Source organism: Andrographis paniculata, unplaced genomic scaffold (assembly GCF_009805555.1).
Source record: "Andrographis paniculata isolate CXL003 unplaced genomic scaffold, ASM980555v1 Contig89END, whole genome shotgun sequence".
Lineage (NCBI taxonomy): Eukaryota > Viridiplantae > Streptophyta > Magnoliopsida > Lamiales > Acanthaceae > Andrographis > Andrographis paniculata.
In genome coordinates, this window is record NW_026137627.1 from 1,036,040 (window position 1) to 1,104,954 (window position 68,915).

General features: G+C 33.1%; 10 protein-coding genes and 2 long non-coding RNA genes across 18 annotated transcripts in view; 5 read left to right on the forward strand and 7 right to left on the reverse strand.

Moving 5' to 3' along the window:
• Window positions 1-5,230: 5,230 nt before the first annotated feature.
• LOC127242824 (uncharacterized) lies at window positions 5,231-8,681 on the reverse strand. Its single transcript, XR_007836895.1, has 3 exons — window positions 6,375-8,681; window positions 5,593-5,679; window positions 5,231-5,517 (listed from the first exon to the last, which is right to left on the reverse strand). It is a non-coding gene; the product is annotated as an uncharacterized LOC127242824 (long non-coding RNA).
• A 498-nt stretch (window positions 8,682-9,179) lies between these two features.
• Window positions 9,180-11,379, reverse strand: LOC127243055 (heat stress transcription factor A-7a-like). Its single transcript, XM_051262905.1, has 3 exons — window positions 11,156-11,379; window positions 10,628-11,047; window positions 9,180-10,152 (listed from the first exon to the last, which is right to left on the reverse strand). Exons 2-3 carry the CDS (start codon window positions 10,982-10,984, stop codon window positions 9,364-9,366), a joined length of 1,146 nt encoding a protein of 381 aa, XP_051118862.1. The 5' UTR covers window positions 10,985-11,047; window positions 11,156-11,379; the 3' UTR covers window positions 9,180-9,363.
• Window positions 11,380-16,384: 5,005 nt separating this feature from the next.
• LOC127242932 (ETO1-like protein 1) lies at window positions 16,385-20,487 on the forward strand. The gene is made up of 5 exons (XM_051262684.1): window positions 16,385-17,139; window positions 17,500-19,215; window positions 19,281-19,572; window positions 19,641-19,950; window positions 20,043-20,487. The coding sequence occupies exons 1-5, from the start codon at window positions 16,994-16,996 to the stop codon at window positions 20,261-20,263; spliced, it is 2,685 nt and encodes an 894-aa protein (XP_051118641.1). The 5' UTR covers window positions 16,385-16,993; the 3' UTR covers window positions 20,264-20,487.
• A 152-nt stretch (window positions 20,488-20,639) lies between these two features.
• Window positions 20,640-22,335, forward strand: LOC127242937 (probable protein phosphatase 2C 51). Its single transcript, XM_051262693.1, has 6 exons — window positions 20,640-20,771; window positions 21,010-21,374; window positions 21,493-21,679; window positions 21,761-21,863; window positions 21,947-22,082; window positions 22,172-22,335. Exons 2-6 carry the CDS (start codon window positions 21,104-21,106, stop codon window positions 22,201-22,203), a joined length of 729 nt encoding a protein of 242 aa, XP_051118650.1. The 5' UTR covers window positions 20,640-20,771; window positions 21,010-21,103; the 3' UTR covers window positions 22,204-22,335.
• Window positions 22,336-22,783: 448 nt separating this feature from the next.
• Window positions 22,784-25,488, reverse strand: LOC127242935 (protein TIFY 4B-like). Of its 4 annotated transcripts, none has more exons than XR_007836904.1 (9): window positions 25,153-25,488; window positions 24,905-25,077; window positions 24,685-24,812; window positions 24,510-24,600; window positions 24,256-24,418; window positions 24,012-24,077; window positions 23,486-23,560; window positions 23,207-23,390; window positions 22,784-22,955 (listed from the first exon to the last, which is right to left on the reverse strand). XR_007836904.1 is itself a non-coding variant. In XM_051262688.1 (9 exons), the coding sequence occupies exons 1-8, from the start codon at window positions 25,268-25,270 to the stop codon at window positions 23,252-23,254; spliced, it is 933 nt and encodes a 310-aa protein (XP_051118645.1). In that variant the 5' UTR covers window positions 25,271-25,482; the 3' UTR covers window positions 22,784-22,955; window positions 23,207-23,251. The 4 variants fall into 4 exon arrangements, 2 of the variants coding, with proteins under 2 accessions (XP_051118645.1, XP_051118646.1); XR_007836905.1 differs by having other exon boundaries at window positions 23,207-23,384; window positions 25,153-25,486; XM_051262688.1 differs by having other exon boundaries at window positions 23,207-23,384; window positions 23,486-23,546; window positions 25,153-25,482.
• A 28-nt stretch (window positions 25,489-25,516) lies between these two features.
• Window positions 25,517-27,820, forward strand: LOC127242936 (protein LIFEGUARD 2-like). Of its 3 annotated transcripts, none has more exons than XM_051262690.1 (7): window positions 25,517-25,699; window positions 25,793-25,965; window positions 26,061-26,139; window positions 26,222-26,472; window positions 26,577-26,690; window positions 27,199-27,356; window positions 27,434-27,820. In XM_051262690.1, the coding sequence occupies exons 4-7, from the start codon at window positions 26,223-26,225 to the stop codon at window positions 27,638-27,640; spliced, it is 729 nt and encodes a 242-aa protein (XP_051118647.1). In that variant the 5' UTR covers window positions 25,517-25,699; window positions 25,793-25,965; window positions 26,061-26,139; window position 26,222; the 3' UTR covers window positions 27,641-27,820. The 3 variants fall into 3 exon arrangements, with proteins under 3 accessions (XP_051118647.1, XP_051118648.1, XP_051118649.1); XM_051262691.1 differs by having other exon boundaries at window positions 26,061-26,134; XM_051262692.1 differs by lacking the exon at window positions 26,061-26,139.
• A 194-nt stretch (window positions 27,821-28,014) lies between these two features.
• Window positions 28,015-30,806, reverse strand: LOC127242934 (VAN3-binding protein-like). The gene is made up of 6 exons (XM_051262687.1): window positions 30,341-30,806; window positions 30,130-30,252; window positions 28,907-29,327; window positions 28,533-28,810; window positions 28,399-28,456; window positions 28,015-28,322 (listed from the first exon to the last, which is right to left on the reverse strand). The coding sequence occupies exons 1-6, from the start codon at window positions 30,656-30,658 to the stop codon at window positions 28,108-28,110; spliced, it is 1,413 nt and encodes a 470-aa protein (XP_051118644.1). The 5' UTR covers window positions 30,659-30,806; the 3' UTR covers window positions 28,015-28,107.
• Window positions 30,807-32,026: 1,220 nt separating this feature from the next.
• On the reverse strand, window positions 32,027-37,186 carry LOC127242933 (serine/threonine-protein kinase Nek1-like). The gene is made up of 17 exons (XM_051262685.1): window positions 37,020-37,186; window positions 36,631-36,762; window positions 36,406-36,492; window positions 35,936-36,066; window positions 35,738-35,804; window positions 35,344-35,409; window positions 35,052-35,098; window positions 34,896-34,941; window positions 34,726-34,806; window positions 34,606-34,648; window positions 34,466-34,515; window positions 34,306-34,387; window positions 34,175-34,224; window positions 34,013-34,086; window positions 33,887-33,938; window positions 32,950-33,333; window positions 32,027-32,873 (listed from the first exon to the last, which is right to left on the reverse strand). The coding sequence occupies exons 4-17, from the start codon at window positions 36,022-36,024 to the stop codon at window positions 32,325-32,327; spliced, it is 1,680 nt and encodes a 559-aa protein (XP_051118642.1). The 5' UTR covers window positions 36,025-36,066; window positions 36,406-36,492; window positions 36,631-36,762; window positions 37,020-37,186; the 3' UTR covers window positions 32,027-32,324.
• A 4,126-nt stretch (window positions 37,187-41,312) lies between these two features.
• LOC127243124 (protein ANTAGONIST OF LIKE HETEROCHROMATIN PROTEIN 1) lies at window positions 41,313-43,399 on the forward strand. The gene is made up of 2 exons (XM_051262999.1): window positions 41,313-41,605; window positions 42,255-43,399. Exons 1-2 carry the CDS (start codon window positions 41,413-41,415, stop codon window positions 43,286-43,288), a joined length of 1,227 nt encoding a protein of 408 aa, XP_051118956.1. The 5' UTR covers window positions 41,313-41,412; the 3' UTR covers window positions 43,289-43,399.
• A 1,000-nt stretch (window positions 43,400-44,399) lies between these two features.
• Window positions 44,400-44,873, reverse strand: LOC127243040 (uncharacterized). The gene is made up of 2 exons (XR_007836915.1): window positions 44,749-44,873; window positions 44,400-44,654 (listed from the first exon to the last, which is right to left on the reverse strand). It is a non-coding gene; the product is annotated as an uncharacterized LOC127243040 (long non-coding RNA).
• Window positions 44,874-46,580: 1,707 nt separating this feature from the next.
• Window positions 46,581-54,027, reverse strand: LOC127242810 (protein NETWORKED 1D-like). 2 transcript variants are annotated; one of them, XM_051262506.1, is made up of 6 exons: window positions 53,687-54,027; window positions 53,305-53,366; window positions 52,962-53,215; window positions 52,294-52,589; window positions 48,167-52,210; window positions 46,581-48,026 (listed from the first exon to the last, which is right to left on the reverse strand). In XM_051262506.1, the coding sequence occupies exons 3-6, from the start codon at window positions 53,062-53,064 to the stop codon at window positions 46,890-46,892; spliced, it is 5,580 nt and encodes a 1,859-aa protein (XP_051118463.1). In that variant the 5' UTR covers window positions 53,065-53,215; window positions 53,305-53,366; window positions 53,687-54,027; the 3' UTR covers window positions 46,581-46,889. The 2 variants fall into 2 exon arrangements, with proteins under 2 accessions (XP_051118463.1, XP_051118464.1); XM_051262507.1 differs by lacking the exon at window positions 53,687-54,027 and adding an exon at window positions 53,526-53,633.
• A 13,449-nt stretch (window positions 54,028-67,476) lies between these two features.
• Window positions 67,477-68,915, forward strand: part of LOC127242950 (homocysteine S-methyltransferase 2-like) — a 3,822-nt gene continuing 2,383 nt past the window's right edge. The window contains exons 1-3 of the mRNA XM_051262728.1: window positions 67,477-67,947; window positions 68,759-68,815; window position 68,915. The exon at window position 68,915 is cut by the window's right edge and continues 229 nt beyond it. Coding sequence (XP_051118685.1) covers window positions 67,780-67,947; window positions 68,759-68,815; window position 68,915 — 226 coding nt within the window. The 5' untranslated portion in view covers window positions 67,477-67,779. The remainder of the gene's footprint in view (window positions 67,948-68,758; window positions 68,816-68,914) is intronic.

Consider the following 68,915-nt stretch of genomic DNA (forward strand, 5'->3'; position numbering starts at 1 on the left):
GGGCACGAGATTTAATATTATATTGGGTAAAAAGTATAAGTAAAAAACATTTTTGTCCTTGTGAGTGTATTAGTGTAAAAGATAGTAGCAATTGTGTAATAATAATGAAAGAGGAAGGGTAGTTGGCAATTGTGTAGCAAGGGTAGTTATATAGTGACATGCTTATTTATGAAAATAAGACTATTATTTTTTGAACGGACAAAAATAGAATATTGTACTGGGACAAACAAAAATACTCTCTCTGTCCCATGTAATATGGGTGTATTACTGTAGACACGGGAATTTAGGTAAAGTATAATTAGTAAATAATTAAGAAATGTAATAGTAAAAATAATTATTATTTAGTAAAAATAATGATAGATTAAGATTAAGGTAATTATATAGTTTAATTAAAATTAAGAAAATTATAAAATTTAAAATGTGATTAAAGTACATAATTATATTTCTAAAAATAGAAATGACAAGTTATGTGGGACGGACGAAAATAGAAAATATGGATAAATTATGTGGGACGGAGGGAGTAGTAAACAAGACTATAAAATAACATATCAAAACAAAAATTTAGATTAGAGTTTGAAATAATTACAAAAGACAACCAAACAAATATTTTTTCAAAAAAAATTATTTGCCTACATATTTTTAATTTAATACTCCATTATTATGCTCTCTTTTTTTTCTACATATGTTGTTCAGTGTGTTTGTTCGGACTTGTGTTTGGATGAGAGCTTTTTTTTGGAGGAATTTAGAATTTGTACGATAGAGAAATTTTTTAGAGAAAAAAATATATTTGATTGAATGTCTCTAAAAAAATAAAATAGTGTTAAAATTTTTAACAATATTAAGTAAACAGTTAATATTTTAGGTTTTAATTTTAAATAATAAAGTTTGAAATTAAAATAATTATTTGATATTCCCTCCCTCTCAAAACAAGATTACAATTTCCTAATTTAGTAACTGTACTGTCATTATTTTTATAATACACAATACTAACATGGGCATTAGTCTTTCCACTACAATCCATTATAATACTAATATTAAAAAACTACGTGCAAAAAATAATTTTTATTATAAAATTATAATAATATTAAAACTATTTTTGTATCAGGACGGAGGGAGTATGATATTTTATTATAAAATTATAATTTTTTTTATTTGTTCATATATTTTTACCTATAGCAAATATTTTTTAGTAACTTGTTAATCTAGTCTTCTATTGAAAGTTTAAGATTATTTAGATTTGTTAAGTTTAAATTTATATTAGATCATATTCATTATATTAGATTTAAATCTATTGAATCTATGGTGTCTGTATATAAACATGTTATTTTGATGATCAATAATACAATTTTTAAAATTTTCGCAAATTAATTTTAACATATTCGATATCGCACTTGTTTTCGATTACCACCATAAGGGTGTGTTTGTTTGAGGGTTTGGATTTTGAGTTGGAATTTGAATAGTAAAATTTTTGAATTTGAATAGCTGTATGATGTGATATAAATAGGTGTTGACGTGATGTTTTGAATGTAAAATTGATTTTTAGTATAATATAAAAATTGAAAAATGTGTTTGATTTGATATTTTTGGGGAAAAAAATAGGATAAATAATGGAAACCCAAACAAATCCCTCAAACAAACACACCCTTAGTTTATCAAAAATATATATTATTTTATTAACTCATTTATATACTCCTTTTGTCTGTCCCAAAATAATAGCCTTATTTTTATAAATAATTATATCACCGTAAAACTGCCCCTATTTTTGTTTATTACACAATTGTCACTATTTTTTACATTAATACACTCACAGGGCAAAAAAAGCTTTTATCTATCATTTTTACCAACTACTAATATAATATCAATATTTGTTAAAGTTTATGGTCAATCAAATTAAAACTATATCTATAGAAGGAGTGAATACTTTTTAGATTATTTTTATTTTGTATTTTAATAGAGGACAGACTGGAGTGTAAAAACTAATTTTTTACTTTAATATAGGTGTAAGCATATAAGCAGGCATATTCGATTTATGAATCATACTCATTTTTTAAAATAAATTTTTGAAATAAAAATAGCAATCCTTCAAAATCTTCTAATCATTATTATTTACATAATAGGAAGTACATAATATAATTTCTTAATCTATAAGTTTAAAACACTTGTTTTTTTGTGGATACTTTTCATACAAGTGTAAAAAAATTTATAATATATAATGAATCACTTGTAAATAAAATAAAATTATATGCTTTGAATTTGGTTAGACGAAAACGACCAAATAGTAGATGTTTAAACTATTCCATGACTTTTCTTTTTAATAGTCCCTCCGTAGCGGCCTACTTTCCTTTTTAAAAATGTTCAATAATTATTGTCTTTTTTTTTTTTTTTTTTTTATACATAAAATTTACTTTTTTACTTTTACTTTATTTATTCTTTCATTTTATATACACAAGATTAAGGATAAATTTGTCAATTTATAACAAAAATCCTAATTATCTAAAAATACGTGAAAATATCAAAATAAGATATTAAAAAATGGATATTATACTCAAAAGAAACAATTATTTTCTTATTTTAAATTCAAAATAACTACCAAATAAATTCAATTTTGTATATTGAATGTAAAGCCATCTTCAACGCATAAATTCTATTTATATAGTTATAATTTTAAATATGCAATTGTTGTATTTTAACTTTAATCATAATTTTAATTTTTACCAATACTCTTCAAATATTCAATTTTTTTTTATTATTTTAAATCACTTTTTATATTTATAATTTACAATAATTTTTTTAAAAAATTTAGAAAAATAAAAATATAAATAAATAGAAAGAAAACGCCATTTTTTGGGCAACTTGGCGTCGGTTGACGCTGGATTGGAAATGCATCCATAAGTATTTTGCAACACAATGCAGAATGAAGTAATGAAAACCATTTAACACGAACATACCCTACCTTTCTTACACTTCAAAGACAATAGTAACAACACTGATAAAACCATATATATATATATATATCATCATCATCATCCACTCAACATTTAAATAATATGTTTTCAAATTCTGTTTATAATATTTATTTTATATACAAATCACTATATTGAACGTACATCACATTAAAATATACTCCTTTCATCCAAACAATATGGCGCAAAATTTAAAAATAATAGTATTTTAATTATAATGAGAAATAAAAGTAATGTGACGATATTTTTGTCTTTTTAATTTTTGGTATAAAAGTAATAATGTGATATAAAGTAAAATAATTGTGAAAATATATATATATATATATTTAATGAAATAGTTACTTTATAATTGAACGTACCAAAATAAAAATATATATATTTTATAACTGAACGGATGAAGTATAATATATATATATATATCTTTAAAAAGAAAAAACACCAACCAAAAGGCAATCCATAACACAATTTAATACATACATACATATATACATATATAGGTAACAGGCTAGAGCAGGCAGCTTTGATATTGTAAATTGAAATAAGGGATTATAGTATATTGTTAAAAGCAAAAGCATTTTGATCTGCACCAATGACGAAATTATCATCTAAATTCTAGGAGGACAAAATATTATAATTTATTTAATATTTAGTTAATAAATTTAAATAAATAATAATTACAGAATTATATATTAATTTAAATAATTTTAAAGGACAAATTGTATAAAACTACATAAAAATTAATATTTTTAATATTAAAAAAAATCATAAAAAATATAGCTTAAGGACCTCCAAGAGCCTAGTATAGTTCCGTCCCTGTTTGCGACCCCATTAACGGTTGAAACTACCGCATGATCTGATCCCAATTTCATCTCATCTTACCTCTTCTTCTTCTTGTTAGAAGGCAAAGCAAGCAAATTAGAACTTTCAGATTAGATCAGATCATGCTGGCAGCTTCAACTACTAAGTGGTGCTCGCGTTCTCACTCTACACACAACACTCTCTCTCACGCACACACACACACACACATATATATATATATATACATGAATCATAACAATAGATGGATGGATGGATGGGTATTCTTCTTAGACTTGAGGTCTGTGGAAACTTGGATGAGAAAGTGTGTGGATATATATAGACAGATACATACATAGATGGGGAGTGGGTGGAGGTAAGGAGATCTATACCGTTAAACAATTTCTAATAATTATAATAATAATAATAATAATAATAATGCAGTGCAGGTGCATTTGTTTCCTAGCAACAACTGATGGAGTGCTTAATAAAACTAATACTACTACTGCCTATTACTTTTACCCTTTTCCAGTCTTGTTATTATAAATAATTATATTGTCAACAAATTATTATACAAATATATTTTTTTTATTTAAATTAAAACACATTTTAAAAGACAAACAAAAAAGTCTTTTGTCCTTTATAAAATCAAGGCTAAATTGTTCAAAATCTAATTTCATAAAATTTCGTCAAGTTCCGTATACTTTTAAAATTGCATCAAACTCTCTCGTGGTTTCATAAACTCTGCGTCTAGATCCCTCGACGGTCCTTATTTAACGGTATTTGACTTAAATGCGCCTAAACTGCGATAAATTTTATAATCTCAAATTTCTAAACCCTAAAATTACAAATATATTAATTTTTTTTATATTTAGCCTCAAAAAATAGTAAATATATATTTTTCTGAGATTCTAAAAGTTTATTTTACTATTTTTTAGACTAAATATAAAAAAAATAAATATATTTGTATTCAGGAGTTTAAAAATTGAGATTCTAAAATTTATTTGCAGTTTGGGCGCATTTAAATCAAATATCGTTAAATAAGGATCGCCGAGGGGATTAAACGCAGGGTTTATGAAACAACGAGGGAGTTTGACGCAATTTTAAAAGTACGAAGAATTTGAAGCAATTTCATGAAACCACATGTGAATTTTGTACAATTTAGTCTAAAATCAATGTCTCGTATTTAATACTTCCTCCATCCCATAACAAACTATCCATTTTTCCATTTTGGTCTGTTCCATAACAAAGTATCCATTTTCTTTTTTTAGTAACTGTACTATCTACCTAACATTACAAATATCCTTACAATATACAATATATTACACAAATATTATTACTTTTATATCACACAATACTAATAAGATTATTTTAGTTACTTTTACTTTATTCCTACTATATATCAATATAATATTAATATACCTTAAATTAAGTATATAAAAAAAATTATATATAATATTAATATCCCTTAAACTATGCATAAAAAAGCAAATGATACTTATATAAAAGAAACGGAGGGAGTATTTTATTCCCAAAAGAAACAAAGCTATTCTAAGGTTGATGAAAGACAGTTGAGTTGAGTGGAGTAGAGGTACCTCTAAAAAAGAATGAAGACAAACATGCAGCAGCTGTCTGGTCTGGTCTGGGACTGAATCTTGTCTCTTTCTCTCTCTCTCTGTCTCTTGTGTAGTGTAGCACAGAACAGATAGATGTCCCATGTTTGACCTGCTTGCTTGATTTTGATTTCTGATTATATATTCTGCACCACATCACGCCACACCCTGCATATCAAATCTCATATGTATATATATATATATATATATTTCATGCATACCAATGACCGATGAGCATTGTCCATTGAAGCATGCATCTTCTCTCTCTGTGTGTGTTTTGGCAGTTTCCATTGAAGAGTATCTTCTCTCTGTTCAAGGAGGATAACTACTTTATCTTTCTTTTATTTGTAAAGCTGCCTGCTACTAATGTAATGCTCCTATTCCTATATCCATCCCTATCTAATTTTTGCTCTTACCTATGCTATGCATCAACCAAATACTCTATATTTTTGCATTATTCAACACATTGCAATTAATCAAATACTCCTTATGTCCACTCAAAACATTTTTATCATATTTATTGTCCAAACATAATATTAATTTAAAAGATATATGTATCAAACACTTTCCCAAAGTTTTTCTAGTCCAACTTTTGACTATTTTAAAAAATACTCTCCAAGCACTTCAAAACACAAACAAACAAACATCAAGTATCTAACCATTGCTCAACACATGGCAGCTACCAATTAGATGCATAAACATATGAGAAACTATATATAAAATATGCATATTGTGCTTGCATTTCCATTTGATAACAAGACAATAATTTATTGATAAAGGTAAAAAGCAGAAACTATAATAAATTTAAAATAAAAAAATATATATATTTGGATTGACAAAATATTTAAAAGTACTGATAACTAAGTATTGTTAATCATGGTTAGAGTGGTTGTGAAGTGGACCTAGCTTTGCACAAGTGACACTTGTCTCATGTCCAAACAAAATTCATCCCTATTTCTTTATTCATCAACCCTAATCCAACCAAAAAGTTAGTTAATCACACCTTTGCCCAAAAGATTCTCTTGGCACTTGGATTGTTCTTTGCCAACAAGATTTTAAAGTGTGATGCATATATCCTGTCATGATATATAATTGATGGCATTACTATATATTGATATGTAAAATAATCCTCAGATCAGATATACCCTATTCACACACCCCCACCAAATCACCCATGTAATATGAAAATAACAATTTATTGTTTGGCTTTTTGGGAGTTTGCCTAGGCCTTACTGAGTATATTGACTCTAAACTTCAACGCATACATTTATCTAATAAACTTCACAAGAGAAGAAAAAAAGAATCATGCCTAGAATGAACTATGTGTGCTACTTTGTGTCCTCAAAAGAGGAAGAAGTGAGGCTGCAACAAGATGATCTATTTTGAATCAATTCTTGAAAATCAAACTCTGAAAAAAAATAATATAAAAAATCCCAAAATAGATCATCCTGGCACCTTCACTTATTCCCCATTGAGGATTACTTATGATGTAGTAGAGACGAAGCATGCACGAAGACATTAAGGAATCATACTTGACCAACTCTACAATACAAAAAAAGTTAAGGGTAGTGTTGAGAGGAGACATCAATAATGAATGAATTAATGAAGGGTTTGATTATCCCATCTCTGCTACATCAGTGAATGAAAGAAACATATGAAAGGAAATACACTACTGCTAAAAGCCAAATTTTTAACAGCTAAGTAGGTAATAATTAATTGATGCTAACAGCTAGGCCTGTCTCTCTATATGTTTAGAGTGCTCAGTGCTTCACCTACTACTAAACATCACAGAGAAATAGACAAGACAAGGTAAGACTGGATTTTTAAGTTATAAACAAAAATTGCAATTACAGTTCTTGTGTGGAGAAGAAATTTGATTAAGGGACTTTGTTAATTATTGGGTTTAAGCTTTATTGTGCTGTTACTTGCTAGTTACCTTTCTTTCTTTCCTCTCATTTGAGAATCAAGATTTTGTTGTTCATGGTGTAGACTAATTTGATGAAACTCTGTCAGATAATTATTTAATTGACTATACATATGACTCAATCAATCTGATAAGGTTCAACAAGTCTATTTATTGCCTTCATCCTTCCACACACTATATTTCTGTTCCTGATGAAAAAACCATCAATGGACAGACAAGAAATGACTTGATGAAGTGATGCTCCCCAAGTCATAGTACAAACTAAGCAACAAATAGCAGAATAAAAAAAACCAGAAATTATCAAAAAACACTGAGCAAGTTTGTGGAAAGAGTGGTCATTGTCAATCAATCTCTGAGCCCTTTTCAAATCTGTTAAAGAAGCACATTGGGAACATGAGTATGTATTTATGTATGCCTACACAGAATGACCAACTACTACACATGATCAAAAATAAATAAATAAATAAAACTACACATATCACAAATCATTAAAATGAAAAACACGAAGGACTACTCTACAAAAGCTACATTGCAGTGAGTAGGAAGATAGAGTGGTCCTCCATCCCACATTTGGCGAAGCACTGATAGATTCTCTCTATGCACGATGAGAAACAACAGATAGAATTAAAATGGAGCAGAAGACGACAGAAATCAGTCAACAAGAAACGAAATCACTCAATTCATACAGTAATAGATGATAATGGATTCTCATTCATATACACAAATACAACTTCTATACATACAAACACATCTATACGCATCAATCAACAAGAAATTACTCAATTCAAATTGTAGGAGATGATGATTGCTTCGATACTACATGTATATATCTACATATACATACAAACACATCAACACGGATGACCAAAAATCAGTCAACAGCCAATAAAATTGCTCAATTCATACAGTAAGAGATGATATTGCTCCTATACATATACATATATATATATACAAACACATCTACACGCACATAAATAAATCCACAAAACACATCTATAGCATTTACGCTTCTTCCTGCTGTTGCAGACTGCAGTCCCCTCCCGATTTACCGTATCGCCATTAACCACTAGCTCAATCTCCCCCAACTGTAAATCCACGCAAATCAGGGTGTTAGGGTTCGGAAGTTTGGGCATAAAGCACTGAGATGTTTCAATTATCAATTACAAAATTATTCTTAGTTGGGCCGGGCCCACCTTCAAATGTTCACTAAACTTTATTGAGCTAACATATCGGGCCTATCTCATAGGCCCATTTAAGCTCGGCCCAACTTCAATTTTAATTAATTGAACATGTCTGACGAGACACGTGACACGTGGCCAGCAAAAATTTTCATAAAAGGACAGGTCTTTTACGAAAGACAGTACAATCTATTAAAAATTGAATTAAATGGCAATTGTACAGTTTTTTTTTTTTTTTTTTTAAGCACTTAAATTAATATTACTCGGTATTTTATGAATAATTAATAAATAATTAAGAATATATTAGTAAAAATAATTATTCTATAATATAAATAATTATAAATTAAGATTAAAATAATTAATTAGTTTAATTAAAATTTCAAAAAAAAATTAAAAAATTAAAAATAAAATTAAAATGTGTAATATTTTTAATAAAATGACCGAATATGTAAGACAAAAACAGCAACGTGGACATAGTATAAGAATTAAAATAAAATAAATTATCTAATGCTAAAATGTCAACAGCCACGCAGCTCAAAGATTCCCACTTGCTAAAAAATTTCACTGTCACCCAACCAATCAGATTCGTACAGCACACATATTTTTTTAACATATAAATAAACAATTAACAAGTAAGGACACCTTTGTCCTACACAGCAAAATGGATCGAGCAAAAAACAAATCTTTCATAAAATAAAATAAAAAATAAAAATAAAAATCTCAAGAGTTAGTTTTCGAGAAGAAAGAAATGAACAAATAAATCCCAATAGAAGAAACCTAAGACAAATATGATGACCAAAGTGGCAAGAAAATCTCTTGCAGGTGTCTAAAAAAGGCAAGATTTTGTCATTAAGACACATCTACAAATCTGAAATTATTGCTATTTTTACTTACTTAGGACTTGATCCCAAATACCCAAACCTATCAGCCAAAACATCAACGTTTTCTTCCTCACTATGATCATCATTTTCTTGATTTCGAACATCCTTACCATGTAATCCTTCGTTAAGCAATTCTTGCCAAAATCCCTCATCAAGTTCCTTGTCATAACTCCCCAATTGCTCGATTTCTTCGTCATCGTCGTCGGCGCTGTCGATTTGGCGGCGGCCGCGCCCGAAACCCTGCATTTCCAATGCGAGGGCTTCGAGCTCGGAGACTTGGAAAGATCCCCTGTATTCGAGGGGCTCGATTTTGATCGACGAGTTTTCGGGAATTCGGCTCGATTGTCCGGACTCGATCGGTCGGGGCCGTTTTTTGGTGGCGGCGTCGTCGATGATGCCCTTGCGCTTCTCCTTTTGTTGTACTAATTGATGGATGAAGTCGGGATTCTTCATCGCTCTTGCGAGAAAGTTCATCATTTGTTGTTGTCTGCGCTCGGTGCCCTGAATCCGGAGCTCCATTCTTCGGAGGTAGTCCCGGGTGTGCTGCTGCTGTTGCCGGAGCTTGACGAGCTCCATCATTAGGACATGTTTGTCGCGCTGGAGGCGATCGATTTCCGCATCAAGGCCGAAGCGGCCAAGCTCGACGCAGGGGGCGGTGGCGGAGGAGGAGGAGGGAGCCGGAATTGGCGGGGGGTGGGGGGCCTTGCGGCGGCGGATGTTGCGGAGGAGATGCTTGTGGCCGCGGAGGAATGCCTCGTTGGCGAATTCCCATTGGTCGGGATCGATCTTTCTAAAGCCCTGCAAATTGGGAAAAACTCGAGATGTTTGAGTAGGAGATTCGTGGGTTGTAATAAAATGCTACCTCTATATTGATCAAAGGGCTTCAGGAATTCATCAATCATCATCTTTGTAGAAGAACTTCTTGAAGATTCTTGATTTTGACAGACCTTTAGGAAGGGAACAAGAACAACAGAGTATGTAAAAAAAGGGACTAAATTTATCATTCATTCATTCGATCACTAGTACCATGTAATAACATTTATAGTTCGATTATGTCCTCAATTCAGACTAGGTTAAGACAAGAATCCATCAATGGCTGTCGGAATTGAGATTTAGGGGAAAATGACTAACGCTAATCTCTAATCTCTAATCTCAAATCTCAATCAATCATTCAAATTCTTCAAAATTCGAATCGATCTGAGGATGTCTGGACAGAGGAATTGAATTTTTAGGTTAAGAGAAATTGAAGATGGATAGATTTGGGGATACTTACGTAAGTATTGAGCTGTCGGACGAAGCTGGAGAAGTTGTTGTGCTTGAAGTATCTGGGAAGAACAGTGGTGGAGAAGGCGTGGGGATCCCAAACGACGAAGCTCTGACCACCTCGGCTCCACGAAACGACGCCGTCTGTACCGACATCGTCGACCATATCGAACGTCTTCGTCAGAAACGGCGGAGGACCGGCGTCGTGCAGCCCTTCCATCGGCCGCGGCGCCAATTGCTCCGCCGCACTCGATTCCCGCCACCAAAAACTCCCCGACGATGACGGAGCTCCGCCGCCGCCGCCGCCGTCGGCGGCGGCGGCACCGCCAGGATACTCCTCCTTAACCGGAAACCTCGTGGAATCCATAATCAACCATCAACCAATCAACCGCCGTCGCCGTCGCCGTCGCCGTCGCCGCCGCCGTCGCCTCTGCAATTAACAACAGATTCAGAACCCTAATCAGACACCGGCGGTTCGAATTCGGACAAAGGAAAAGAGGAAATGTGCATGAAATCAAGAGGTGAACTAGGGCAAAACCGAAAGAAATTAATCGAAGAACGAATTGAACTCCACCCCCCTTTTTGTAATGATAATCTTAAAATCGACGAAACAGAAATTCGATTCCTCCAGGGTTTCTCCTTTGGGAAAGAATTATTGTTTGGCGTCGACAAATTAGTTGCTGAATATGGTCGAAAGAGAGACACGCAGAAGAAAGTAGCAGACAGGTGTGAGTGAAGAAGAGAAACTGAACGACAAAGGGGAAGCTAGCTAAATAAGAACAACTCATTATTAATATTTTATTTTATTTATTTATTAAATTTGAATTTAAAAATGAAAATAATATCAAAAAATAATAGTCATGTGCTGGTGGATATTTAGCCTGGAATGTTCTAGACTCTTTGGTGGCACCTTCTATTAATTTTTTATACACTAAAAATTTCTCTGAGGAAGGTTCTGGACGAAAGGGTAGAAGGGGAAGAAGGGATCTTTTGGTGGGAGCCGCGTGGTCCCCACGCGCCGGGGAAATGGTGGCTTAGGTTCGTGTCGGGAGATTTCCAGCGCTCTGATTGGTCGATTTTGGCCCCCATGTCATTATTGGGCAACAGCAATCATTACATCAACATAAATATTTTTGCTCTATATAACTAATTTCTTTACATGGAAAATAATGCTCCGTATCTATGTAAGAAAAATAAATAAATAAATACATAAATAAATAAATAAAAATTGTAACATGTTCACGTGTTTTTTTGGGGAGGTGGCGGGGTTTAATTTATATCTTGATTTGTTTGGTTTTGTATTTGAGGTTGAATATTTTATTTGAATTCGGATTTATATGAGTTTGTTCTTTTATTATTTAAATTAAAATTAACACTATTTATTTAATATTGTTTACAATGAAAATATTATATTATTTTTATAAAAAAAATTAAAATATTGTTTAAACAGAAATTAAAATTAATATTTCATTTCAAATTAATTTCAAATCATAACTAAATAAATACTTCATATGTCCATAAATTAATGTCTTGCTTTCCTATTTTGGATGTCCAATAACTATTGTTTTTTTTTTAATTATGAAATTTACATTTTTACTCTTCATTCATTTATTACTTTTAATCTCTACCATATAATTAAAGGCAAGTTAACAAAAAGACAATCACCTAAAAACTCTTGCAAATATACTTTAAGACAATAAAAATTGGACGAGTAATATTTTATACTATAATTTAACAAAAATAAAAAATACTATTTTATTCTAATAATTATATTAGTTCTTCTTTGGTTTTGTTTACTAAACCTATGTAAAATTTTTGCCTAGGCAAAAGTTTATTACTCTCTTTGTTTCACTTCTCATGTCCATATTTTTATTTTCATCCGTCCCACTTATTTTGTCACTTTTCTTTTTTGGAAAATAATTATACATTTTAATTTTATTTTTAAAAAATTTAATTTTTAATTTTTTAAATTTTAATTATACTAATCAATTATCTTTATCTTAATTTATAATTATTATTATTATACGATAATTATTTTCACTAATATATTTAAAATTATTTATTAATTATACCCTTCATAAATTCTCGTGTCTAGTCAAATTATCCGGGACGGAGGAAGTATAATTTTATTTTAATAAATAATAATGTGATACCTCCGAAATCCATAAAGATAAGTTAGGGATGATATGATACATCAGTGTTAAAAAAAATATATAAAATTTAAATAAATTAAATAATTACTCGTATCAACAATGTGTAATTAAACCGTGTTTCATGTAAATTACTTTTAGAATAAATGATTTCATGGGAAGTTTCTCGAAATGAGTAAAAACAAAATTGTGCTGAAATAAAAATATAAAATAAAATAAAATCGAAAGTAAACATGTCTTTATTTATTTGCTTACGATTTGTTTGTTTTTGTTTTTTTGGTCCAAATAATAATGTGGTATAAAGACATGGGTCGAATCTAAAATATTTAATTAATTAATGAATATTGAAGGACAAATTCCATTTTATATATAGATACGGGTGTATAAACAAATAAGTACAAATCATACGTGGACGAAATGTATTAAAGATATTTGTCTTGAAATTCTGCACAAATTTTGTGGACCATTCTGCCCTCCAATTTTTATAATTAAAAAACTACGTGCAACTTGCTACGTTTCTTCCAGAACTTTCCACTGTCTTGTCTGTCATCTGCAACTTGCACATTGATTTTTATATATTCATTTATTATTATTATTATTATTATTTAAAATTTTAACTTATAATAAAATAATTTAAATTTTCACACTTAATTTTATTACAAGTTTTTAAAGTGGAAGTGGGTTCATGATATTACTTGGACAGGCCTAATTTGGCCCAATTATATTAATAAGCCCATTGGGCTGATTACTTGGGCCGGGCTTCTCTGACAAGTGCTGATATAGCCCATTCGTAATATATATATATACCTTAAAGAATATTTATTTTTCTTAAACATTAAAATTATTATATTATGAAAATTAAATCGGAGCTTAATAATAATAATAATATACTTCAATAGATATATATACTCAAAAAAAAATAAAATTGGTGAAAAAAAAAAGAAGCAAAGTTATATTTAGATAAAGGTTTATGAATTTCAAAACTTAAAAGCAGTCAATATTATGTGATGTTTTATTTTTAAAAAAAATATTTGATTTAATTTTTCAAATACTATTGATAAATAGTCACAAAACTTCAAAAAATATTTTTATATGTAAAAACCGAGCCCAAAAGTCAAAACTCAATAACATACTTGAAATAATAAGGATGTTGTTTTGGGGAGTTTTGATTTTTATTCATTGAAAAAAATAATAATAATAGCAAATCAAATATATATTATTTTTATAATATTACACAAATAATAATAATAATAATAATAATAATAATAATAATAATTTTATATTTAAAATATCAAATTAATATTTATTTATATTATATTAAATAACTATTTAAAATTCAAATTCAAATTTTAAAACCCTAAAAAAAAAAAAACACATAATTTAGTACTCCGGTGCTCCATAGTTCTTGCTATAAGATAAAGTGTAAATACTTTGGGTTTGTTTCTTTTGTCTATGGTGACCATTCCGATTTTCAGTTCAGATTTTGCCAAATCTGAACTGATTCGAAAATTCAAAATTTTTGAAAAAATCAATCCGAATCGAACTGAAATAATCAAAATTCGAACTAAAAAATTTGAACCAAACCGAAAAATCCGAAATTCTAAATATTTTAAATTTGTAAATTTCTTTTATATTTTATTATTATTTTATAATATTAAATTTATATAATATATAAAAGTAAATATATTAAAATATAATTAATAATTTTGAGTTTTTTTTATATTAAATATAATATTTTCTAAAAAAATATTAAATATATATAATAAAAAACATATATTAAAATATTATATTTCAGATTTCGGATTGGTTCGGATTTTAAGTATACCGATCCGGTCCGATCCGAAAATTCGAAATTTGTCAAAAATTCAATCCGAACCAATTCGAAAATTCGAAAAATCTGAACCAAATTTTAAATTTCGGTTTGGTTTGGATCGAATTTTCGAATTTCGGATATTTTGCTCACCTATACTTTTGTCCAAAACCTCATGTTATTACTATTTGGATTCTGAAATTTTAAAAAAAATTATATATTTTTTTTATCTCACAGAACATTTCATCATACATTATTTTAATATCAATTTTAAAACCAAAATTTTTCCAAAACTCATAAAAATAACCGTACCCTTTGTTATTTTGTCTATCCAAACACAAAATGTATATTTCAATTTTTTAATAAATGTGATCATATCACCGATTGCATATATCATTACCTTTACACTTATTTACATTCATATTATTACATTATTTTACATAAAAATAATAAATAAAGGCATAAAGCCATTTACATAATTAAATACAATAAACTACTATTTAAATTGTAGGGAAAAAAATAATTATCATCTTAATGTAACTAAAATTTATCAATTTTGATCGTAATATAAAAAACTCATCAATATTAACCTTGAATTAATTTTGTTCAATTATAAACAATTTCAATCAATTTTGGTCATACCGTTAACAAATTAACAGAAATTACTGACGTGGACACAACGGATTTGAAGTGGCAGCTGACCTGAAAACTACACGGTTATAATATTTAACTGTACAATTATACACTATCATGTTTAATTCTACACTTAAATTTTATTTTTTTGTTATATTTTTTAAAAAATGGAATTTATAATAGTGTGAACAAAATTAATTAAACTTATTTATAATGGAACAAAATTGATTCAAACAGCTTATAGTGTAACCAAAATTGATTTTTTTTTGTTTAATTCAACGTGTCAACTATTTTTATTAATTTTTTTAACAGTGTGATAGAAATTGATTAAAATTATTTATAATAAAATTAAAATTGATGAATTTTTTTATATGAAGCTGAAGCAAAATTAATTTTTTCCCCTTAATTTTAATATTTATATAAAAAAATAAATACATACCTTATAACGAGTAAGGGGTATCTATTTTTATGTGATATAATAAGAACTAATTTCATGTAATTGATATATATATATATATATTTAGGAATGATGGGTGTGTTTCTTTTAACAAAAAATGTCGATACGATTCCTCCAAAATTATTTATATATCATACATATGTATTATTTTTTAAAATTTATACACAATTTTTCATATTTTACATAAAAAAAAAAAAAAATACTCATTCAATTTTATCTCACAAAATAAATACACCAACAAGTTATAACAAGCCATCTTTTACGGGACCACATAACATATCTTAGTGTTTAGGAGTATTTAAAAAGAGCCAAAATTTATTCAACTATATAATTATTATTTAAAAAAAAAAAGAAAAAAAAAAAAAAAAAACCAAAATATATCCAATAACCGAAATTATTAATTGAAAGATCCAAATTAGCCAATGCAGAGATTCGGAAGACAGATTTTGTGAGCCATTATTATTATGTGACACGGAAAATTTTCTAAATGTGAAGGGACCCAATCCAAATAATTCGCAACGACGTCGTATAAGGCATCTTTCGAAACGACGTCGTCCCACCCACTCATCAGTCATCTCCATTATTCATGGATTTTGATTGATATAATTAATTAATTAATTAATAAATCCTTCCCCTAATTTTCGTACTGTAAAAATACAGCAGTGTCTCGCTGCAGCCTTTCTGTCTTCCAACGGATATTTAAACAATAAATCGAAAATTTTAAACCCAAAAAACAAGATTAATCGAGAGACAGAAAAAAAAAAAAAGGAAAAAAGGAAACTTTTCTTTTTTCCAAAATCGAAAGAAAAGCAGAGGAATTTGAGTTTATGGATTTGAGTTCCATTCCACTTCCAAATCCATCGGTTTGATCCACACGGCGCTCGCGCGTCTCCCGATTCTCGGTTTCCGATTTCTGGTCTGTGAATTCGAGCCGAAGGGGCAAGTGGATTTGGTGTTGATTTTGGTTTAGTTACTTCCCCATTTGGTGTGTTTGTTGGTTGGATGTTTCTGTTATCGTTATTAATTTTTTCTTTCTTAGATTTGTTAGACGTCTGTGGTTTTGGTTAAATCTCTTCCCCCCTCTCTCTCTCTCTGTAGAGATCTTATGCAATTTGTAGCAGTTGTTTCTCAGATTTCTATTTATTGGTGCAAATCGAGGGTTTCGGTTTCGAATCTAATAGGAATGAATCCCTAATTTTGATGCTGAGGAATTCAATTGAAAAAAAAAAAATTGTATAGCTAGGTTAGGGTTAGGGTTCTTACATTTTTGTTCATCGCAAAGTTGCTATTGTTGATAGCTCGGAATTTCCTCTTCTGTTCGCTTCGATGAGGACACTTTTTCAGTCGGATCCTTGTAAAGAGCCACAGCTGAATGCATTCAATCCGCAGTCATGGCTGCAAGTTGAGAGGGGGAAGCTTACGAAGCCATGGCCGTTGCCGACGCAGTCGTCGTCTTCTTCGTCGTCGTCAATGTATGCTCCTTATGATCGACTGTTTACAGTCCTGTCTGTTGATTTGATGCTAGTTTTGCAGTGATGATCTGAATTTTTGTCTAATATGCTTCTTATGATCGAAAGTTTGCTGTTCTGATTACTGATTTGATGTTAGTTTTGGTAGTGATGATCTAAATTTTTTGCCTAATATGTTCCTTATGATCGAAAGTTTGCTCTTCTGAATGTTGATTTGAATTTTGATATTAGTTTTGTAGTGATGATCTGAACTTTTTGTCCAATATATACCTTGTGATCAAATTTTTGCTGCTCTAATTCTTGATTTGATGTTAGTTTTGTTGTAGTGATGATCTGAATTTTTTTTTTTTCCGAATTGTGTAGAGAATCTCTCATCAAGGTTCCCGAGCCTCGAATTCATCCGTTCTATAAGCCTGTTGATTACGTCGAAGTTTTGGGGCAAATTCACGAGGAGCTCGAGTCATGCCCTGCGACCGCGAGGTCGAGTCTTTACTTGTTGCAGTATCAGGTGTTCAAGGGGCTCGGCGAGACGAAATTGATGCGGCGGAGCCTCCGTTTCGCGTGGATGAAGGCGAGCAATGTGTACGAGAAACTTGTTTTCGGGACGTGGTTGAAATACGAGAAGCAAGGCGGGGAGATCATCTCCGATTTGCTGTCGTCCTGTGGTAAATGTGCTAAGGAGTTCGGGCCTATAGACGTCGCCGCCGAGTTTCATATGGAAGAAACTCCGAGCTCATCTTTTTTGAGTGTGCTGACGAACGACTCTCTTTTTCAGCATACTGTTTCGTTCGAAATCGGAGACGAGAAAATATTGTGCGACCGGAAAAGGATGGCCAGGCTTTCTGCGCCGTTCCATGCCATGCTTAACGGCTCTTTCACCGAATCCGTCAGCGACAATATCGAATTTTCGAAGAACGATATTTCCCCTTCGGGAATGAGGGCCGTCAGCGACTTCAGCGTCACGGGAAGCTTGAGTAAAGCGTCGCCGACTCTCTTGTTGGAGATTTTGGTTTTTGCCAACCGATTTTGCTGCGAGAGGTTGAAGAACGCTTGCGACAAGGAACTTGCTTTGTTGGTCGCTACCGTACAAGATGCTGTCGAGCTCATGGATTTTGCGCTCGAGATGGATTGTCCGATTCTGGCTGTTTCTTGTCTGCAAGTTTTTCTTCGTGCGCTACCCGATTCGCTAAACGACAAGAAGGTTGTCGAACTTTTGGGCAATTTGGATAGTAAGCAGAGGGCATTAATGGTCGGGCCTTCCGGGTATTCTCTATACTCCTTTTTGGTCGAGGTCTCCATGGACTCCGATCCTTCCTCCGACAGAACAGTTATGTTCTTGAAGCAGTTGGTCGATTGTGTCGATAACAGCCAACAAAAGATCGTTGCTTTCCATCAGTTGGGATGCATTAGGTTGTTAAGGAAAGAATACGACGAATCAGCGAAGATGTTCGAGGTTGCTTTCAACGAAGGGCATATTTATTCGGTCGTCGGCCTATCCCGAGTGAGTTTCGTCAAGGGGAATAAAGACGAGTCGTACGACAAGATCGACCGTGTAATATCCTCTCATACTCCGCTCGGATGGATGTATCAAGAGAGGTCATTGTACTGCGACGGCGACAATAAATGGGCGGATCTTGAGAAAGCGACGGAGCTGGACCCGACGTTGACGTACCCCTACATGTATCGAGCTGCGTCGTTGATGAGAAAGCAGGATGTTCAATCGGCCCTTGCGGAAATCAACCACGTTCTTGGATTTAAGCTGGCGTTGGAGTGCTTGGAGCTCCGCTTTTGCTTCTATCTCGCTCTCCAAGACTTCCAATCCGCTATTTGTGATGTTCAGGCGATTCTAACGCTTTCCCCCGATTACAGAATGTTCGATGGGCGAGTCGCGGCTTCCAATCTCCGCACCCTTGTACGGGAACATGTCGAGAATTGGACAACGGCTGACTGTTGGCTGCAGCTTTACGATCGATGGTCCTCGGTTGATGATATCGGATCGCTCTCCGTTATTTATCAGATGCTCGAGTCCGATGCGCCTAAAGGAGTTCTGTACTTCCGACAGTCGTTACTTCTCCTCAGGTAAGCCTTACGATATTATCTTTGGATGCTCGCTATAATTGTAATGCCGTTCGATCTGCAAACAGGCTCGGTTGCCCTGAAGCGGCCATGAGGAGTTCGAAGCTAGCTCGGCAGCACGCGTCGACTGAGCCCGAAAGATTAGTTTACGAGGGATGGATCTTGTACGATACCGGCCATTGCGAAGAAGGGCTACAAAAAGCCGAGGAGTCTATCAATATCCAGAGATCCTTTGAAGCTTTTTTCTTGAAAGCCTATGCTTTAGCTGATTCGAGTCAAGATCCATCTTGTTCGTCAACTGTTGTGTCCCTTCTCGAAGAAGCTCTCAAATGTCCTTCCGACCGGCTCCGCAAAGGCCAGGTACATTTCTCTGAAATTCTATATGACGGGCTTTTTGTCGATGATCTTAATATTTCCATTCTTGCTAGGCTCTTAACAATCTTGGAAGCGTGTACGTTGACTGTGGTAAGCTTGATGCTGCGGCTGACTGCTACATAAACGCCCTCAAAATCAGGCACACCCGTGCCCACCAGGGGCTGGCTCGCGTACACTTCCTCAAGAACGATAAAAATGCAGCGTATGCAGAGATGACGAAACTGATCGAGAAGGCAAGAAACAATGCTTCTGCTTACGAAAAGCGATCTGAGTACTGTGATCGCGAACTTACTAAAGCTGATCTCGAAATGGTGACTCGCCTGGATCCTCTCAGAGTCTATCCGTATCGATACCGAGCAGCAGGTTCGTGTTCGTCATCTCTGCTCCTTCGAAAGGATCGCTACACGTTTCCTGATATCTAATCGATTTTAGCATTCGACACTTTTTATGCGCAGTTCTGATGGATAACCACAAGGAGAAAGAAGCGATCGCCGAGCTGTCGAGGGCGATTGCGTTCAAGGCAGACCTTCATCTTCTTCACCTCAGAGCTGCTTTCCATGAGCACATTGGCGATGTCATGGGAGCTCTGCGGGATTGCCGCGCTGCCCTCTCGGTCGACCCGAATCACCAGGAGATGTTGGAGCTTCATAGCCGTGTCAACAGCCACGAACCTTGAAGAAAGATGGAGAGTAGTAGTAAATTATGGTGAATGAATTTATACAAGGAAAAAAAATGAAAGCAAGGAAATAGCTTTGATAGATGTTCATCTCCATGTTTTTCACCGATCTTTGTATCATCATAACCCCTCCCTCACTTTTTACTCTCTCCATTTTTACCTGATTTTTTGTATCGTAGAATTCCTCCTGTTCAATATAATGTGGTGTTTTTCCTGAATTTCAATTTCAGAACTTCTATTGGATAAGTGTCGATCGATCGACATGTACAATTCATGTATCGAGATTTGCTTGTTAAATTAGATCCACGAGCAGAATTGTAGGTCGATAAGGTTGTTAAATTTGGAGGGAGAAGGATTTTCCATCGTTATTTTATGAATTTGAACACGCGAAGGGAAGCAAGCAATCTTACCATTGAAGATCTTTCGAAGAATTTTTGTCGAATCAGGAGATTGATCTGATCTATTCTGTTTACCTGCGAAAGAATCGATCAGCATCGGAGCTCTCGAGGTTCGAATCTGATTAATACTTTTTGTTTTTTACCTCGATCACGAGCACACATGCACTCCTGTCGCGATGATCGTTTACGCAATCTCGTTTTCGTGAAGATTTCAAGATGCTCGATGCTCGTTTCCATAATTGCACGTCTAATTTCTGATTCTGACTTAGCATACATTCGCAGTTCTGATTCTGCGATTTCTCGAAGCAATTCAACGTAAATTTCTGCTGATGTTGTGTTGCCCGCTAGGTGTTCGATGAATTGTCTGCTCCAGGATTATGGCGTCTGCTTCACAACTTTCCTGTCTTAATCTTCCAGGAGCTTAGAACAATTTATAAACTGAATGATGAAAGGTCTGGCAATTGTAGTATTCATCGGAGCTTTATGTACCATACCTTCTGCTGTTCATGGAGTTTCAGTGGCCTGTATGATGGCATATGAAGAAGGTGGAGCTCGTGCTGTTTTCACCTCACTGGAGTGTCCTCATTCGATTTTCGACGCCAATTCCTTAAAAAACTCGACGCGCAACTGCCAGTTCGCAACGCATAAAGGCCGTAGAGAGTATCAAGAAGATCGCATTGCCTGCAATCTGGAGTTGAAATTGCCACTTTGTGGTAATCGATCATTTTGAATTTGATAGATCTACTGATGATATCTTCGTGTTTAATCTGTTCTCTTTGGAGCCTTACTGGAAATCAAATTTTCTTAGGCTCCTTTGGTTCTTGATTGCAGTTGAAGATGGGACAAGGGAGATTACTGTTGGCATTGCCGCAATATTTGATGGCCATGGAGGCGACGAAGCCAGCGAGCTAGCATCGACAAAGCTTCTTGATTATTATTTCATACATGCTGTGCTGACAGCATACAAACACGTGCTTATGAGCGCGAAAACGAATCATGTTTTGCGTACAGTCGAAAGGTTTGGAGCTGATATTCGTTTTCGATCTAAAATCCAAGCTTCTTGTATTTGAATGCTGATTGTATCTTAACATGACTGCAGTTCTCAGATCACGGCACCTACAATCGATCGCGATTCGCTTCATAAGATATTAGAAAAAGCATTGTTGAGGACAATCAATGACATAGATACTGAGTTTTCAAATGTTCGTTTATCTGCTCACCATTCTATTATGTAATGACACGGATTGCCGGCCCTGTTCAAGTCCATTGCTCGTTTCCATCTCAGGAAGCTCTGGAAAACGGTTGCATCACCGGGTCTACTGGCACTGTTCTTCTTTTTACCGATACTCAGTTTCTTGTTGCCAATGTTGGTGATTCAAAGGCACTTCTCTGCTCTCAGAATGTTCTCGATCGCCCTGAAGGTTCAAATTTCTCTGTTGTATACAATGCAAACGGTTAACAGCCTCGGGCGATATCTTTCCTGAACCTGCACTGCTTATTGTGTAGGCAGTTCTTCGACACAACTTCATGCCGAGGAGCTGACAAGAGATCATCATCCCGATAGAGAGGATGAGAAGGCCAGAATCGAAGCAGCGGGTGGCTTTGTTAGCGATTGGGACGTGCCTCGAACCAACGGTGTCTTGGCCGTCTCCAGAGCTATAGGCGACGTTTACCTGAAAAGGTAGATGAGTTTATTTTTCCGGCAACCCTTCCGGAAACTGTCTTACTCTGTTCAGCACAATTTCCAGGTACGGTGTAACAGCCGACCCCGAAATCACGGGCTGGAGACCTTTCGCCTCAGGAAGTAACTATTTGGTGATAGCATCCGACGGTATATTCGAAACATTGTCTTCCCAAGAAGTGTGCCAGATTATATCTGAGCATGTTTCATCGCCGTCATCGTTGGCTGACCGGATTGTTTGGCGAGCATTTATCACAGGCAGCACTGATAATCTCTCAGCTATTGTAATTTCTGATCTTCACAGCGGAGGTTAGATGAGGTAAGTATTCAAAGCTTTGCTTCAAAATAATTGATAGACTGATTGTCATTACTCTACTTTTGGGATGAGCATAAGGTCTTGAAATTATCGAACATTAGGAAAGAACACTAACAACAAATGTCTGTGATCGAAACGTCAGATTGATTACTGGTCATCAAATGAAACCATAGTTATGCAGAAAAACAAACATGTACATGACTTAGGGGAATCAATTAGTAGCCTACTCAAAGTTATCCGGATGAAAAATTGCATTCTTCAGCACTTTAATCATCCACCGCTTGTCCACCAAAAGACCTGAAAATCAGCAGATACATAATTATTTCTTGTTTATCTTCTGATGTTCTTATAAGAACGTTTTTCTATAGGTAGAAGCTAAAAATAGAAGAACATATGCCGAACAATGTCCTATCCACACTACACAAGTTGACTATACAAGAACAATGTAGGCTGAACTTTTTCTAATAGAATATAGAATGAGATAACCAAGTTGTAAACAGAATCCTTTGAGGTTAGTTAAGAACAATCTTTGAGAATGAAAATCTTACCTTGGTTACACAAACGAGTAGAAAAGCAGAGTCTTGACTGAATCATCATTGTCCGGCAGGGGTAGAAGATGGTCTGATTTGGGGCGGGGTTAAAGTGTTTCTACTCGGCATCTGATAGTTAAAGTACATATCCATGCTTGCACACGATGCGGCTTCTGCCTTTCTCTTGCTCTTAAACCTTCACCTAACATAGACGTAAGGAACCAGACAAGAACTACAAGCCCTTGGCAGTTATCCTATCTTTTTAACTCGAACGTAAAGTAGTAGTTCATGATATACCTGTTATTTTTCTTCTCGAGATACCTCTGTAACGATGCTTTTCGGGCTGATGGCCCTTCCCCTGCATGGAATAGGCTGATATGTCTGTGAATATAATTTTTTGTGTAGTATACATTGTTTACAGATACCCCTAAATTGTTTGCAGACTACATTTAGACGATCACACCAATATCAAGCAAGTCATGCCCGCAGATACCGTAAAGTTTGGAAGTTCTTTAACATATAAGCCTACTAAGCTTTTGTCTGTTAAACCACATAAAGATCAAAGCAAAATATATCCTTTATTGCAAAAGTGGCAAACATTATGAACCTGGCAATTAGATATAAACTTCTTCGACTTCCACAGAATACATTAAGTTTGCTGCAATATAGCTTATATGCTAACAATTTTTATTTTTGTGTCTGCGCAGAGCGAGGACTTCCCGAGAGATCATTCATGATCAAGTGCATTAAACTGCTATGGATTGTGCTAAGAGATTAACTATACAATTATTAGCTTTATACGTGTTAATGGAAAGATCCTAACCAGTATTCTCTTCATGAAGAATATAACCTTCTTCTCCGGGTGCTACAGAGTTGTTGCTCATTTTCACTGTAGAAACAAATAGATAACAAAACCATCCGAGTCGTTATCACCAACACAATCAAAATGGATGATTGTTCCGAGGAACATCAACAAATATGCCACTGAGTATTTCTTCTTCTTGTATTTCCCTTTCAGATGTACATTACAGTTACAGGTATATCTAGAGATCACAGGCTGGATTCACCTGTTTGGAGATTCAGCGAGGCAAGAGCAACAGAATCTTGATGGGGCTTGGTGCAGACAACCTTTGAAGTGCAAGGTAAATGCTGAACTGTTTTCGAACTTTCGACCAGTTGTCCTTCTGGAAGCTCTAATGGACTTGCAGCTATATGTAGCAATGCTTGCGCCTGAAAAACATGTGTTGAGAAGAAAGTCATCAAGTGGGTAAGTAAGAGGTAAGAATTCTTGATAGGTTAACTACATCAAAAGTTTCAATACCTTGTTTGCTGGCACATCATCATACACATTTATTTTACCACAGTAAAATATTGTCATCTGTCCTGCCATTGAGTTTGCTGAATCTGTAGGTCTAGAAGAAGGAAAAAAATGGCAGTCTTTAGAAGTGCAGCCTTCAAGGAGGCGGCTATGGAGTCATGTTAACGAACTACTTAACCTAATTTGAGCAGATTCAATGCCGGCAGCAGTGAGACGACCAGAGAAACCGCCTGTGCAATCAGGTCCTTGCGGATCTTCGTCTATGCACAGAGAATCTTCCGCATCTTGGCTTGTTCCTTTAGGATCCTACACGTGTTTTTGAAGTAGATTAATCAACTTGTTTTGGATGTGTTTCGTTTGATAGCATCGCAGAATTGGTTGGGTAAAGAAGTACGCACACTGATGAGGTGAGCAGAACTGCTGCCGCCGCTTTGGTTGTCATCAGAGCGGCGCGTGATACGGCGCCTCCGGCGGGAACCAGCGTCGGAATCCGGCGTCGTTTCGAGGAGCGCCTTCAACATTATCACTTGCTGAATCGCCTGGGACTTGTTCCAGGAAGGTCTCCTCATTCCTGCACCGATTCCGCGATTTTTCGTTTTAATTGTGTACTACTTGAAAGTTCTTTCTCTCGGCGTACCGTGCGTACCTTTCTCCTTGAGGTAACGGCGGCAGTCCTCGCGAGTGACCTGAGCAATGTCATCCTCAGTCAGCTCGTTAAGCGGTTTCTCTAGAGTCGACTTACCGGCGCTCTCTTCCGGCGGCATAGCTTGGGGTTCTGGAACCTCAGTAGAAGCAGGACACCAGATCGCAGGCTAGGGCTAAAAAATTAGGGATTTTCGGGGGTGACGTACAGGTAATAGGAAGTGGTACGCTCAGCGGCGGTGCAGCGGCAGAAATGGCCGCGGCGTCTCAGCCTTGTCATGGAGGAAAAATCCTCTCCACCTTTTTTGTTGTATGATAATTGAGTGGGTGGGGGTGTGTGTTGGCTGTTTGGATGGGATTTTGGGGAATGGTGGGGGCAGCCCAGCTGCAACCCCAGAAAGCCACGTAGCTCTTTCTTGTCTTCTTTTACGTTCTTTCTCTTCTACAATTTACAGTGCTGTCCGTGAACTGATGGGACGTTTAACGACGCCTGCCCTACGCGGTCCCGGGACCTTCCATCCTATTCAACTCCACGCCATTGATGATCAACGGTAAGACCTTGCTTCAACCTTTGAATGGTTAATTGAATCCTCCATGTTTATGGTAGAGATGAAACAGATCCTGTCTGTCTCTTTGAATTGCAGGCAAAGGAAGAGACTTTGCTGCTTAACTTCAAGTAATGGATTGTGTATGCTGTTCACCTCTCTTGATATGAAATTGCCTGTTGGAGAAGACATGGGAGGAGACTATGCCTTTTGATATTCGATAATTGGTAAGACTGATTGGAGCTGAAATGGGTTTCTTCAGACGCACGAAGGTAAAGCTCCTGAAAGTTACAGTATTTTTTTGAAGTTTTACATCGTAGTATAAAAGTTTGGTTTATTATTTTGTATTTTATCACGTTCGCTGTAGAGTCTGACAGGTCAATCTGGATAAGTCTAGAACTCGTTCGCTAGAAGTTCTTCCGTTCAAGAAAGTTCTTTTGAGTACAGTATAAGACATATCTCTCCGGTTTCATAATCCCCATCAACTCTTCCTTCTGCGGGCGTAAGTTGAAGTTAACTGTTTTTCAGGATGTGGAGTCAGGTTACCGGGAAAGATGATGTGGAGTCCGGCGGCAGGCTACTGTATCCGGCGATGCAAGAGAGGCCGGAGCTGCGATGGGCGTTTATCAGGAAAATCTATTCAATCGTTACCATCCAGTTGCTGCTCTCTATTGCTATTGCCGCCATTGTTGTCACTGTTCACCCTGTAAGGGATTTCTTCGCGACTTCCGGGGCTGGACTGGCGATTTACATTGTGCTCCTCATAACCCCCTTTGTCGGTAGGTTTCCTCATCGTCTTCGGCTATTCTAATTTTGTGATATGCTTGTTTGTTGTGGTTGGAAATCTGAAATTAGGTTTTTATCTTTGTGGTGGTATTTGCAGCTTTGTGCCCTCTGTATTACTATTATCAGAAACATCCTCTGAACTATTTCCTGCTTGGGTTGTTCACCGTGTCTCTTTCATTTGCAATTGGGTTGACCTGTGCCTACACAAGTGGTGAGTAATTCTACTCTGATTTTTTAGGGTTTGCGATAGTTTTTCAATTTCGTTTCATTCCCTATTTCCTAGCTCATTTATTGCGATGAAGTGGCTCTTTCTACTGTCCTTTTCCTTGATTTGTTTGGTTGTATTTCTAGTGTATATTGGAAGTAGTAAAACTTAAAATTTGTTTTTTTTCTACTGTATATTGGAAGTAGTAAAACTTAAAATTTGTTTTGTAACACATGTTTTGATTGAAAAATAAATCTGGCATTGCTGCTAATTTGGCCACTCAGATGTTGTTAGTTCATACTTGTATATGGTCTGTATGAATATATGTCATATATTATTACTATATATGTTGTATTTGTATTAAGTTATGTAAATTGTGTGCATTTTGATATTATATCGGGGGTTGTCTGTCACGACAGCTGCCTTTACACTAATTGTATCTTTCACTCTGAATTTTCTGATGATGAAGAGGAGCTGATTCTTGAAAATCCGTTTTACAAATTTTATTTCCCAGGAAAAGTGATTCTGGAGTCGGCCATCTTAACTGCTGTTGTGGTCTTGAGTCTTACTTTGTACACTTTCTGGGCTGCAAAGCGGGGCCATGACTTCAATTTCTTGGGGCCTTTCTTGTTTTGTGCCGTAATGGTTCTCATACTGTTTTCCCTAATTCAGGTACATAATATTGAAAGTTATATGAAAATGGTAAGGTGGATAAGCTATAGAATGCTGATCATATATTTCCATTGCAGATGTTTTTCCCTCTGGGTAAAATCAGTGTAATGATCTATGGAGGCTTGGCATCACTAGTATTCTCTGGCTACATACTTTATGACACGGATAATCTGATCAAGCGATACTCGTATGATGAGTATATTTGGGCTTCTGTTGCACTATATTTAGATATCATCAACCTGTTTCTATCTCTGTTAACCCTTTTCAGAGCTGCTGATAATTAGATGGCCAACCTCTTTCTTACTCTGTTAACCCTTTTCAGAGGTTCTGATAATTAGATAGAATATGGAAAATCCCACCTTTTCTTGTTTAAACATTATATGTGATGTAAGAGCAGGTGTATTCTAATTGCCTGCAGAACTTTTGTATTTAATTGTATTATTTATGTAATTTTGTGTTATGTATATTTACTTTTATTGCTCTGGGAATTGAAACTAGCAGAACATCCCTTGGATCTGTTGCAAGAATTATTCAGGTTTGCCATAATCTGATAATGGGGCCTTGATTGTTTCTCTTTCCACTAATCATATTTCCTGTGCTGCATTTGATTTCCTTGTTAATTTAAGGCTGCTATTGAATAAGCTGCAGATGCAGGAGATGAAACAAGAAGGCATTTCGATGAAATTGACAGAGAAGATAATAACTTGGTTTACATTGGTTTCTCTTAACAGGTTAAGTTGCTTTAGCTTAGCTATTTGCGATATCTTTTCTTCCTTTCAGATACAATGGAGAGAAGCCTTGAAACTCCCTGCGTCCACATGTCATACTCTTTCGTGTTTTTGCACTCAAATTCCACAACTCCACGATCTTCTGTCTTGAGCCCAAAATACCGTCTCTGCTCACCATCCTCCAGCAGATGTCTTCCAGGCCAGGCTGGTATGTCTTTGCAAACTTGTGATACCACATCTGAGTAGGAAACATGCATATATGTCACTTCCAATGAACTTCTAATATGACTATTTTATGTGACTGTAAATCTTACTTTTCTTCTTCTTGGTTATGGTATTTGCTGCATGCTTGCTCTTCATCTTTAGCATTACCTGTGGAACATGTGATGAGAATATGAAAGAAATTTTAAATTTGCATTTCCTGACAGTCTAAGCGGCCCCAACTTACATTTCCACTTCGATGAATATAAACAGATACTATCTTCCAGTGTAGTTCCCCTGTACGAGTTCTTTTAAGAAGTTCGTTGCCACGAGAAAGCATCTCTTGATTGCAGGCAGCAAGAAAGTTCTCTTCAGGAACTAATTCCTCACAGTAACTGCTAGAATTGTTACTGCCGTAGTTATTTCCTGTGCCTAAACTAAGCCCCCTTTCTATAGGGATAGCTGCTGCAACATTCCACACTTCTTTAAGTGTTCGGGCCTTCAATGTTGCAACGCCTCGTAGAGCTTGAAGTACAATAACATATGATGCTATAGCCTGTTAGTTTGTAAATCAATGCAAGAACTGAAAATGTAGAACTCTTTGTTTCTGTTAAAGTTCACCTGTGGCTGCAGCAGCAGTAAGTGTGGATATATCACTATGCGATCGAACATTGACTGCTGAGCTGATTGCAGACATGAGATGCTCGCGATCAGCTCCCATAGACTCGGCAGCCTCGACACACTGCGCAGCCACCAGTGTGGCTGCCGAAGCCACGGCCATATCTGTCTTGGCTGCATGTTCATCGTTTCCCTTTGCAGACGCCGCAGCCGTTGCAGCTGCTATTGCAGCAATGGCTGCAGCCACTCCTGCGACTGAAACAGCCGCATGGATCTGTGCATTCTGTGCTCTCGTTTCTTCTTTCTTCTTCTCCCTTCTCTCTTTTAACCACTTTCCGACAGTTTTGCCACTTGGTGTGCCCGCGCCTCCACCCCGGGGCGTCCCGGTAAGCAGGGGTTGCAGAGGATTGTTTGCTTGTAGATACTGAGGTATAATCTCATTGTGTTAGTTAGTGAAAATTAAATCTCTTCAACCATAGTAGCTTAAACATCTGATCATAGAAAACTCATAAATACACTTGTTTTTGTGCAGAGGGACCACACTGTTGAAAAGGTGAAAATTCATTGAAATAGAAATAGTTTGCAAGAGATTGATTAGGCTAAGGTCCTGCTGATGATTATACTGATTATAGTGCCTGTTGTGTAACAAGTCTTGGGTGAGAACATCAAGCTAAGTGTAGCTGTCAGTTAACATGGAAAAGAGTATATAGGTAAGTCTGACTCTGACATTATCTTTCATCTGCTCTGAGGAAATTAAATTTACTTGTGGCAGTTTGTGCAGTGAAGCTATTATATTATTTTTCATTAGAATGAGATAATTGAGAGATGCAATTTTGTATGTATTAAGAAAATTGAGTGTTCTCATGTACTTAGTGTGATTAAGTGATGAGGAAAGTCAAAAAGGGTGAGTTTTGGTGGGCTAAAGCACTTAGGGAAAGCTAAAATATCTACAGTGGCTGAAGCTTTACTTTCCACATCATTTGTTTCTGATAAACACTCTGTGAAAGATGAAGTAATGATTGTCATACTGTTTACCCCTTTTACTTTTAACATGACCCCATTATTGACCAATGATTCAGTGACCAGTACAGAAATGTGGAATTGCTTAGTAGGGCATTGTAAGCATATCTTCCATAGGAACAGTGCAAGAAATTCTTGAAAAACTAAAGGGGCAATGTAATTATATGTTGAGACTTGAACACCAGCTATCTTAATCTTAATCTTACCTTAACAACATCTTCATACTCCTGAGAAGGAGAGATTGGAGGGCTTTCAGATTCTTCAGGAAGACAGCCGTTCAGAGGGCCACTGCTGTGAGAAAGCCTCCCTGATGTCAGAGGTGAAATTTCCTACATTGTCAATTACACATTTCATGTCAAGAAATGCACTTTAAACAAATTGACAGATGGATTTCACTTTTTAAGTTCATCTACTTACAGATTGAGACATGATCCTTTCAAGGATCAGCTGAGATGTAGCAGAAGAAGCAAAGGTGAATGCATTTCCAGAAAGCTTTGCAGAGTCATCCTCATCTTCACCTGCTGCAGCATTTTCAGGTATTGTGGTGGCTTTAGGTTTTGCAGGAGGATTTTCTGCTGGTGCCACTGCTTTGGACATTTGAAGTGCTGCAGCACTCCATGATCTTGCCAAAAATTCCATCGGCCCTCTCGGGCTTTCTGGCAGCTGAATTTCTCCGGCCGCGCCGCCGTTCTCCTCCCACAGTAAGTCCATCTTGCCACTGTTTTTATTATACATGGTGGTGAGCTAAAAACTGATTGCAATTCTAGGTGAAGCAGATTGTTTTATATGTTGCTTTTGGGAAGTCTTTCTTTGCATGAGTCTTTGTGTCCTAGTAGCACATATATATATAGAGAGAGAGAGATATAGAGAGAGAGATAGAGAGAGAGAGAGACAGAGAGAGAGAGAGAGAGAGAGAAAGAGAGAGAGAGATTTGAATGAGGGTAGAGGCTAGTGAGTGATGTGGCCCCACCTGCTACACTTTAAAGCACTGCTGGTCTTCTTTTAGCCAATGTCTAGAGTAGACTGAGTACAGTGGGGCACCCTGCAATTCTTGCAGTTTGTCCTCCCCATTGGGATCTCCTCCAACAAGCAAACTTTGATCAGTCCACTGCTTTCCCCTTCACACCATGGCCAAACCCTTTTAGACCACTCCACCCCACCCCACCTTTGAATTCTTTTCTTTCACAGTTAAAGATGGATCCAAGAACTAAGTGTTGCATCTATTTCAAGAAACAGTGTGAGATGGTGCTGAGAATGGTGTGTGGGGGTGTGAATGTGATGGTTGTAAGGTTGTCCCCTTGGATGTTTTTGGTATTGGCAACATCAAATTTGGGACCAAACCTGCCTTCTCTCATCTGAACCCAACCAACCATACATTATAACCGAAGGCATGCCTATGCCTCTGCCTGTTCCTGCCTTGCGTGTTGTGACCTTGTCTTCTTCCTTATGACACCACTTTTTTCTTTATCTGATTTCACTAATTTGTCTCAGTAAATAATACTCCATCTGTCCCAAATATGGTGAACATTTGTTTCGGCCCGAGACGGCTTGAGATCAGCCTCATGATAACCTTATATTCTCTGAGGTTTTACTATGTGGAAACGCCCTTTAATGGAACTTTAGCTGTAGCAGGTCGTGACCAAGAAACCACCGGTTTTGTTTGGTGGCGGGGTATTTAGGTAGGCAGCATTAAATAGAATAATTTGATAATCAAATAATACGATGAGAGTAAAAAAAGTATATAATTATTTGAGTGGTGGGATAAAATGTGTGAAAGAAATTAAATATATTTTAATTATTTTTTAAAAAAATATATATATATATTTATTTGAGTAATGTGATGGTATAAATTGTGTGATAGAATAAAAAATATATATATTTATTTGAGTAATGTGATAGGATAAATTGTGTAATAGAAATTAAATATATTTAATTATCTTTTATTTTAAAAATGTTGCAGAATTTTTGAGACGGAGTAAATACTACTCCCTCCATATGTTCACTTTTCCATTTTCCTCCATCCACTTATTGGAAAAGAATTATACACTTATTTCACTAATATATTTTTAATTATTTACTAATTACACTAAATTCTCGTATCTACCGTAAAGCGGACATAATATCGGAAAATGAAGGGACTATATGGCAAAGGGATCAGCTTTCTATGTTTAAAGCATTTGGGCATTTGTTGTTAAAGATATGACCTTTATTCTCTTTGCCTAATTGCTTCAAGAGCTACCACAAGTCCTCTCCTTTCCCTTTCTGCATTCCTATCCCTCCAATTATTCTTATGCACTTATCCTTTTTATTGAAGTTTTGAAAAACAGGTTAAAAGTTGTTACTACACATCACAGGGTTGAGGGCAATTTGGTAAAATCCATTGTCGTCGTCATCAATGTCGTCAAGCTGTGTTCTCCTTGAAGCTCTTGCTCAGCCATATAGCAGTTTCCCTCGGGGAGACTTTCTCCGGCCCGAATGGCTTCAGCAGCACCTGCAGCTCCTCAAACCGATCCTGCTGCAGCAGCCGCGCGCTGAACTCGAGCAACCCTTCCAGGGCTTCCGCACGCTGTTGGTATGACGTAGTATCGAACCTGCCGCGGTGCCGGGAATCTGACGACGAACGCATCGAATCCGTAGGATTATGCCCCGACCACTCGCTTCCGTTGTTGCCCTGCTGCCCCGCAAAGGCTCTGTCTCGTATCTGAACCATACACTTGTCTCTTGTTGAGGTATAAGACGACTGTGAAGATATCAGGAAAAGATCGTCTGTGGAAGCAACAGGGAACTCGGCCATCTTGTCGATACGTGGACTGTTGACAGAAACATCGGGAGATCCGACTCCTCGAAGCAGTCCGGCAGCAATGGTCGTGTAATCGGGACGAGGAGGTGGAAGAGAGGCCCGGCGTGTTAGTTGGGGATGTCTTCTGGCCGGGGTATGCGACACCGGCAGCTGCAAAGAGACGATCGTGGACTTAACAAAGTTGGCTCTATTGACTTGAAAAAGATAGAGTTCGAAGTACCCGTACCAATTCGCGAGTTGAACCGGGGTTAGATATCCTCGATCCCGAGTATGTAGAAGTTATTCTGGAGTTTCTTACAGCGCCCAACAGTGCGGTGGTTTCTGGCCTTTTTACATCTCTGTCGTCGCCAACGCTTCTACCGGATAACTCGGACAATCCGGCCGTGGAGATTTGATTTCGTGATATACTAGGATTCATCACTCTGTCATTACCCGAAGCGAGCCTCTTGTCTATCTTTACACCTTCGGGTTCAAGGAATCTTGTCTTCTTGACATAATTTGCATCAGTTGTTGTAGAAGGTAATGTATGCCTTCTGGGGTTGTTGTTCCTCTCGAGATGAAGGCTAAGAACATACGGTCGAAGATGGGGATGCCCGAGCAAATCTGCAGCCTGGATGGTAAAAAAAAAATGAAAGAGGGAGCGAGGTAAATTGTTACATATAGCTTCTAAATCTAGCTATGGGAATACGGTGAGTTGAACTGTTAAACGAGCCAAGCGAGCTCAAATATCGGTTGTTCGAGCTCGAATTCAACTTGTTAATGATATAGGCTTGGCAGATCTCGTTAAGAATTCGAGCCAAAATAGTGGCTCGAGCTCGGCTCGTTAGGCTCAAATACAAGCTCGATCTCGGCTCGTTAGGCTCAAATACAAGCTCGAGCTTGGCTCGTAAGGCTAAGTTTGAGCTCGAGCTCGGCTTGAATTTTATACATATTCTATATATTTTTTAATATATAAATTAAATATATTATCTTAATATATAAATAATATAAATATATTATCGCTAATGAGCTCAATTGAGCTACTGGCGAACTGAAGTTCGCCTCGTTTATAAAAAAAGTAACTTTCGAGCTCAAGCTCGGCTCGTTTATCTCTATAGACAAGCCGAGTCGAGCTTGGCTTGTGAGCTACTCGATTCGTTTAACAGCTCTAATGGTGAGCGTACGCTGGGTCTGTGCTCGGGATTTCTTCGGATCATACTCTTGACAAGCCTGCGGCTGTATATAAGACAGAAAACACAAAGTTAGCAGCAACAGTGAAAATTGGTTGGATATGAATTCGAAAAACTCACAAGGGACTGGAATATATGGTCGGAAGGGGAGCCGTGATGGATTTATTTATTTTGTTGATCAATCCTTGGATGTCCTGTCGATAAAGGAGCAAATGAACGTCGAAAGAATTGTACCGAATGTATATATATATATGTCGACAGGTAAATATCATTCGGGCTTACAAAGGCTTTAAACGCGGGTTTGAGCGCAGCCATTTCGTGCATACAACATCCTGAATACAATACATCAAAGTTTTATGTACGGGTAAGGAAAGAAACGCGTAAATAGCAAGATTCGAGACTATGAGGATTACCTAAGGACCAGATGTCGGATTTGGAACCGTAAGGTATGTCAGCAAGAAGCTCGGGACACATGTAACTCGGCGTGCCAACAACCTGCAGCCGTATTAGATATACACGATTTTAAGATGAGGAAATCGGGAAAAAGTTGGAGCGTGAAGCTGATGTTCTTACAGAGGTAGCGAGTTCGTCGGAGGTCAGTACTTTAGCAAGACCAAAATCACCTGAAAATGGAAGAAGCTCGACGAATCAAATACCGGATGAATTGGTTGTTAGTATGCAAGAAAATTAAAGCTGTTGTACGAAATTGTTACCTAGACGTATGTCCTGATCTTTCGTGAGAAATATATTCGAACACTGAGAAAATTAAGGAATGAAACTATTGTTTAGATCTCGGTCAGCTAAATAATGCAGATTTAGTCATTTAGGCGTACCTTGACATCACGGTGAAGTATATGGTTGGCTTGCAAGCAGTCGAGGGCCAGCAACAGTTGAACTAACCATTTGCAAAGCTTCTGTTCATCGTTTAAGGCGTTGATGTAATCTAAGTATTGAAAAATGTAAATCTAGAACTTGTAAGAACTTGTAATAAACAGGCAACAACCTCCTCAGAAAAATGAACTCCATTCGCCTTTTTAATGGCTCCGGACCTACGGGAAAATGCTGAATTCAGAAATCTAAACTATTCGCCATTGTGTTCCCGAGTTTCAATAAGCATAAGATATGCAAGAGAAAGAATCTCGAGTAATTGGGAACTTACATGTCTCCCCCCTCGCAGTATCCGATCACAATGCATACAAAACAACCCTGAAACGAGCAACGGGAACATATTAAAATAAATTTGTAGTATAATATAAAAAAGAAAAACAATTATTGATTTCTGAATAGTAAAACTCTTTAGTAAAATGATTCAAATATAGTCGGTGTTAATTTTCACGTCAAATTCTAACCAAATAACACCCAAGTGTGGCCATAAAGTCGATCCCAAGCTTCCAATATCGTAGTTTACTATAAGCATAGAATTGCAAGAAATCATGTATCGTGGACATTACCTTTTCAATCCATGAATCTTTGTACTCCACAATGTATGGATTCTGGACTCTGGAAATAAGCTCCATCTGCAAGGAGAAGAATTCGACGTCTAATTAACAAAACACAACATACGAAATCATCAACCAAATCCTTGGCACCTTATGTCAATATTCCTCGAGGATTTTTTACTAAGTTATAAACAACAAATATTCGTTTAACTATGGAGTAGTCATTCTTCTAACACTCCTCGAGTAAAACAAGACATTGAAACCTAATTGAAAACATATGTCAAGTCCGGAAATCGAACCACAAAAAGAACTTCCATTTTTCCTAAATTGTGCATATTTTTAGACAACAGCTTAGTTAGTTAAACTGATCAACCTACAAAGCGAAAAATGCAAATTAAGTAGTGACCTCTTGGTGGGCAGATCTTCGAGTTCTATCAGTTTGTCGGGCAAGTCGAATCTTTTTCAGCACATACCTTTTAGTTTAGGATTAAAAACGAAACCAATAAGTCGGCCATCAGACACAAAACTTGAAACAGTGTTAACTACAAATAATCAACATGCATAAGCATTCTATGAAGAAACAAAAGCTGTTCGAATCCCTTACTTCTTCATCTTTTCGTGTTTATGCCGGACGAGCAGGGCAGAACCAAAAGATCCTTTACCAATCTGCTCCAACACCTCATAATTCTCCATTTTACTACACTTTCATCAACTATCTTGGTCCAAACACACCACCTGAGGACACCAATCAAACGAAACTGCTTTGGATTATGTTTAGTTATCTAATTTCAGATAAAGAACAGATAGAAAATTAGAAATATAAAACATCCCCAAAATACATTGCAGAGCTGCCATGGAATAATGCCTAATATGGAACAGCATGTCCAGAGCACAAGAGAAATAGAACAATCAAGGACAAGCATAATAAAGTTGAAATTTCATTAGATGCAAAAAAAACAGGACAAACTTTAACTTCATCTAAACATCATCGTGTTAAAGAAGCTTAAATCAATTGCAGCAATGGAATTCAATGGATATGTTAACAGAGAGGTCGAATTTCCCCTTCAAACAAACCTTCAACTCTTCGAAAGGCAAAATTAAGATGTCTCTTCACAACTCAGGCAACCACAAGATGAAGACAGCACACCATTTTGGTTTCCCCTAATTAAAAAAATTCACCAACCCTAATTATGATTCCATTCCACCATTGCCAAATCCTAACAAGTAAGTTAAGCTTTTGCACAGTAATACTGCAAATCGTTGAAAATAATCCGAAAATCAAACAAAAACTCGTCTTACCTTCAACAGAAGACGAAATGCAGATAGAACCTTTCCCCATTCTTCGCGAGTGCAAATTTATTAAGCCTTCAGGAGGAGGATGCGAATGCAGGCATACGAGGTCAACATACTAGCAGCAACAAATTGAAAATTCTGCGAGGTTCGAGTCTAATCACAAAAAATACTAAACAACAAAGAATAAAGCAAATACGGCAGACAACGCATGAGAATGTCGTCGTTCCGACCACCACACGGAAAAAAGAAAAGGAAATGCACTCCACTTCTTCGTATCAGAGAATTAATACACAAATATATTACATACATTATACATATATATATATATATATTGATATTGATATTGGTATGTGAATTAAACAAAGTGAAGTAGAAAAAGTAGGAGTCAACAGTACCTGAATTGCTTGCGTGTTGGGGCGAGAGGTTGCGGAAAACGACAGGATAGTCCGAGCATCATATATGTATATATGTATTGTAGAGAGAGAGAGAGAGATTTGTAGTAGTAATTTGTAGAGAGAAAGAGAGAGATAAGAAAGAGTTGTGGTAGGGCAGTAGCCAATGATGATCCTCAAATCAGACTGCAAATCTTTTCATCAGCATTCACCACTGCACATCAAACAACATCAGCCAGCCCACTGATGGATAGGGGGTGTTTATTTTGGGGTCCGGATTTGTTTTTGTTGGAATTTGATAATAAATTTTTTTAATTGAAATAGTTATAGGTTGATAATAAAAAATTTGGAAAAAATCAATTTTGGTATCAGTATGACCATTTCAATATAAAAAATTCATCAATTTTAGTTTTAATATAAACAATTTCAATCGATTTTGGTCTCATTATTAAAAAACTAAAGGAAATTGCTAACGTTGCGGCAGCTTACCTGGAAACCATATGTACAATTATACATTGTCATGTTGTTACATGGTCTATACGTAATCACGTTGTTACTATATTTCAGTGTATAATTATTTGATCGTGTTGTTACATAGTTATGTATAATTCTACAGCCGTGTACCTTTTTGTTTCGGTCTATTTTTTTTTTTGTTATATTTTTAAATTTTTTTTTTAATTTAGAATAGTTGATATAGTTAAAATGAGAAAAAAATCAATAACAATTATAATATAATTAAAATGTTTAATTTAAATATAATATTTATCGAGTATATTTTTTTGGAATATTTTGTCTAAAATTCTATTATTTACCAAAATAATTTCTTTTACAAACATCCAATTGTTGTATGTTTGTAAGAGGAAATTTTTTTATGAATAATAGAATTTTAGACAAACCTTTCAAAAGAATATATTTTATAAATTTTAATTATATTATAATTATTATTGATTTTGTCAATTTTAACTATATCAACTATTTTAAATTCAAAATAAATTTTTTTAAAAAATATAAAAATAAAATAAAATTTTAGACTAAAACAGAAATGTACACGGCCGTGTAAAATTATACATAGCCGTGTAACAACATGATAATGTATAATTATACGCTGAAATATACATGGTCGTATATAATTGTACATGACCGTGTACTTTTCAGGTCAGCTGTCACGCCACCTCCGACATGTCCACGTCAGCAATTTCCGTTAATTTTTTAATGGTGAAATGAAAATTGATTGAAATTATTTATATTGAGATTAAAATTGATGAATTTTTATATTGTGACCAAAATTGATTTTTTCTCTAAAAATTTTGAAGGGTGTGTTCGTTGGAGGGTTTGGATCTTGAGTTGGGATAGTGGTAGGATGAGATGATATAAATAGAGGTTGATGTGATGTTTTAAATTTAAAATTAATTTTTAGTACTTCTTCTGTCCTACTTAATTTATCCATTATTTCTATTTTCGTCCGTCCCACTTCATTTGTCTTTTTTTAAAAAAAAAATACAATTACACACTTTAATCACATTTTAAAATTCATAATTTATATTTTTTTAATTTTAATTAAATTAGTTAGTCATCTTAATCTTAATATAATAATATTTTTATTAAATTATAATTATTTTCACTAATATATTTTTTAATTACTTATTAATTACACAATACTTAAAACTCCGTGTCTAATATAAAGGAAACAAATTAGGAGGGAGTTTAACATAAAAAATGAAAATTGAATGTTTGATTTGATATTTTTTAAGAAAAAAAAATTGATAAATTATGAAAAAATTTTATTTGATGTTTTTGAAATAGTTACATATTTTTACCTAAAATAGAAATGTATAAATATGTAAGAAAAAAAAAAGTACTAAATAAAAAATTAGTTATATATTTAAAATATATATATAAATAGTCTAATGATTTTTTTTGTTTTCAATAAAAATTAATCCTATTAAAAATAATTATTTAATAAAAACAAGGTGTATTTCTTTTCTAAAAATTTTCCTCCCCATTTGTGACACCACAGTTAAAAGTCACACAAAATCGGGTGTATCGGAATCGTATATTAGCGCTTTAGAGTTCTTTCAGTATGACTCTCGAAAAAAAAAAGTACACATTATTGACATTAGTAGTCTATTCAATTAATTTAATCTTCATTCAGTATTGGATGACCTAGCACCGGCCCAACTCCGGGGTATCATATTCTCCTCCACTTAAAAATGCAACGTCCACATTGCACCGCAAATATCTGTCAACTTCTAGGTCCCTTAAACAGTTAGGGTAACGATGGTCTGTTGCTAGTCGGCTATGATACCAATAAATGTAACACCTTATATAATAACAATCTTGAAGTGTTACACGGTAACATCAGAACAACAACACCGCACAAAAACACGATGTGTCCTAATGCTAATGGTAAAACATAATAAAGAGTGTAAAATTTTTTATTTACATTAAAACATGCAACTTTAAAATCTCATTACATAAATTTAAAATTCTCAAAGTATCTGAAAAGTGAGTGTGTCACACTGGATTTGAAAAATATTCAATCTAAAAAATTCATGAATGTTCAATATAAGTCTCACCCCAATGATTCATAAATCAAAATTTATCACGCCACATTATAATCATAAAAAAGCCAAAGCATACTTAGGGTGTGTTTGTTTGGGGATTAGATTTTAAATACATTATTTATTCTATTTTTCTCCTTAAAAATATCAAATCAAACATTTATTTTTTATATTATATAAAAAATCAATTTTACATTCAAAACATCACATCAACACCTATTTATATCACATCATACAACTATTCAAATTCAAAATTTTTACTATTCAAATCTCAACTCAAAATTCAAACCCCCAAACAAACACACCCTTAGTACCGGCATCCATAAATTCATAGATGTTGGTCTAACATCGGCGCAACTCTGTCTCTATCAATCAAGTGGCCTAACGCCAACTCGTCAATGTATATGAGTTGATCTAGCACCGACCTAACTTATTCTCAATCGGTATGATGGCTTAGCACCAGCACATCAATACACAGGAGTTAGTCTAACACTGGCCCAACACACTTTCAATCAATTGGATGATTTAGCACCGATTCATCAATACATATAAGTCGGTTTAGCACGGATCAACCATTCATCTCATTAGCTAACCTAGCACCGCCTTTGCTAATTTGCAAATCAACAATCACACATATTATAACACATAATCATATATGCACAAAATCATTTTGAAAGAAATCCCAACTTATATAAATTCGTCATACATAAACAATATGTTCATCATGTTCTCATATCACTTCATGATATAAATTTTATTCTTATAATATATCAATCAAACAATAATCAAATGACCATCGGACATACGATGTTTAACCTCTTACCTTACTTAGAGAAAGCAAATTGGTTCAACATCAACTGACTTGTGGGACTTCTCCTGATCACCAAATACATCAATCAACTTACTCAAATTTAATGTAAATCTTATAAAATTCACTATAAATTAATTGGAAGCTCAAACATTATGAAATCAGTGTCGAATCAAAACTAACATTCTTAAATTTTAGTTTAAAAGACCAAAAATTCGATTAATAATTTGAATTACATCCAAAATATCATCTTAACTAAAACAATCAGTTCGATTCAGAAAAAACAAAACAAATTTCTTGTAAAAATCACTAATTTATTTTACTCTCAAATAAAACAAATATGATTTCTCTAATTAAATGTAAGACGTATATCTATATTTTCAATTAAACAAAAATATTAAAATAATATCCAAAAAAGAACACAAATTTATATAATTTAGAAAACTTCTATAAAATTTTCTACATATTTTTTTTAAAATATTAATATACATATTTTCATTATTTTTATACTTAAAGACAACTCTTTATGCCTTTTATAAAAAAATTTATTAAGAACCAATACACAGAACAAATACACCATTTATATAATCATTAAACCCATTTAATCCAATTCAATTCCTAATATTTTTAGAAACAAAATGATAAATCAAGTACTACAGTCGTATATTTCATATCACTTTAAAAAAAATAAAAAAATAAAAAAATTACATATTTTAATTTATTTTAAAAATTTTAGTTTATAATTTTTCTATTTTTTTTTTAATTAAACATATTAGTTATGTAATTTTTAATATATAAATTTTATATTATAAAATAAATAATTTTATCATATATTTTAATTATTTATTAATTATATTTATTTTAATTTTTTTTTTATCTAACATTAATCCGGCCTCTAATTATGGAAAATGGAGGCAAGTTAAAGTGCGGCGGAAGAGAGTCGAGTCGACAAACTCAGTCACTCAGATTCAGAGCAATTGCAATTACAGGATTCTTCTTTCTTCTTCTTCTTCTTCTTCTTTGGTGGATGGCCATGGCTCCTCCCAAGAAGCTTCCCAAATTGATGAAGAACAAGGATGCCAAGAAGAACACCAACATCAAGATCAAGATCAAGAAGAAAACCAAGACCGCCATTACCAAGACCACCCTTCCTGTCGATAATACCGCCGTCGATTCCGAATGGTGGGAGATTTTCTGGAACAAAAACTCCCCTAACTTAGGTCTCTCTCTCCTTCCCCCTTTCTTCTAATCGCTCGATTTTGAAATTTTGCTGCTGCAATTTTGATCCATTATGAACAGAACAGAACACCTTCACTCAGATTTACTGATTTCGCGTTTTAGGTTTTCTGCGTTGCTTTTGATTTCTATGGAATTAGGGCTACCATTATTGCGCATTGCTTCGATTGTACTGTTGTAGAAACCTTTCATTCAATTTATTTAATGTTTTGTTGGAGCTGTGTAGATAGATGAATTATGGAAGAGATGAATTCTCCTCACGAAGCGACGAATTACTGATCAAAATTTAGGGTTTTTTGGATCCATTGAATTCTTCAAATTAGGCTTCTTCAATTTGGAACTTGTCGTAGAGTTTATCACTGGAAATTGATATTTTGATCTTTTGATACACAATTGATTTCACTCTTAGGGCATTTGTATTTGTTTCAGCAGTTTTAAAAGCCTCCATTGATGTGCAGGAAGGTTTCAAGAATTTCTGATTTCTTCTTAAATTTGAAATTTGTTGTTTGAGTTTACTCACTGGAAAATTATATTTTGATCTTTTGATCCACAATTGGTTTCTGATTGAAAATTATGGCTTCACTCTTAGGGCATTGTATTTGTTTCAGCTGTTTCTGTGTTGTTCTTCTGCAGTTTCGAAAACCGCCATTGATGAGGAAGAAGGTTTCAAGCATTTCTTCCGGGTTTCGAAGAAAACTTTCGAGTACATTTGCTCACTAGTACGAGAAGATCTCATATCGCGGCCGCCATCAGGGCTGATCAACATCGAGGGACGCCTCCTGAGCGTCGAAAAGCAAGTCGCCATTGCTTTAAGAAGATTAGCTTCCGGCGAATCGCAAGTTTCTGTCGGAGCGTCTTTCGGCGTCGGCCAATCGACCGTTTCGCAGGTGACTTGGAGGTTCATCGAAGCCATGGAAGAACGATCGAGGCACCATCTCAAATGGCCGAGCTCCGATCGACTGCAGCAGATCAAATCCGGGTTCGAAACGCTGTCGGGATTGCCCAATTGCTGTGGCGCGATTGACGCGACCCACATAGTCATGACGCTTCCCGCTGTCCAAACCTCCGACGACTGGTGCGACCAAAAGAACAACTACAGCATGTTCGTGCAGGGCGTCGTCGACTTCGAAACGCGGTTTCTCGACATCGTTACAGGCTGGCCGGGAGGAATGCCAATATCCCGGCTTCTGAAATGTTCGGGATTCTACAAACTCTGCGAAAGTGGCGGACGGCTAAACGGGAACGCAGCGATTTCGAACGACGGCGAGGCGATTAGAGAGTACATTGTGGGCGGGGCGAGCTACCCGCTTCTGCCGTGGCTTATAACTCCGCGGGACGGCGGCGAATCGTCGTCGTCGGTGACGTCCCCTCGGCTGAATGAAATGATCGAAACGGCGAGATCGACGGCGGCGAAGGCGTTTTCGCAGTTGAAGGGGGCGTGGCGGATTCTTAACAAAGTGATGTGGCGACCGGACAAGCGGAAGCTTCCGAGCATCGTTTTAGTATGTTGTCTGCTTCATAACATTGTAATCGACTGTGGCGACTGCCTGCATTCGAGCGTGGCGTTGTCTGGACATCACGACGGCGATTACAAAGCGCACGTTTGTAAGCAAGTCGACCCCGACGGGCGGAATGCCCGCGAGGTTTTGGCGAGGAGTTTGTCTTGAGGATCATCCGTAGGTAAGTTTGATTTGATTAATGTTGATTTGGGTAGACGATTGGTAATTGGAGTTGATCTTCTTCTTCATCATCTTGAATTTGAAGCTATCTTTTGTTCATATTGTCAATTACCTTTGTGATGAATATACATTGGCAAAATTGCTCATAATTTGTCCGTGGTTTCGAAATTTTGGGTAAATTTTTTTATACTTTAAACTCTGCATTATATTTCCTTATCCTTTAAAAAAATATTAGAAGGAAACTTCTTATGCATAAATGTAGAGGGAATTTAAGGTCATGCAGTTTTAAAAATAAAAAGAAGATTTACACTGGGTTTCAAAATTATTTCATCCAGATTAATTATGTCATTTTGTTTGGATTCAAAAATTTATTTAAGAATTTGATAAAAAATAATACTCCTTCCCTCCCATAATAAGTATTTATTTACTTTTGTATGTTGATCATTGGATGTTAATTATATGTCAAAACGTATTACAAATCTAAGGAAAAATTGCAAAAATATTTTTATTAGTGTCTTATAATACTAATATAATGACATTTGTATAAAAAATTATACAAATATTTTTAACATTAAGTACAATGACGCAAAAGGTAAATGGATACTTTGTTATGGTACGGAGGGAATATAATAAATAGAATACTGTAGACACAAGGGTGTAATTAGTAGATAATTAAGAATGTATTAGTGAAAATAATTATCCTATAATATAAATAATTAAAAATTAAGATTAAGATAACTGATTAGTTTAACTAAAATTTTTAAAAAAAATTAAAAAATTTAAAATAAGATTAAAATGGGTAATCATTTTCCAAAAAAAGAAAGTGACATGGAAACGTGGGACGGACAGAAAGAGCTCACTGGCCGACCTTGACCCTTGTTATTTTGAGGTCATATCTAATATTCAACTTGGACATGGTATGTGGGACGAAGAGAATAATAAATTGGTTATTATATTAAAGTAAAAATAATAAAATGTTGTTAAATAAAATTGTTTAAAAAAAAATAAAAATTGGCATAATTAAACGGAGTGTATAAATAGTCTATAGAATAGTTATTATGAGTGATCTCGTTATAAAACGAATATTAACACAATAAAATACAGTCTATTCAAAATATGATTTGATTCATCTCAGCATAAAATATTATTTAAAAAAAAAATTGTTGCTTCTAAGGCCTGGGACAGTCATTACAGACACAAAAAGGGCCAACAAATCCAACATTTTCAATACACTGAACAGTGGTATTTTCCCCAAATTTTAATTTGCAGAAAGCAGAGCAGTCATCAGTACTGCCTCTCACACACAAGATTTCTGGGTGTATTTCATAGCACTCTTGCTGCTGCCCAAACCCCACTGCAACCCCAAAAAAAAAAAAAAAAAAAGAATTTAAAAGGGATGAAAGGAAAAAAAAAAGAAAAAAAAGAGACAAGAATTTCTCAGTTCTTACCAGGTAAAATAGCCAAAACCAGAACTAAATAGAAACCTGCCATTGTTACATAGAGAGAAAAATAGAAATAGATGATGATGGTGAAGAAGATGAAATTTGGGATATTCCCTAATGAGTCTTTTAATTTTATAGGGAAATTTAGGGACAAGTGGCAAACAACAAATAATGGTGGCCAAATCTACTTTTTTTTTTTTTTCTTTTAATCAAAAACCTTATCTCAAAAAATAATAAGTATTAATCAGTTTTCACATCTCATTATTTTATTTTATTTTTTTTGATCAATCAAGAATCTATATGATCCAATACCATACGTACGTTCACATAGACCTTTATTTTATTTTATTTTACTTTATTTAATTGCGTGTCTTGGCACAATTTCTTCTAATTTTTGTGGATTAAATAAATGGGCAATTTGAAGAAATCAATTTATATTCTTCTTATTATTCTGTTTATAGTATGCCCAAAAATTGCCAGATTCTTCTGGATGTGTAATGTCATAACATATTTATTATCCATCAACATGTCTATCACCCCCCCTTTTGACTTTTTATTAAAATTCTGGTCAGCTATACGTCTTCCTAATCCTGGCCTAGTAAGAAACTTACAACAATGCAGGGCCGACATCACACAAATTATCGACAGATAGATTACAGTATAATAATAATAATAATAATCTATATAACACAATCTGTATTACTCCCTCCGTCCACACACAAAGTAAATATTTACTTTTGGTGCGATATTTAAAAAATAATACTATTTTAATTATAGTGGGTTGTTTAAGAAATAATACTATTTTAATTATAGTGGGTAGTTAAAAGTAGTAAAATGACATTTTTGCCTTTATTTTTTTTTTGGTGTAAAAGTAATGATGTAATATAAAGTAAAAATATCTGTGGAAAAAAGCGAGGTATTTAATAAAATGTTTACTTTGTAATTGAACGTCCTAGAATAAAAATATGTATATTTTATAGCTGGACGAAGGGAGTATTTGTTTGGTGTTGCACTGGAGCAACGCCATCTATTTTTTTATTTTTTTATTTTAAATTTTTAAATTTTTTATTTTTAACGTTAAATTTATTTTATATTTTTTTTAATTTTAAAAAAAATTATTTTAAATTATAAAAATAAAAATTTATTTAAAATAATAGAAAAAATTGAATATTTAAAGAATAATAGTGAAAAATAAAGTTATGGTTAAATAAAACTGAATAAATAGAATTGATGGGTTGTGAATTGTCTGTAGCTTAAGTTTTAATGTGATGGGCTAATAGCACTCTTAACTGTTTCCAACTTACAAATATTTTAAAATTCTACACAAATATTCATATTTGTTAATTTCTTACAAATTTTCAAAGTCAATGGTCCAAATTATACTCCTTTACCCAGAACCTGCAAATAAACAATCAAATTTATGGTTTGTATTAGCTGCTTCTTCTTTTTTTTCTTTTTTTAATTTTTTTAAAAAAATATTTAATATAATATACCACGAGATAAAATAATTTATTTCTATTAAAAATTCGTAGCAAAAAAGAGTAATTATTTTTTTTCAATAAATTAGAAGCAAAACAAACATGTAACTCATTGAAAATAAAAATCTAATAAAAAAATTAATATATTATATATCTTCGTTATTTTTAAACCAAACCTAACAAGGGTACTATATACAACCCAGACCCGAAATCCATATCCAAATAATTGAATCTACTCTCGGATCTAGCTGGATCAATTGTCATCCTTAAATCCAGCCCACTTTAAAAGATAATTGGATTGAATAAAATTTTACCAACCCGCCATAATTTACCCGCCAAATCTAACTCCAAATTTTAAAAGCAACGGCTAAATGCATCCCCGCATTAGCATTCATTATTCTTCAAGTTTAGTTTAAACACACAGTACGTACGTAGCAGTAGATCCAGATCTATTCTGAGTCCGGATTTAAGATCATTTCAAATTTACAAGATAAGTACCTTTCATGGAACATAACATAAAAATTGTGCATTTTAACGGCTAAGTAGAAAAAAAAAACATTCTCAGATATCGAAAATAATAAACATCGAATCGAAACCGAACCTTAATCCTCGAAATCTGACAGCTGGACGAGATATCGAAAATAAGAAGCGTCGTATTGAAGCCGAAACTTAATCCTCGACAGTTGACGGCTGAACGCATGCACAAAAACTCGTCTTCTTACGCCTCTGCCCGCCGTTCCTCCCGCCGCCGCCGCCGCCGTACAAATAGTCGCGCAAAAGGATCCGTCGTCTCGCCTCCGCGATTTTGCTTCTCCGCTCCTTATCGTCGCCGTCGAGCTTGAGCAGGACGAATTGCAGCTTCTGCACTTCCAGCTGCAGCCGCCCGATTTTCTCGGACATTCGTCGCGCCTGCTCCTGGACCTTCCTCCTCTTGGCGATTGCGTCGTCTTCGATTTCGAACGACGAGGATTTGGTGTCGGAGAAGGACCTGTCGTCAACGGTTTTCATCAGTCTCGCGTTGAGATCGAACAGCTTAATTATGGCAACGTCGGCTTCTTCGAGCTGTCCTTTGAGCGCCTCGCACTCAATCACAGCTTTCCCTCGCTTGTTCTTCTCGGTGACTTCGAGTTTCTTCTTCAAGTCTTGCACCGTGATTTGGAGATTCGCCAATTTTTGAACGTCGGAGTCGAGCCGTTCGAGGACTTTTCGACGGTTTCCGTCTGGGAGGGGATCGGTGGATCGTTTCGAGATGTTAATCTTGTCCAAGCTCAAGTCCTCGTCGAGCAGCGAATCGGAAGTTGGGATCAGACCTTTCTGTTTCCTCATTGACTTTAAGCGTCGGAAATCGGCGGAGGATGGAGAGGCTGTTTTCTTCGATTTGGTGACAGTCAGGCCGACAGTCCCGTCGGGATCGCCAGTTTCCCATAGTTCGATGATTTGATTGTCTGAATTGACAGGGGCCTTTTTCCTGAATCGATGAGACGAACCGTCGGAGATCTGATCGAGCACAATGTCCTTCGTCAAAAGTGCGTTATCTGCCTCGGTGATTTCGGATGTCGGCCTTGTGTTTCTCCTGTACCGAGCGCTCTCGGATTGCAGCAATTCGAGCTGGCTTGCAGAAGCATCCAGCTTGGCATGAAGATCGATGTTTTCTTGAACCATTCGCTCCTTTATCGCGATTGCTGCCTTCGAAATTGCTTGAAGCCTCGTCCGGGCATCGTGCAATTCGGAAATCATGCTTGGTTTCGATGCTCTCTTGTCTTCGGTTACGATGATCTCATGTGGATCGTTTGTAACTTCATCACCCTAAGAATAAGAACACGGGAAAGAAGTCGAGATCTAGATCATAACAACATTTGCATATAACATTTTCACACAATAGCATACTTTATGACTATTAAGAATAAGCAACCAAACGTAATTTTCGATGATGTGTTAAGCAATACCTGCAATTCCTCATTTTCGGGGCTTTGAAGCTTGATGTTTATATTAGTGTGGCTCTCGAGGGACGATATGCATTCCTTAAGAGCTGCAATCTCGGGACTGTATGCTGCCAATTGAGTTCTGAGATCTTCATTTTGATCCATGTAGCCAAGGCACTCGTCATGGACTTCGTGAAATTTCTGCTCGTAAAGAAGCTGACTAACCATGGAAGATTGTAATTGTCCGAATGCTGAGGCAATCTGAGTCTCCAACTCCTCAATCTCATTCAACTTATTTTCCAGCTCGGTATGCAATTTTTCTTCTTCGATTCTTCTCTTCTCATGCTCGGCTTCCAGTTTGTCGCGTGCGTCATGCAACAAATTACGGTCTCTGCTTAATTGGTCATTATCTGCAGACAGTTTGAGAATATGATTCTTTTGTTCGCCATGAGCTAATTCGACTGTGTGGTACTTCTTCCTCAGATCTTCCAAACTTTCATTGAAGTCTAGTTTCTCTCTTTCGACTAAACTTATCTTCTCTTCTGCGTTCTTAAGTTCCAAAGACATCAAAGCCACCTGTTTCTTTTCATTTTCCAGCTCAGTATGCACTTTTTCTTCTTCGATTCTTCTCTTCTCATGCTCGTCTTGCAAATGATGCAGCTCAACTTCCAGTTTCTGACATGCCTCCCGTAAGAAATTACTGTCCCTACTTAAATGATCATTATCCGCAGACAGTTTGAGGATCCGGTTCTCTTGTTCGTTACGAACCAATGTAACTTCATCGTACTTGTTTGTCAGATCTTCGACTCCTTTATTTAACTCTAGCTTCTCCTTTTCTACCAGATTTATCTTCTCTTCTGCTTTCTGAAGTTCTAGCAACATCTCCGCAACCTGTTTCTTTCCGTTTTCAATCTCTACGCTTAACTGATCTCTCAACTGATCTCTCGCCGTCGCAACCGCCTTTAACTCATCTTCTGTCTTCTGCAGCCTTTCCTTGAGCTGATTATTCTCAGTTTTTGATTCTTCCAAGCTCCCTGTTGTCGAGTTTAACTTCGTCGAAAGAGCCATATTCATTTGATGAAGTTTGGTTCGATCATCCCCAAGTTCTCTAAATGCCATATATTTCTCATCTGCAAAGGTTCTGAATATCAAGGAGAGATTCTCTAGAGCTAAAACCTTATCACATAACCCATAATTTTCCTCTTCAAGGGAAATGTTCTTCTCCTCCAATTGGACGATGTCGTTAGCCAAGGCCTCTTTCTCCTTCGAAATTTCCGATTTCTCTCTTTGCAAGACATGGCAAGTGCCTTGCATATCCAGAAGCTTCCTATTCAATTCCTCGATCTTAGTCTCCAGCACCGCCTTATTGGTATCGCCCTCCCTCAATTTTGATCGAAATTCTTCATTCACCTCATGGAGAGCAAGAGCTTCACTCTGCAACACTAGGATCTGTTCAATCTTGGCCCTCAAATCATTATCGATCGTATTCTTTTCAACCTCGAGATTCTGTGATTCCGATTTAACCTGCCTGAGCCATGCAATAAGAACTGATAATTCAACTGTCAAGCCCAGATTATCTTCCTCGGCTCTGTGGAGGGACATCTCCATATCTTGAAGTCTACTCAGCAGCCGGTCAAAATAACCGTGGTCTCGATCAGCACCATTCTCATGTGCATGATCATCAACAATCTTGAGAACCTTCAATAACTTGTATGTCCCTCCCCTCAGCCATCCAGCTTGCTCAGATAAAGATTTGATCTCAACTTGTTGATCAAAGTTATTTTGTTCCAACTGTGAGATCTTCTTTTCGGACAAAATGGATTGATCCAAAAGTTCCCGATTTTGTAAACTCAACAAGCAATTATTCTCTTTCATCTCTCGAGCAGATATGTGGAACACAAAGATCTCAATTTCCTTAACTATGGCATCATCCAACAACCGGTCAAGTTCTCTCTTTCTGGATTCAGATTCCCCTTTCAGAAGGCTCATCTCCACCTCAATGCCACTGAACTTAGTTTCACTCATCTGAACATACTCGGCATGTTCTTGTTTCTCCACCTCCAAAGAGTTCTGCAACTCCTCAACTCTGCGGAGAGTTGATTCGTTGTCTTTCTCCAGAGTCATGCATCTTCCTTCCAGTTCTCCATAAACTCTGCCGAGTTCTGCAAGTCTGAGATTTTTGTTCTCTAACTGAGCAGTTAAACCATCATTTGTGCTCATCAAATCAGTCTTCTCGTTTACCAGCACCTGGTATGATTCGTCTAACGATTTTGATTTAGCCTGCAATGTCTCAAGTTGATGGTATGCATCAGATATAAAATTTTCCAGAACTCTGTTATTCTCTGAAAGCTTATCCATATTTGTTTTCGTTTCTTGTAATTCGGCTGCAAGGGAAGCTTTCTCCTCACTGAGAGCAGATTTCTCTCCCAAAAGAGATTGGCATGACAGCTCCAATTCCTCTAGCTTCCTTCTAACAGCCTCCATCTCAGCATTCAAATCTGATAGGGAGGTTTCCAAAAGGGAATTTTTCTCAAGAAGCTGCTCCAGTTTCACCAGAAGAGCAACTTTCTCACTACTTTCTCGATGGCATGTTTCTTTCAGACTGGCATTCTCTTCCTGCAATCCCTTCACGGATGATTCTAAGGATTCTGGATTCAAACCTACTGCTTGCACCTGGTTCAATATGGCAGCTTGCTTTGTGTTCAGATCATTAAGCTCTTCTTTGAGACAATATATTTCTTGCTGCAGTGCATTCCTTTCGTCAAGTCGGAGCTCTACCTCCTCCTGAAGTTTTCCTTTCGATACCATTAAACTAGAGATCTCATTTTGCATATCCTTTAATGACAAAGCAGAAGTTGCATTGTACTCATCAAGTTGCTTGTTCTCCTGCTTAACCTTTAAAACTTCATCTTGCAAGCTACTGTTCTCGGTTTCCATGGCCTTCAAAAGTTGGGTCCTATTCTGCAGCTCAGAAGCCACACCCCGCAGCTCTTCCTGTGTTTGGGCATGCAAATGTTGCAAAGTTTGAAAAGCAGTTTCAGCCTCGACAAAGCGCAACCTCTCTTCTTGTATGCAAGCCCAGAGCGTTCCCAGTTCCTTCTGCTTTTCCGTAAGCTCTTGCGTTTGAGTTCCCATCTTGAACATCAATGATTCCAACTCAGAATGAAGAGATTGGTTTGATCTTTCTAACAGGACACATTGTTCTTCAGCAGTTTTTAATTTGGTCACTCCATCATCAACCTCTACATTGAGGCGTTTGGCCTCTTCTTCGGCAGCTTTGAGTTTGCTCTCTAGTGTAGCAATCGTCTCCAAGCATTGCTGGTATTGCAGAGCAGCAGCTTCTTTTTCCTGCCCCAATTTTGAAATGGTTTGTCTAAGAATTTCAACTTCATTTTCTGCATTTTCAGCTCGTTCTTTCAGCCTTTGAGCATCTTCTTCTGTACGCTTTAACTTGTTCTCCTGGTTTGATATGGTCTCCAGTGATTGCATGTACTTATTGAGAGCCTCATCCTTTTCAGCAGATAATTTGTCCAGCTCACCTTTCAAAGATTGCACTTCCATTTCAGCAGTGCTAGCTCGTTCATCAAGTTTTCGAGTATCCTCTTGGGCAGCAGATATTACAGTCTGCAGGTTAGTTATCTTGTCCACACACTGTTGGTACTCTTGAAGCTTAGCCTCCTTCTCTGCTTCAAATTTAGCTATGGCTTCCTTCAGCACAGCAGCTTCATTTTCCGCATTATTTGCTCGATCGCTAAGGATTTTGTAATCCTCATTGACTTTAGAGATTTCATTCTGTAGCTGGGAAAGTTTATCCAAACTCTGCTGGTACTGAGCAAGCCCAGCTTCCTTTTCTGCCTCCAGTTTGGTAATGGCTTCCTTCAACTTCTGAATCTCCTCAGTTTCCTGGTTAGGTTTTGACAAGTTTGGATCCTTGTCATGGTTATTCTGTTCCATCTCCTCCTCTTCGTCAAAAGTAAGCTCCCTTCTTGCATGCCCAAACGGATCCTTGAATGGTTTCACAGCCTTTCGATTGGAGATAGATTCAGATTCATCTATGTATTCTCCCATCTGTTCAACAGCACATCACAAGAGTTAGACAAGAAGGATCTGGCAATGTATCTAAAATTATGATATCAACGCTGTATACTTACTGGGGTCGACATTGTCATCTCAGGAGGTCTCATGTCACCTCCAGAAGCCGAACCACCAGGCGAATCGTCACCAAATACTTGATTTGGAAAAGCTTCTGACATGGTACGATGGGCGTGGCGTATCACACCAGTTGCATGATCATACCTTTCTGCTAATGCACGATATGCTCTATAAAACTCTTCGACCATTTTCATAAGCTCCGGCCGTTTCTTGTAATACATCTCTGCCCTCCTTGCAAAAGAATCTGCATCTTCCTCTATGAGCTTTATCATTGCTTTCACTTTGGCATCCATATCTACAACACAACACAGATCTTCATCAAGATGTTTGCATTGCACAAATCAAAACTACCAGAACAAATTTCATTAGTGTGGAACATTCCTTGTTAAAATTCTTAAGGAGAAATGCACAATTCAGTGTGAAATTATACAAGAAACCTACACAGTGTAGATGAGCAGATAAAATTCTCTGAACCATAAAACATTTTTTACAGTAGTTAGACCAGTTCCTATAAAGTAAATAAACATATGAAGAGCACTCAGATCCGAATTTACAGACCGTCCGACTATAATCACAAGTAAAAGGAAAGTACTCAAATGGTTGAAACAAGACTAAAATTATACTCATGTGAACACATTATTCTACTCAACAATAAATGTGTACATACCTGTGAGATTTTCCTGGAGCCATTTCGAGTTTTTGGGGCTAATGTGGCTATCCCACCACCAGGAGTACATTCTTCTAGAATCCGTGTGCCCTAACTTCGCCATCTTCGTTTAGACAGAGGACAGAAGGCTTTCAATGACGGTAGAAAAATGAAAACTAACACTCCGGCAGAGGTAACAGAGATCCAACCACAAAAGCTTCCACGAACTCAATTCAGTAATAATAGTTAGAGTTGAGCTCAGGATCTTCCTGTTTCTGCAGAATTTCGAGAAATCACTCTCATAATTTACAACTAAAAATAGGTTTAGAGATCACATCCAGGCATTTGGATACACACATCATACCTTCACAAAATTCGAGTCTATCTCAACAACGAACAGCGACAACCGCCTCACAGAATAGCTACCTGATCAGAATTCTATCGCGAATCAGACACCATGGAATAAGGAAAAAAATTATTACGAAGAAAGCTAAAACAGGTAAAAATAATCTCAAAACTTCTGCGTGATTTCAATAAACAGCAACGTATAATTTGCAACTCCTCAAACTCGAGATCTGATTTTACCATCGACAAGAAAAAAAAATCGGAAGATCGAATCATCAAATACAAAGCAACGAGCACAACAAACAGTCAAACAACCAGTGATTCTGCGCGTTTATGCAGCAAAACACATCCGAAACTAAAAACTTGCGACAAAATTACTGCAATCAAAATTAAAAACTCACAAATCAACCGGAGCGTTAGAACTGGATGCAAAACATGTTAACTCGATCGCATATTAAAAAAAGGACAAAATTAATGCTGCTTTTTCCGTTTTTGGCCTCTCTCTTCTCTCTCTAACCCATATCTTTACCAGATCCTCTATTCCTCTCTCTCTCTACGAAATTCTCTCGAGTGGAGCTATTTGTGCGCGTGTATATTCTTTGTGCATGTGCTGTCGTGCTGTAATTCGGCCATTGGCGATCTGGCAGAGCCTCTTCGGAATTGCGATTGTATACAAAAACGAGAAAAAATGACAAAATTGGGAGGGGAGACTTGAGCTCGACTTTGTCGACTGATTCGTCGTCGCACGCTTCTGCTTTCCTGTTATTAATCATTTTATTTTTTAAATTATTATTGGATAATATTTTAACTGCGGCATGGGATGGGTTGGAATTTTACTTGTTCGACAATTACGGTGTCGGATTTTCCGATGTTGTCCTCGGGCTGGTCTGGGTTGTTGTCGTTTCTTAAATTGCGTTGCTCTCCTCGGGTCTTGCGAGGCTGTAATTCTGAAATTTTGTTGGTTGTTTCTAGAAGATGACAGCACACCATTTCTTACTAGGATTTTAATTGTTTAATTAGGATTTGCATTTTATTTTTATTTAAATAATATTTTTATATACTATTTTTTAAAAGAATAATAAATTAATTTATTTCTTATTTTTAGATGAAACGATTTTATAAATATTATTAAAAACTTATAATATATACTTATTAACATAATATATATTTTATCACTTATAAAAAAATTAATAATTTTATAAAATTACTTTTTTAGTTTCACGTAAAATATTTTTTATTTTTGTTTATCTTGCATAATTTGTTTTTTTAAATATATTATATATTTTAATCATGTTAAAAAAATTATAATTTATAATTTAATTAAATTATTTAATTATTTTAATTTATAATTATTTTTATTGATATATTTTTTAATTATTTATTAATTATATTTTATTTACATTCTCGTAATGGTAAAGTGGACAACAATATATGGGACTGAGCGAGCATTAATTTTTATATTATCAATATAATTTTTTATATTTAACATAAAATATATATATATATATAAAAAAAACACAAAATGAATAAACCCGATACATTTAGGGTGTGTTTGTTTGGGGGTTTGGATTTTGGATTGGGATTTGAATAGTAAAAATTTTGAATTTGAATAGTTGTATGATGTGATATAAATAGGGTTTGATGTGATGTTTTGAATGTAAAATTGATTTTTAGTATAATATAAAAAATGAAAAATAGGTGTTTGATTTGATGTTTTTGGGGGGAAAAAATTGGATGAATAGTGAAAATCCTCCAAAATCCTTCAAACAAACACACCCTTGTTGGAAATAGTGAGAATAAATGATTTTCTTTTAAAATCATAACCAACTAAACAAGTTTGTTTTCGGTCAAATAAAATTTGAATATTTAAAATTTAATACTCCATAAATATAGTCTTTATTGGGTTTGGCACGAGATTTAAGGAATATTGATTTTATATTGGTAGTTGGTAAAAAGTATGAATAAAATACTGTTTTGCCCTTGTGAGTGTATTAGTGTAGAAAGTAGTAGCAATTGTGTAATAAAAATAAAAAAGTATGGGTAATTTTATAGTTTTATGGTAATATGATTATTTATGAAAATAATACTATTGTTTTGGAACGGACAAAAATAGTAAACACAACTATTGTATTGAGACGGAGGGAGTAATTGATATGATATTTTATTAAAATTATATATTTTTTCAGGAAAATTTTAAAAATTAAAAATATAAACAACATACTCTAATTTTATTTATTACTCTCTTCTTACGTTAAAAAATTAGAAGTTTTTCACAAATATAGAGATAAATAAATAATAATAATATGTTATTGTAAAAATCTATGAACAAAAAAGTAAGCTAAAATAAGTTGAGAGATAACTAGTGTAAATTTGGTTTAATTACAATGATAACATAATTATTACACTTTAAAGCAAAAAATAATTAAATTATAGAGAGAGATATATATCTTTTTATTATAAATAAACTACATATATAAAGTTATCCTTTAACTAAAACAAAAGGTTAAAAATATATATATATATATATATATATTTCTTCCTCTATTCCTTGATAATTTATCTATTTTTTTATTTTGCTCTGTCACATAATAAAATATTTATTTATTTTTTAAATAATTGTACTATTTACATAATATTACAAATATTTTTTTAATTTACAATATATTACACAAATGTCATTATCTTTATATCATACAATATTAATATGGTTAATTTAGTTTTTATACTTTTATTTCTACTTTATCACGGATGGAGTATTTAGTTTATACTCTATCCGTTCACACACAAAGAAACATTTACTTTTGGCGTGGTGTTTAAGAAATAATAGTATTTTAATTACAGTGGGTAGTTAAAAGTAGTAAAATGACATTTTTGTCTTTATTTTTTGATGTAAAAGTAATGATGTGATGTAAAATAAATGTATTTGTGAAAAAAAAAAAAAACTTATTTAATAAAATATTTACTTTATAATTGAATATTCTAAAATAAAAATATGTATCCTTCGTAATATTTACGGCCATTATTTGGTAGGTTTGAAGGAAAAAGAAATTTGTTACTGTCTCATAAATGAGTCGATTGGTCAAATATGACTCAGCAGGTTGATACGATTCCAGAACCATTAGTCACACAACGTGTGTGCTGACCAGAAAACATTAATTAAGTATTTAATTAATATAGGTGTGGAATAAATTTTGTTTGATTGTACATTTAAGAAGTGAATTTGAGGCTTCTAAAAACAAAAATTAAAATTAAAATAATTATTTATGTAATATAAAATATAGTTATTATAGTTGAGTTTAAATTTATTTACTAAAGTAATAAAAAAATTGTATTTAATTAAATAATTGTTTTAATAAAAAATATTGATAGGGTGTGTTTGTGGGTTTTTTAGTTTTTGGGTTTGAATTTTTGAATTGTAAAAAATTAAATTTGAATAGTTGTTTGATGGTGATATAAATAGAAATTGATACGATGTTTTGAATATAAAATAAAATTGTGATATAATATAAAAAAATAATTATTATTATTTGATGTGATATTTTTTAAAAGAACGAGGAATTTGAATAGTAAAAATATATAGTTAAATCATAAAAGAACACAACCATAATATTTTCAATTTCTTTTTTTTTTTCATTTTTCCCAAATTTTACTTAAACTATGCGTTTTTTTTTTAAAAAAAGTGAAATATTCTATCAAAAATACCTCATTCGTCTGTAAATTTTGTCAATTTTACCGTAAATAAATTTAGAAAACAATATAATTAATAAATAATTAAAATAATGTATTAGTAAAAATCATTATAAATTAAGATTAAAAGAATAAATAAATTAATTAAAATTTAAAAAATTATAAATTATGAAATTTAAAATGTGACTACAATGTATAATTATTTTTAAAAAATGACAAATTATATGAAAACAGACTTAAACGAAAAAAATGAATATTTTATGTGGAACGAAGTTCCCTCCATCCTATAAAATATGTCTACATTACTGTAGACACGATAATTTTACAAAATATATATAATTAGTAAATAAATATATTATTAAAAATAATTATTATATAATAAAATTAATTATAATTATAATTAAAATTAAAATTTATAATGTATATAAAATTATATATTTATTTAAAAAAATAAAATAAATTATGTTAAAGAAATGAAAATAAAAAAGTAAATGTGGTATTTCATGTGAAACTGAGAGAAAGCATATTTAAATTAAATTTGTGCAAAAATAGTAAAAATAAAATAAAATTAATTACTGGAGAAAGAAAAGAAAAGATTCCTGACCGTCTCCAGCTTTCGGAAAAAGCTCATGGAGGGCATATTGGTAAATTCCCAATCGATACTTTAGTCTTCACTCTTACGGTGCCAGCGTGGCATAGTGTCTTTACATATGTCTGTGGGGCCCAGTCGGCGCCACCATCGGCCGTCCAAACGTCATGTACCAACCAACGGCCAAAATTTTACGGGTCCACATGAATCATGATACACAGGAATTTTACCATATTCTTTTTTGGCTTATAACTTTGTCACAAAATATTTCCACCTAATTATTGGACAAATAAATCATTTAACGTAATTAAAAAAAAAAAAACATTTTTTATTTAAAAATTAATTTCCATTTATTTAATAAACTTTAAAGGCATTGAAGATAGCTGAACTGAGTGATTAGGTGGCAGATCGTACCATGGTCCACTGCACTTATTCCACAGTATCATTTCCCTCACATGTCCTCAATTATTTTTATTTTTATTTTTTGTACTATTAATTATTTTTATTGAAATTAAATTATTTTATATTTCAATATTCTAGCTCGTGCATAGCAGCAAGTCAGCAACCGTTGGAATTTAATATTTTTGCTTTTATCAAATTGAATTTTATAATATATAATAATTGAACTTATTTTATTAAGTGTATATAAATATGTGATCAAGTATACTTTTTTGTTTTAATATACCATACGACTGAATAAACAAAGGGTGTGTTTGTTTGGGGGTTTGGATTTTGAGTTGGGATTTGAATAGTAAAAATTTTGAATTTGAATAGTTGTATGATGTGATATAAATAGGGTTTGATGTGATGTTTTGAATGTAAAATTGATTTTTAGTATAATATAAAAAATGAAAAATAAGTGTTTAATTTGATATTTTTAGGGGGAAAAATTGGATGAATAGTGGAAATCCACCAAAATCCTTCAAACAAATACACCCAAATTGTATTGTCAAAGGTGTTTTATATTATCATTTATCTAAGTTATTATTTTTTAAATATATTTTGGATTTCGAACTTTTTGAAGTGAAATAAGATAAATGAAAATATTAAAAAATGTATAATTTAAATAAAATTAATAGGAATAAATTTAAAATATGAAAATGATTATACTGAAATATATTTTTTCATACGTTAATATTATATATATATATATATATATTATAATGTTTGCCAAATTTATGCTGATATTTATTTATAGTAAAACACTTTGGGCATATTTTTTTTTTGTTAATTTTTTTATTTATGAATAATTGTGTAAATAATACTTATTTAATAATAATTTTATTCATTTATAAATTTTATTATTATAATTTTAATAAATAATAATTAATTTGTTACCATTTTTTTTACTTATCTCACTATTTTATTATTAACTTGTAATTACGGATCGGCCTAGCAAAGATCTTGCCACCAAAGACATTAAATGAGCAATTATTTTCACCTTCTCGGGCCGACCCAATCTTATAGCCGTTCGTAAGATATGTGGACTCTATCAAGAAGGTGACGTGGTGAGCTATTTTGTAAGAAAAATATCAGATACTTGTGAAAAAAGTTCAAAAAAAAAAAACGAAAATTCAATGTAAAGTAGCCTAAAGCAAGCAATCCGCGACCCAAGAGCTCGTCTAGCACAAGAATTTATCTTCTTCTCTTTCAATAATTTTCGGCATTTTTTTTTTTTTTTTCTGTAACTCTACTTTCTTTCTTACTACGTTATTTATTCGGATATCGCAAGATAGTTTTGATCCTTGCTTAATAAGGCTGAAGAATCGTTCGAACAAATCAATTATGACAGGATTTTCCGATTAAATCGTCGATGACGATTTTTTTACGACAATATAACTCTTTAATAAATTTTTTTTAATATTCACATTTTACTTTTTTACTTACTTTGCTTTAAATACAGTTATTTTTAAATTTTAGTGTCCAAGCATTGTAGCATAATTAATACTTCCTTCATTCCAAAACTATAGTTTGGGTTGTGTTTGACACGGAATTTAAAGAATATTGATATTATATTGGGAGTGGATAAAAAGTACGGGTAAAAGACTTTTTTGCCTTTGTGAGTGTATTAATGTAAAAAGTAGTGGCAATTGTGTAATAATAATAATAAAGTAATTGTAATTTTATAGTAATATGATTATTTATGAAAATAAGACTATTGTTTTGGGACGGACAAAAATGGTAAACAAGACTATTGTATTGGAATAGAGGAAGTAGTATTTTGTATTGAACTTTGATTTTTTATGAATATATTGGATATATATATATTCCCTCGTCCCATTGAAAGGTTGTCATTTTTCATTTTTCGTTCGTCCCAAAACAAGATTATCATTTCCTAATTTAGTAATTGTATTACCTACCTAACATAATAAATACCCTTCCAATTTACACTATATTACACAAACGTTATTACTTTTATATTACAAAATATTAGTAAGGGCATTTTCGTCTCTTTCACTACAATCCATTATAATACTAATATTTAAAAATTTTCGTACAAAAAGTAAACGGCAAGCTTGTACCGGGACTGATGGAGTATTATATTTTTAGTAATATTTTGTTAGTAATCAACATACAAATATTGAGTTTACATTTTTTATCTACTCGAAATTTTATTTTACTTACTTTAATAAATAATAACAATATTGTCATTGTTTGTGACTTCATGGAATAAAATTATAATACATAAAATTATTTTATTAAATTATATAATATACAATAATCTTGTAACATTAATCATACATTGCTATTATTTAATCCCACCCTCAAATTAGAGATTAATAATATTTAATTATATTATTATTATATTTGATTTGAATTTACTTGAGTTATAATAATACATAGTAAATAAGTTATTAGATTAGATAAAATAATATTACGAGCAATAATGACACAAAATAGCCACACCATAGCGAACATAGTAGGTGAGAAAGAGCTTAAGCCCAGAAGAATGTGAGCCGTCGGATCAAATTGAATAAGATCGAAAATTAGGTGGTGAAGTGAAATTTAAGATGGGCCAAAATCAGAAGCCCAAAGTGGGCCCAAATAAATTGAGGTGACTTAAAAGTTTAGGTTAAGCTTTGTTTGCTCGAAAAGGCAAATAATGTGTTCTTTTTATATTTATTTTAACTTTTCATTATACTCGTTCCGTCTTATTAAAAGATTATCATTTTTCATTTTTGTCCGTCCAAAAACAAATTTACTATTTTCAAATTTAGTAATTATACTACGTACGTAACATAATAAATATTCTTCAAACTTACAATATATTATACAAATGTCATTAATACTAATAAACCGTATTTTTATCTTTTTTACTACAATCAAATATAATACTAATGTTAAAAAAATTACGTGAAAAAAAAAACTACAAATTTTCAATGGGACAGAGATAATATTATATCTAAATCGCCGTCGGTTATGGTATTGTTTTGATTTTTATAAACAACATCGATCAAAATTCGAAAAAACATCGATCAGTAATTTATAATAAAAACACGTGCTTTCAAAATTCTTATTCGGTACTTTCCAGACTCTTGAATCGATGCTATTTGAAAAATATACTGCGAGATTATGTGTTTCATAAGAGAATATGATGTGTTATATACGATTATATTATAGTATTCTATTTGTTATTGTATTGTATTTATATTATATTAATGTAAATAATATCTTATTTGAATTTTTGATCGGCACACTAAATTATTGATCAGCATGCTGAAATCGAACCGATCTAAATTACTATTCTAATAAGAAGTAAAAAATTTAAAATTTTTAAAAAAAAATTTTTAAAAAAATATAAACTTCAAAAAAACATATGATGCGTTTAACCAAAACTTACTAATTAAAAAACATATATAGAAAAAATTATAAAAATAAAAATAAAAATGAGCCAATTGAAATGTAATGAAAAAAAGTTCTATAAGAGTGTTTACTCGTAAAATTTTACTAATTGATTTTACTATTTCAATTTTCTTTTCTCTCCAAAAATATCAAATCAAATACCCAATTTTTATTTATTTTATTATACTAAAATTTGATTTTACATTCAAAATATTACGTCAATACATATTTATATTATATCAAAAAATTATTTCAATTCAAAATTTTACTATTAGCTAAACACACCGTTTACTTCTTAACGTATAAATAATAAATATATGTCTTTCTAAAAATAATAATAATAATAATAATAATATATGGGAGAAGAGAAGGGGAAATATATTTCAAAAAGAAAATTGGGCCTGCAATATCGATCCATATCTTGTTAGGCTTTATAAAAGGACCTCCATATGATATTGGGCCTACTTTAAGGGAGTATATTTAATCATGATGTATAGCATTCTATTAAACACTTATAATTTATAATTTAGTGTATTCAATTCAAATTTTTAAAATAATATATATATATATATATGAAGATATTTAGGGTGTGTTTGTTTGAAGGATTTTGAAGGATTTCTACTATTCATCCAATTTTTTCCCCCCAAAAACATCAAATCAAACACCTATTTTTTATTTTTTATATTATACTAAAAATCAATTTTACATTCAAAATATCACATCAAACCCTATTTATATCACATCATACAACTATTCAAATTCAAAATTTTTACTATTCAAATCCCAATCCAAAATCCAAACCCCCAAACAAACACACCCTTAATACAAATATTTAAGACTTTTTTAAAATGTAGAAATATTTAATTAAACTTTAAAAAATCTTTTTAAAATATGAAAATATTAAAAATCCATGCACTTTAAAATTGAATTTTGTTTGATTTTTGTTGAAAATTACAAATAATTGATACAGTGTGAAATATTTCAGGACATATTTCTATGAATTTTTTTTAAAATATACTATTAGTATTATTAGATGCGATAAATATTATGATAATATTTATTAATAATATCATTAATATTTTAACAAAATAATAATAATTTCAAAACCTAAAATATAATAAAAAAAAATATTAGCAATTTGCTTTTAAAAAAATGTTTTTAATTAAAATTATGAATTAATTCTTCTTTTTTTGTATTAACAAAAAAAGAAAAAAAAACCAAATAAATCTTATCAAAAAATATATGGAGAAAATTTGAACCTAAGTCGTCTCCGTATCTATTTATCTCATTGTCATTTCATATCAAACTTATTAAATTAATAATATATATACACATACATAAAAATAGTATTATACTACAATTACTATACAACATTAATATATATTTTTTAACTATTACACTTTTTATATTTAATGTATTTTATATAAATTTACACCAATTATATAAATTAATAAAAACTTATTCTATAATCATATGAAATTCATATAAATATATAAACAATCTAATTAAATCTATAAAAAGTTATTTAAATCATATACTCTCCTTGTTCTATATTTATATATTCATTTGTTTTTTTGCACAGAGTTTTATAAATATTAGTATTATATTATAATAAAATATAAATAAAAGTAAAAAAAACTAAATTAACCTTATTAGTATTGTATGATATAAATGTAATGACATTTATGTAATATATTGTAAATTGAAATGATATTTATAATGTTAGATAAATAATGCAATTACTAAAAAAAAATTTGAATATTTTATTATAGAATAGACCAAAATAAAAAAATAAAAAGACAGTATAAAATCTATCAGACTATTCATAAACTCTATGAATTTTTTAAAATTACATAAATTCATAAAACTTTTAAATTTAATAAAATTTCAAATTAATACACTTGTAGATAAAAGAGGGGCTAAGGAGCGGCTAAGATCAAAAGGCAGGCAAGGATCGGCGGCTCCACTTAGGGGGTGTCAAAAGTAAACTCGACCCGAAAAATCGAATCCGTTCGACCTAAAATTTTTCAGGTTCGGGTTTGAGCATTTCGGATTTGAAAAAAATCGGATCGACCCGAACCTGAAACGAAAAAAATTCTTGTCGTGTTTCGGGTTGACCTGATAACCTGAAATATAAAAATCAAGTTAGGTTTTGTGTTTCGTGTTTTAGGTTGACCTGAAATTTTTATTATTATTATTTTAATTTATAATATTTATATTATTTTAAATATAAAATAATATAAAAATTAAAATAAAAATAGTATTTTTTAGGTCACTTTAATTTTTTTCTAAATTTTCGGGTCTATTTCGTATCGGATTCGTATGAGGTTTGTTCGGGTTTCGGGTGACCTGAAACTAATTCAGGTCAACCTGAACCTGACCTGAAATAATTCGTGTCGTGTTCGAATCTAGGGTTTCAGGTCAAATTTCGGATTTGAATTGACAATTTTTTTATTATCCCCATTGAACCCAATACGAACACGACCAAAAAAACTAATGATCACCCACTTGACCCATCAGTTGATTACTCGGATAATTATTTCAAGGAATCTATCCTCATTCTCGCACTAAGTTCATATCAGTTATGGAATATGAACAAGTTTTTGAATTGGATTCCTTCTGACAGAGATAGACACAAACACAGACAGATAATGCTAAGATAATATTTATTAACTTTTAAAATATATTCTTACACATATTATAGATTGTTTTATTTTAAATTTTTGTCTGTTATGCCACACCAACTCTTAACTCTATATTGTATCTATCTATCTATTTAAAGGTGTATTTGGTCGATAGTTGAATTTTTGGTTGGAAATTTGGTTGAATAATACTACCTCTATCCCAGAACTATAGTATTAATTGAGTTGAGCACGAGATTTAAGGAATATTGATATTATATTGGTAGTTGGTAAAAAATATGAATAAAAGATTTTTTTTATCTTTGTGAGTGTATTAGTATAAAAAATAGTGGCAATTGTGTAATAAAAATAAAAAAATATGAATAATTTTATGGTGATATTGTTATTTATGAAAATAAAACTATTATTTTTGGACGAACAAAAATGGTAAACAAGATTATTGTATTGTAACGGATGAAGTATTTATTTATAATAATACTCCATACAATTAAAATAAATTTAAATTATATAATTAAGTCATGGAAAAAATTTATTTTAACAAAATACATTAAATATGATTATAATTTTGGGTAAATTGCCTAGCACTTCTTGTATTTTAATAGAAAAATATTGGGTCTTTTTGTTTCATCGTACGGGTATTTTGTATATTTTTACTAAAATATACTTTTATAATTTTGTAAAAAATAAAATACAAATAAAAAAACATATATTTACATATGTAATTAACACAAAAATAATTTAATATAAAAAGTAACAAATTTGATATAATAAATATATTTTTTATTGTTAAAAATACTCTGGTCCGTAGTGGATTAGATAGACCATTTTGGTTAGAGACACAATATTTTAACTAATGTATATTAGTAAATTATTAATCATAAATTATAATATTAATTTATTATTTTTATATAAATAGTTTTATTAATATTTTATATATTTTTAACATTATATCTCAATAAAATATATGCAATTATAAATATTATTTTATAGATAATAAATGTTTATATAATACAAATAAATAACAAAAATTATTTATTTCTAATTAATTTAAAACCAATTTTAATAAAAAATGAGGAGTTTTAATATTGTATAGATAAAAATATTTATTTATTAAAAAGAGATAGAAATAAATAGGTTTGGAGTGAATCATAGTACTATAGATTATAAATTTAATTAACTTTGATTTATATTTAAGATAAATAAATTTACTAAATATGAAAAAAAAAACAAACTATAAGATAGATAAAAAAGAGAGAAATGTTATATATCACGTGATGGAAATAATATAAAACTAAAATATTAGACAAAGAATTTTGGAAAAATCTGATAATTTAAATTTTTCATATGTTCGGCTTTAAGGATCTTATTTACTTTTCACGTGTAATATTTTGAATTTTTTTTTATATTTGATATAATATTTTTTTCAAAAACTATTTATTCTTTTAATATTTTAGATCAAAACACTATTATTATGCACGGATTTTAATAAAAATAAATTATTATTTTTTTCCAAAAAATTATACTCCCTCCGTCCAATAATAAAATGTCTTTTAGTCCATCCCATAACAAAATATTCATTTCCTTTTTTAGTAACTGTACTATCTACCTAACATTACAAATACCCTTACAATTTACAATATATTACACAAATATCATTATCTTTATATCACATATATTAATAAGGTTATTTTAGTTATTTTAACTTTATTCCTACTATATCTCAATATAATACTAATATTTCTAAAATGTGCGAAAAAACAAATGGATATTTCTTTTTGGGTAGAAGGGAGTATCAAAATACAATTTAAATAAAATTCAAATCAATTTCAAAATACAATCAAACAAAATCTAGAATTCTAATTATTGCGCGACTAGAATCCTCAAATATCACATCGTTTATATCAATATACTACAAATACTACAATATAAGAATATCAATACAATATATATTACTATTATATATAGGATTCTTTTATAGAACATTGAATAATTTTATAGAGTACAATAGTATGTGTTTTTGTATAAAACTTCACAAAACTTTTACAATTTATTATTATTATTTATTTTGAAAATCTTAAATCAAATATATATTTTTATTTTATTTATTATACTAAAAATAAAATATCATAATAATACTTATTTATATAATATTATACAACTATTATCATTAAAAAATTTACTATTCAAATTCAACATTAAAATTCAAACTTCAAAACAAACACTTTATATAATATTATACTCCATTCGTCACACTTAATTTATCAAGTATTTCCATATATGTCTGTCCATATATTTTTTTAAAATATAATTATATAGTTTAATCACATTTTAAATTTTATAATTCATAATTTTTATTTTAATTAAATTAGTTAATTATTTTAATTTTAATTTATAATTATTTTTACTAATAATTTTTTTAATTATTTATTAATTATATAATATTTAAAACTCGGCGCTCCAATTAAAATGGACAAATTAGCCGTGAGACAAAGAGAATATTAAATATATTTTTATACAACATCAATTTTAAAAATAAACAAATAAAACAAAATCTTATTTCAAGCACTAAATGGGTTATATATGACCTTTTAATTTGTATTTATCTCTTTAAATCAAACATGTGGTTAAAAAAGAATTATCTTATTTTTCTGTTTGTTCTAAAATAATTGTCATATTTTTTTATTTAGTAGATATAGTCTTTACTTTATAATAAAATTATTTATATTTTTTCAAACTACCCCTAATTATTACTCTAATATATTTTTAAAAATATTCAAAAAAATGAAGGTATTTTAGTCTCTTACATTATACTTTATATTCACCTTCCAACCAGACATCTCTTCTGGGACGGAGGGAGTATTTTTTTAAAAATTTATTATTCATCAATTTTTTTTTTAAAATATCAAATTAATATTAATATTTATTTTTTTATATTATATTAAAAATCAATTTTACATTAAACATCTAATCAATATCAATTATACTCTTTCTGTCTAGTAGAAAGGTTATCGTTTATTTTTGCACGTAATTTTTTTAATATTAGTATTATATTGGATTGTAATGAAAAAAATAAAAATATTAACGATATTATATTGAATTATAGTGAAAAAGATAAAATTAACTTTGTTAGTATTGTATAATAAAAGATTAATAATATTTACGTAAATCAAAAAAATATTTATTATGTTAAATAAATATAAAAAAAATAAAAAATAATAACATTTTGATTGGATAAAGAGAGCATAATATTATACAAATATTTTAATTCAAATTTTTTACTATTTAATTTTCAAACAAAATACAAAACCCCAAACAAAAACACAAGACTCACTCACCTATTAATAGACTTAACTTTTCTAGACCGACCGGTAGATAGGGACGATAAGGTCGCCACTCACAGATGTTTCTTATTAAAATTTTAATAAATAAATAAATAAATAATTAAGAAAATTCCCCAATTAATTAATTATTTATAACAAAACCAGATAAGATAAATTAACCCTAAATCTCATCATCATCTTCATCACTTCCCCTTCTTTTATTTCGTGTAGTCTTAGGTTTATCGAGAAGAATAATAAAAAGACAGCTATAATGCATAATCGATCTTATTACAGCAATCGAGAGTGAAAGAGCAGCAGTCTCTCCAATCTTACCTCTTTTTGATTTATTTATTTTAATTTAATTTTGTTTTTCAGGAAGAGAAAAAAAAAAAGAAGAAGAAATAAATAGAATAATGGGGCGTCTGGAGAGCGCCATGTCCGATTTCCTCCGCCAATGCGGCGGCGGCGCGGCGGTGATCGACGGCGGACTCGCGACGGAGCTGGAACGCCACGGCGCCGATCTCAACGATCCTCTCTGGAGCGCCAAGTGTCTCGTCACTTCCCCTCACCTAATCCGCGATGTATGCAAAATTTCATTCTTCATTTCATTTCTAAGCTTAGCTTTGATTCTGTTTGATTCTTCAATCCTTAATTAATTCATTGTTGTCCTGAATCGAATCCTCAGATTGATTGCTTCAGATGTCATGTGATCTCTCCGATTAAGGATTTTTTTAATATTGAGTGCAAGTAACCCTAAACCTTTGTTTATTTTGTTTGATTGGGGGGGTTTAAAATTAATTAAAAAAAGATTTGGGGTTTGTTTCTTTTTCAAAACGCTCCTTATTTTTTAAATATCTACACAATTGCCTATAAAAAAAATTGTCTTTCAAACTAAAAATACAAAACAAACACCTCCCCAGATAAGATTTTGTTTAAATAATATTTTGATGTGATATTTTATAACAATGTCATTTGGTGTTTAGGAATTTTTGTAGGTAGGCTCGATTAAATGTTTGCGTATTTTTATTGAGAACGATGGTTTGTTTCTTACATGAAAGTAAACAAACCACAGCTTTTGATCTTGGTCACTCATGAATTCTTATGTCTTGTGACTAACAATGTTATAATATGTCTTTATACATGTTGTTCGAAAACTTGCCGGAGCTAGAAATTGCCGCAATGAGATGTACTTGAAACGGCTTGTTATAATGTGTATTTAAAATCGATGAATTTGATAGATTCATTTGATGTTTACAGCAATTTATTGCATCATTAGCTACAAGAACTTATTACACATAAGTTCTCGAAGCATGTTTGTCGAGTCCTCGGGCATAATAACGCTCGTTTTATGTTCAAACGAGGAGTTATGTCTCGTCTATCTTTGTTGATCAGGTGCACCTGGATTATCTCGAAGCTGGCGCGGATATAATCATTACAGCCTCGTATCAGGTGCTTATAATCTTTCGATACGGCCAAGGTAGTCCTGTCTGATCTGATGTTGCAAAAGGGCAAATCCAATTTTTTTTGTCGTTTCCATTTTTTTTTCAGG

Bases quoted from the DNA above. Each gene is read 5' to 3' on its own strand.
- LOC127243055 (XM_051262905.1), bottom strand. From the start codon at position 10,984: ATGGATTCCACGAGGTTTCCGGTTAAGGAGGAGTATCCTGGCGGTGCC. The intron at 10,153-10,627 runs GTAAGTATCCCC...CCCAATTTGCAG, and splicing joins TCCGACAGCTCAATACTTAC to GGCTTTAGAAAGATCGATCC.
- LOC127242932 (XM_051262684.1), top strand. From the start codon at position 16,994: ATGAGGACACTTTTTCAGTCGGATCCTTGTAAAGAGCCACAGCTGAAT. The intron at 17,140-17,499 runs GTATGCTCCTTA...CGAATTGTGTAG, and splicing joins TCTTCTTCGTCGTCGTCAAT to AGAATCTCTCATCAAGGTTC. The intron at 19,216-19,280 runs GTAAGCCTTACG...ATCTGCAAACAG, and splicing joins CAGTCGTTACTTCTCCTCAG to GCTCGGTTGCCCTGAAGCGG.
- LOC127242937 (XM_051262693.1), top strand. From the start codon at position 21,104: ATGATGAAAGGTCTGGCAATTGTAGTATTCATCGGAGCTTTATGTACC. The intron at 21,375-21,492 runs GTAATCGATCAT...TCTTGATTGCAG, and splicing joins GTTGAAATTGCCACTTTGTG to TTGAAGATGGGACAAGGGAG. The intron at 21,864-21,946 runs GTTCGTTTATCT...TTTCCATCTCAG, and splicing joins TAGATACTGAGTTTTCAAAT to GAAGCTCTGGAAAACGGTTG.
- LOC127242935 (XM_051262688.1), bottom strand. From the start codon at position 25,270: ATGCCGCCGGAAGAGAGCGCCGGTAAGTCGACTCTAGAGAAACCGCTT. The intron at 24,601-24,684 runs GTTAAGTAGTTC...TCCTTCTTCTAG, and splicing joins ATTGAATCTGCTCAAATTAG to ACCTACAGATTCAGCAAACT. The intron at 23,547-24,011 runs GTTAGGATCTTT...TATTCCATGCAG, and splicing joins TCTTCATGAAGAGAATACTG to GGGAAGGGCCATCAGCCCGA.
- LOC127242936 (XM_051262690.1), top strand. From the start codon at position 26,223: ATGTGGAGTCAGGTTACCGGGAAAGATGATGTGGAGTCCGGCGGCAGG. The intron at 26,691-27,198 runs GTGAGTAATTCT...TTTATTTCCCAG, and splicing joins GACCTGTGCCTACACAAGTG to GAAAAGTGATTCTGGAGTCG. The intron at 27,357-27,433 runs GTACATAATATT...TTTCCATTGCAG, and splicing joins TACTGTTTTCCCTAATTCAG to ATGTTTTTCCCTCTGGGTAA.
- LOC127242934 (XM_051262687.1), bottom strand. From the start codon at position 30,658: ATGTATAATAAAAACAGTGGCAAGATGGACTTACTGTGGGAGGAGAAC. The intron at 30,253-30,340 runs GTAAGTAGATGA...TTGACAATGTAG, and splicing joins AAAGGATCATGTCTCAATCT to GAAATTTCACCTCTGACATC. The intron at 29,328-30,129 runs GTAAGATTAAGA...ATTATACCTCAG, and splicing joins AGTATGAAGATGTTGTTAAG to TATCTACAAGCAAACAATCC.
- LOC127242933 (XM_051262685.1), bottom strand. From the start codon at position 36,024: ATGGAGAATTATGAGGTGTTGGAGCAGATTGGTAAAGGATCTTTTGGT. The intron at 34,942-35,051 runs GTAAGTTCCCAA...ATTTTCCCGTAG, and splicing joins TACTGCGAGGGGGGAGACAT to GTCCGGAGCCATTAAAAAGG. The intron at 32,874-32,949 runs GTACGGGTACTT...GTCTCTTTGCAG, and splicing joins CCGGTTCAACTCGCGAATTG to CTGCCGGTGTCGCATACCCC.
- LOC127243124 (XM_051262999.1), top strand. From the start codon at position 41,413: ATGGCCATGGCTCCTCCCAAGAAGCTTCCCAAATTGATGAAGAACAAG. The intron at 41,606-42,254 runs GTCTCTCTCTCC...GTTCTTCTGCAG, and splicing joins CAAAAACTCCCCTAACTTAG to TTTCGAAAACCGCCATTGAT.
- LOC127242810 (XM_051262506.1), bottom strand. From the start codon at position 53,064: ATGGCGAAGTTAGGGCACACGGATTCTAGAAGAATGTACTCCTGGTGG. The intron at 52,590-52,961 runs GTATGTACACAT...GTTGTGTTGTAG, and splicing joins GCTCCAGGAAAATCTCACAG to ATATGGATGCCAAAGTGAAA. The intron at 52,211-52,293 runs GTAAGTATACAG...GCTGTTGAACAG, and splicing joins AGATGACAATGTCGACCCCA to ATGGGAGAATACATAGATGA.